At 45.4% G+C, this 72,089-nt stretch overlaps 1 protein-coding gene and 2 pseudogenes across 3 annotated transcripts; all 3 read right to left on the bottom strand.

Annotated features, from left to right (window-relative positions):
* Positions 1 to 33,552: 33,552 nt before the first annotated feature.
* On the bottom strand, positions 33,553 to 34,306 carry LOC308567737 (proline-rich protein 23A pseudogene; annotated as a pseudogene). Its single transcript has one exon. The product of its transcript is annotated as a proline-rich protein 23A pseudogene (transcript).
* Positions 34,307 to 39,751: 5,445 nt separating this feature from the next.
* On the bottom strand, positions 39,752 to 40,954 carry LOC308567499 (proline-rich protein 23C pseudogene; annotated as a pseudogene). Its single transcript has 2 exons — positions 40,871 to 40,954; positions 39,752 to 40,716 (listed from the first exon to the last, which is right to left on the bottom strand). The product of its transcript is annotated as a proline-rich protein 23C pseudogene (transcript).
* Positions 40,955 to 48,573: 7,619 nt separating this feature from the next.
* LOC308567632 (proline-rich protein 23A-like) lies at positions 48,574 to 49,347 on the bottom strand (the record flags this gene model as incomplete). Its single annotated transcript, XM_081159385.1, has 1 exon — positions 48,574 to 49,347. One exon carries the CDS (start codon positions 49,345 to 49,347, stop codon positions 48,574 to 48,576), a length of 774 nt encoding a protein of 257 aa, XP_081015511.1.
* Between the last annotated feature and the right edge of the window lie 22,742 nt (positions 49,348 to 72,089).

The raw sequence follows: 72,089 nt of genomic DNA, 5'->3' as shown, positions 1-72,089 counted from the left end.
TTCCAAGAAAGGGACTGCAGGTAGGACACAGTGGCTGGACCATGGAGGGCCAGCTCAGGATCTGAGGGTCCTCTGCCATTTGGGGCTCTCTCATTATGGCTGCACAACCATGCTGCTGAACCTTAGGCAAGGACACAGGACACCTTCTTGGTTCCCTGATCATGATGAAGACCTGTCTGAAACATTCAAACTGAGCTTACTTAGAAATAGAGATGCCTCTGCATCCATGGCAGCTGGCTTGCAAGGTGTGAGACCTGCTGTCTGGAGCCCCAAGCATGCCCATGAAGGGATGCCTGAGAGAGCCCTTCCTCTTGGTCTTCATTTCCACCTCAAGTTTCTCTCCACAAATGGGCACCATCTAAAGAGCCTCCCTGCAGGAGGGCAGTTTTAGATGCCTAGCTTTGATGAAGTCCAGAGGAAGGGAGGGAGAAGGGTAGAATTTTGTGTTTTGTATTACTGGACTTCTGGTTTCCCTCATACCAAATACCAGAATGCTGTGTGTGTGTGTGTGTGTGTGTGTGTGTGTATGCTGTACAATTTATACATGGTAAATAATATGCACCTCAAGTGTACAAGCTTGATGTACTTTTACATATAATGTACCACGTGACCATTACCCTGATCCAGATATGAGACATTAATATTTCTGTCACCTCAGAAGGCTCCCTTATACCTTTTCCTCATCGATACCTATTCCCAAAGGTAATGTGTATTCTGATTTCTATTGGCATAGATTAACTTCTCCTGCCTGCTTTGAGTGCCATATAAATGGGGCATATAACACGTACTCTTATGTGTCTAGTTTCTTCAATTGAACTTGTTTTCAATATTCCTCCATCTCATTACATGTGTCAGACATTCATTTCTTTTTATTGCTGTGTAATATTCCACAGTAGGCTTACCCCTTCACCTATATCATCTGATGGACATTTGTGTTGCTTTCAGTTTTGGGACATCATAAAAAGAATTGCTGTCAACATTTTTGTACATGTCTTTTTGTGAAGAGCATTTCTTCACTCTTGAGTGAGAACCTAGGAGGAGTAGGCATATGTTTAGTTTTAGTAGATATTGCCACACAGTTTTCCAAAGTGGAAGAACAAACTACAATGCTATACAGACAGACAGATACATACTGTAACAGGGCTTTTTCCTTATAGATAGCATTCTCTAAAGATCACTGTGTATTTCCAGCTGTTGCTATTATTATTTTTATTTATTGATTTTTTTAAGAGAGAGAGGAAGGGACGGAGGGAGGGAGAAAGGGATAGAGAGACCAATGGATTTGTCATTCCACTTGTTTATGCATTCTTGTATGTGCCCTGACCTGGGATAGAGCCCACAACCTTGGCATATTGGGATGACACTCTAACCAACTGAGCTGCCTGGTCAGGACTCCAGCTATTATTATCATCATCATTATCAAGGAACAAAATAGCTATTCTTTATTAAGCACTTATTTTGAGTCAGGGAATTTACATGCATTCTCTCATTTCATTTTTCTGACAAACCTAAGAGGTTGATAGTATTCTTATTTTATAGATGAAGAAACTGAGGCTCAGAGAAATTACATAACTTGCTGAAGGCCCTCAGCCAATAAATGGCAGTTTGACTTTGGAACCCTGAGTTTCACCTCTGCACATGTGTCTCTGTTTGCCCCTGTAAGGACAGGAAGTCCTTCCTTCCATCTGACCAAATCGAGCTGCTATTTATGAGACCCATTTCCTATAACCTCTGGTCCTCCCAGTGTGCGCGGTCACACCCAGGCTTGAGACTTGTGTACACACATATGCACACAGTCTCACAGCCACATGTACTCACTGGAAAAGAGAAGGGCATGGGGGCTGATTCTGTGGAAACCTAAAAGCTTGCCGAGCAGTGGGCTCAGTGACCTAATGGTGTTCTTCTCAGGGAATTTACAAAGGAAGATTGGACCAATTTGGTTTTGAATGCTACAGAGAGGAATTCAGAGGCCATTGTTTCCTGGGAGGAGATGGGCATTTGGTTGTCCTCCCAACAAGCTGAGCCAGGCCCATAACAGCCTGGGGAATCCCTCCATCTTCAGGGCTCTTCCAGGGATGCTCATCTTTTTTTAGAAGGAGATGACATCCTGAAGATGGTGTACCTCTCCTGGGAAAGTGGTAAGGGGTGTGGATGTGTGTGGTCTGAGCAGGGAGAGAGCATGAAGTCTAGAGAAATGCACTTTAGGACAGAGTAGTTGACCAGGTCCTGCAAGGAAGGAGCACTCTGAGAAGTAGAGTCAATAACCTTCGCCTCAGGATGTCCTAAGGATATTGTTACCAAGTATCCAAGCCTCTGGGCTTGACTGAGAAGATTATGCTGCCCCGTGGGTGAAGGCGATATGTGGGCACTATATTCTGTGCAGTTGGTCCCTTCTCAGGCCCCTTTTTAGACTAATTGAGGCCTTGCTGGATCCGGGTTTGTAATTGGGTGTAATTGCTGACAGGCTGCTTGTGGTGGTACAAGCAGGCTTTTGTTGGGGAAGCAGTGGTCAGGATTCTGGGGCTTTGGGTGGAAACAGTCCAGGATTTCGGTGTGTTCTGTTCCAGGTACCTCTTGGCCCTAGTTTTTGCTAGGAGACAGCACTCCTTAGGAGGGAAGCTAGTAGCATGTCTACCCCCTCATGTGGGTCATGGGAACTCAGGTCCAGACATATGTAAGGTTTGCTCTAGGCCACAGAGGTAGTGCAGATGGACTGGAAATCCTGGTGCCTGGTACTGTCATTGATACACAACCCCCATAGGCTATAGGTACTGTGCTGGAGTGGTTAAACAGATATCTGTCCCAATATTTACTGATATCAGCCTGGGATATGATGGAACCTTGCTGAGCTTTAGAGTTTTAAAATTTTGTCATTCTTTCAATAGGCAGTATATTCACATATACCAAAATTAAAAAATATAGAAGGATTACAGCAAAGAGTCTCCTTCCCACTTCTGTCCCCAAGTCATCCTCACAGGCATTGCCCCTGCTTTCACATATATTCCACTGGACATATTTCATGCATATGCAAACATGCTGTATACATTGCTCTATCTGTCCTCACTTTTTGCACTTAGCAGCATCTAATGCACAGTATTCTGCATCTTAGAGATCTTTCCATGTCTGTTCATTCTCTTTTTTAGAGCTGCATTGTATTAGGTTGTTTCCAAACCTTAGTTTTATAAACAATAATGTATAATCTTGTATATATCTAATTTTATTGGGGAAGCAGTGGTCAGGATTCTGGGGCTTTGGGTGGAAACAGTCCAGGATTTCGGTGTGTTCTGTTCCAGGTACCTGTAGGTGTGTGCATATATCTGCACAAGAATTTCTAAAATTGTCGAGTTGGGTCAAAGGGTATGGGCATTTGAAACTTTGGTAGATGTTACCAAATTACCCTTCTTATAGATTGAAGCAGTGTACACTCCCACTAAAAGTGTGTGGGATGCCCGGCCGGTGTGGCTCAGCGGTTGAGGTTCGATTTCTGGTCAGGGCACTTGACTGGGTTGCAGGCTTGATCCCAGACAAGGGGTGTGCAGGAGGCAGCCGATCAATGACTCCCTCTCATCATTGATGTTTTTATCTCTCTCCCTTTCCCTTCCTCTCTCTGAAATTAATAAAAACATATTTTTAAAAATTTGGTTAATATGTGTCTTAAGTCTCTTTTAATCTATAGCTACGGCTCCTCTCTTTTTTTTTCTTCTTGCAATAAATCTTTTAAAGATCATGGGCCACTTGTCCTATAGAGTTTCTCAGAGACTTGATTCTGTCGATTGCATCTCTGTGGCATCCTTTAACATGCTCCTCTGTCCCCTGTATTTCCTGTGTATTGGTAGATCTAGAGGCTTGGTTAGATTAGTTTTGATATTTTGGCAAAAACACTTCACCAATGTGTTGCATACTTCTGTCAATAGACACTAATGTCTAGTTTTTCTCTTTTGAATTTTGACAGCCATTGATGATCACTGCTTAGAGCCAATTTTCATTAAGATTCATTAGCAAAATGGTGATATTCTAATTCTATCATTCCTTCTCCATTAATTAATTTCTTCATTAATTAACTGTTTATCAACCATTTGATTGCTCTGAGATAGGGTCTGTGAAGGACAGGCAGGATGAATGATGGATTCTTCTTATATTTAATGACAATGGGACTCTAAGTGGTCATTTAGGAAATGGCTGATTTTGTGGGTCCTGAAAGATATTAGACTGTGTCTTCCACCCAAAAGAAGAAAAGAAAGACAGAATGAACAAATGTATTTATTCCCCAATTACATCACTTGTTTCTTTTTTTTTTAAATCCTCACCCAAGGTTTTGTCTGTTGCTTTTCAGAGAGAGTTGGGGAGAGAGAGAGACAGAGACAGAGAGATCGATGTGAGAGAGACACACATTGGTTGCCTCCCAACTGGGAAGGGGATCGATCCTGCCACTGAGGTATGTGCCCTTGGTGGGAATGGAACCCAGGACCCTTCAGTCCGTCGGCTGAAACTCTAACCACTGAGCAAAACCAGCTAGGGCACATCATTTGTTTCTTCACACACATTTGTTGAACCCCTTTTCTGTGCAGTGCTGTTCTAGGTGTGGGGATGAAGAGAGGAGCAATGTATGATTTCTGCACACAGAGAGCTCTAGGTGACAAGTACACAGCCTGTACACAGCTCCCCAGCCCAAGACACAGGTGGGATTGGAGAAAAGAGAAAGAAAAGAGAGATTTCTCGCTGGGTGACCTGGAAAGACCTGGCAGATAGAGGTCAAATCTCCTAGGAGAGGCCACAGTAGGGCTGAGCTGCCCACCAATGTCCCTGCATGTGCTGAGGACTGCATGTTATTGCAGACAGCATGTTATTGTTTAAATCAAGAGGCACTTTCAGCTGTGTACTTGAGAGGTGCCAAGATATATGCCAAATTCTCTGGTGGCTATAAGAAAATACCTAATTTTTACCCTTCATGAGTGTTCTTCAGTCTGATTGGGAACAAAAACAACATACTCTTGATCCACAATAGATCACAAGCCTGGTGTGTAATTCAACAAACTTTTCTTACGGTGTGTACCAGAAGCAGGGCTCCCCTTCAGGGAAGTTGGAATGCCCTCTACTTTGAACAGGCTTTACAGCTATCTCAGCATGTCCATGTTTTGGGTGCTCTGTGGCCTTGTACACTGCTTCTCTCACTCCAGACTAGGGGTACATCTTTTTCATGTGGGCCTTCGGAGTGCCCTACTTGGGCATGGTAAAGGCGACTTGCCTATGAGCTTAGTCTCAGCTGATTGCTATTTATCCTTTAGATCTACTCAAGGGTCACCTCCTCTTGGAGATCTTCCCTGGTCCAGTAATCTCTATCAGTAAGCTGGGTTGGGTATCTTGGCCCCTATGGCACCTTGTTTGTGCTTTGTCTGTCTCCTTCTTCTAGACTGTAAGGGTAGACCCTGAGGGTAGTGGCTGTGTTTTTCTCATCTTTGTATTCTTAGTGGGCAATGAGACTGGGCAGGTTAACAAGCTCTACATGACTGAGGGCCTAAGGTGCCTCCCTGAGGCCCTTTGGGCTGTCAAATGAGAATGAAAAGAAGGGTTTGTATGTTAGGAAGCTGATTCTGGCTGCAGGAGGATGGCTGGAGGGGGCCAAGCCTGATGTGTACGAAATCCAGGTGAGAGATGATGGGCTTGAGCTAAGAAAGGAGCAGGTGGGTGGAGAAAAGGGCACACCTTGAGAGACTTTTAGGAAGTGGAATAGGTGAGACTTGATAACTGATTAGAGTGGGAGTGAGGGAGGAGTCAGAACAACTCCCAGGTTTCTGACTTGGTCAACTGGGCATAGGGTTTCACCATTCCCGGAGGCAGGGAAGGTTTGAAAGCACAGGTTTCTTGGGTGAGATGATGATCTGTGTGGGACGTGTTGCACCTGAGGTACCTGAGGGGCATCCAGGAGGAGATATCTGGGAGCCACTTGGAAATGCAGATCTAGACTCAGGAGAGAGAGATTTGGGAGTCATTAACCTACAGATGGCACAGGATGAAGTCACCCAGGGAAGGTGTGGAGACAGGAAGAGAGGAGAAAATTAAAGAAAAGAGATGGGTAGAGAAAAGAGATGGGGGAGCCTATAAAATGACCGAAACAGATAGCCTAAGAAGTGAGAGGTGACCAAGAGTATGTGGTGTTACAGAAGTCTTGGGAAGATAGTGGTCAAGGCTTGCTCAGGACCCTCCCCTAGACCCACCTTCTCTGGCTTCCCAGGTCTAGGGTGCTTTGCCCCATATGGATGATTGACATTTTAGTAGTGACAAAGTCTCTTTGATGGTGAAAATTCAGATGGCGAAGTAGACTAATTGTGGGACAAAGGGGGAGCTTCTTACATGCTTTAAATTGGGGTGGGGACTGTCCGGCCTACAGTTGTATCGGCCTGCAAAATCATTTGGTCTGGCCCTGCCAAGGCAACTGCAGGTGAGACTCGAAATTCAATAAATCTAGGAGCCTTTTTCATAGCTAATTTTTAACTTGATAATTTTATATGGCCCATGAATGATTTATAAATATCCAAATGGTCCTTGGCCCAGAAAAGGTTCCCCACCCCTGCTTTAAGTACTTGTAGTTACTATTATGCAACTCTTAATAGGCGTTGGTTACATAGATTATCTCATTTAATCTTCAAACAACTCTTTTCAGAGTAAATATTATTTTCCTTACTTTACAAATGAGGAAACTGTAGTTCAGAGAGGTTAATTGTCTTGCCCAGGGTCACACAGCTAGTTAGAACCGGAGCTAGGATGTGGAGTCAGGTCTTTTTGCTTTACATATCCCAAGTTTTTTTTGTTTTTTACTGCCCTATGCTTTTTTTCCCTTAGCATATGTCCAGTGGTGGCTGCCTCCTGGATTGGCGTCTGAGCCTGGCCTGGCCTGACTTGCCCACACCCTCCAAGCCTCCAGGCCATGGGGACTTCAGAGGAGACCTGTGTCCCAGATTAGCCCTAAAGACAACATGCTCCTGAAGAAGAAAGAGGAGGTCTAGGCACAGCTGAGGCCTGTGATGGGAAGGGCTTCCCGAGAATCAGTGGGGAACTTCCTCCTGGGAAAGCCACGAGAGGGGCAGTTCCTCTCCTGGGCCAGGCATCAGGGATTCAGGGCCCCAGCTGTTCCTGCCCAGCCGCCTGCAGCCCTGAGCACCCACCGGAGACAGGAGGCCCTGCCTGCTCACTGTCCATTGTCCCTGCACCACAGTGCCGCTTCCCATGTGCCTCCTGTTTATACAGGAAGCCCCTGCTCTGGGATGCCACCTCCCTCTCTTGATGGCTGGCTCTGAGCTTGGATCCTTCACAGGCGGCCTCAGTGAGTGAGGGCTAGAGTAGGTTATCACTGCTCAGAGACTAAGGATTAGTACAGCAGAGTGGGTAAAGCATGGCCTTGCCATGTGGCTGCCCTGGTTTGCATCTGGCATCTCATTAGCTGTTTGACCTTGGGCATTCACACTAACTGTATGAGTGCAGGTTCCTCCTTTGTAAGATGGGGAATAGTATTTCTTCCTATCTTATGGGTTTGATGTAAGGATAAATTAAAGTGTCTGGAACATGGTATATGCTCAATAAATTATAGATCTCGCTATTGTTGTTATTTGTTCCTTTAAAAAAAAAATTATTGCTGAAAATATTACATATGTCCCCCTTTTTTCCCCATTGACCCTCTCCCTCCGGCCTTCACTACACTACTGTCTGTGTCCATGGGTTATGCATATAAGTTCTTTGGTTAACACCCCCCCACACCCCTACCTTCCCTCTGAGATTTGTCAGTCTGTTCCATGCTTCTGTGTCTCTGGATCTATTTAGTTCATTAGTTTATTTTGTTCATTACATTCCACATATGAGTAAGATCATGTGATACTTGTCTTTCTCTGCCTGGCTTATTTTGCTTAGCATAATATTCTCCAGGTCCCTCCATGCTGTCTCAAAGGGAAAGAGATCCTTCTTTATAGCTGCATAGTACTCTACTGTATAAATGTACCACATCTTTTTTTATCCACTCACTACTGATGGGCACTTAGCTATTGTAAATAGTGCTACTATGAATAGAGGGGTGCACATAGTCTTTTTGATTGGTGTTTTCGAAGCCTTAGGATATATTCCTAGAAGTGGGATCACTGGGTCAAAAGAAACCTTCCAACAAAATGAAAAAGGATCCCACTGTATGGAAGAACATATCTGCCAATGATACATCTGATAAGGAATTATTTTCCAAAAAATATAAAGAACTCATACAGCTTAACAAAAGGAAGACAATCCAGTTAAAAAATGGGCAAAGGACCTAAATAGACACTTCTCCAAAGAGGACATACAAATGGCCAAGAGACATATGAAAAAATGCTCAAAGTCACTAAACATCAGAGAAACGCAAATTAAAACTTTGTTGAGGTATCGCCTCACACCTGCCAGAATGGCCACCATCAACAAATCAACCAACAAGTGCTGGCAAGGATGTGGAGAAAAGGGAACCCTTGTACACTGCTGGTGGGAATGCAGACTAGTGCAGCCACTAAGGAAAATATTATGGAGTTTCCTCAAAAAATTAAAAATGGACCCAGCCGGGTGTGGCTCAGCAGTTGGGCTTTGATCTAGGATCCAGGAGATCACGGTTTGATGCCTGGTCAGGGCACATGCCCAGGTTGCGGACTCAATCCCCAGTCGGGGGCATGCAGGAGGCAGCTAATCAGTGACGACTCTCTCATCACTGATGTTTCTCTCTCTCTCTCCCTCTCCCTTCCTCTCTCTAAAATCAATAAAGATATATTTAAAAAAAAATTAAAAATGGAACTATTGTTATTTGTTCTTTACTTCCCACTTTTAGTTGCAACAAATTTTAGTTGTGTTCCAATTGCAGGTGATAGATTTAAAATGTGGCCTCCAAATTCTGTGACACTCCTCCCATTGTGAGGTGGGGTCATGTCCCCTCCCCTTGAATCCAGGTGAGCTTGTGACTATCTTGACCAATGTGATACAGCAGAAGTGACACTGTGGGACTTCTCAGGCTTTGTTTTGGTTTCTGGAACACTTATACCTGGCAGGCAATGAGGACTGTTCTTCCTGGGTTCACTACTAGAGGGGGTGAAGAGTTTTTTTCAAGTTGAATAAAAATTTATTGAGTGGAGCTTCAAAATGGTAGACCAAACTCAAACTGAAATTCCATCCTTTACCAACAAAAGATGGCAAAAATAAAAAATAAAAATAATAAATACAGAGTTTCACTTAAATTATGAAGGGATACTCTGTTTTTTAAGAGTTCTTTTATTTATTTTTTTCAAGAAGTACCATTTTATTGAACACTTACTATATGCCAGGCAGTGTTCAATTTTTTTTCTTTTTTTTTTTTTTTTACATTCAGTAGTATTTTACATTAGTTTCAGGTGTACAGAATAGTAGTTGGACAATCATATACTTTGCAAAGTGATTCCCCAATATTTCCAGCACCTGCTTGGCACCATACACAGTTATTACAGTATTACTGACTATTAGTCCCTATGCTGTACTTTACATCCCCATGTCTATTCTGTAACTACCAATTTGTACTTCTCAATCCTATGAAGGGGTACTCTTGATAGACCAGAAATGATAAACATTCCTGGAATAAAGAAGTAAATCAAATGTGACAGACATATGTCCAAAACATATACAGAATTATGTCTCAGAAGAGGTGTACACAATCAAGAATCACTGACCAAAAAACATTTGTTAAGCACTTATTATATGCTGAGCCTTTGTCACTATTATTTGTGTATTTTTATAGTTAATGCTTAGTTAGAGGTATTCACATGTCTGCATTTTCTTTGCTCACCCATTCCTTCCTTTTGAATTCAGTTTCCTTTTTCCTGAAGTATACAGGGTATCCCCCAAAAATGTATACACACTTTAACAGCTGATAGCTCAATTTTGAAAATGAAATGTATTTTAATAAACACTGCCTTTATAATAATTCAAAATGTGTGTATACATTTTGGGGGGACACCTTATATAGTTTCATAGTGCTTTCACCTTAAGTTTGTGAGAAGCCTTTTGCTGAAATTTAAAAAATTTACTCTCCCTCTTAAGTGTTAATATAGCTGGGTATAGAACACTGAAGTTGATAGTTGTTTTTCCTCAGCACAAGGAAGATATTTGGGATATTCTATTACTTTCTGGTACCTGGAGTTGCTATTGAGTCTGTGGTAAGCCTCATTGTTCTTTTGTAGGTATTGTGTCTGTTCTCTCTAGTTGTTTTTAAGATTTTACTTTGGTATTCTGAAATTTTAGTATATTTCTAGGCATGGAATTATTTTTATATAATCTGCTTTGGTAAGGGAGTTATTTTTCTCTATGAAGATTCATATTTTTCATCATTATTGAGAATTCTTGGCTCTTACAGCTTTTAATGTTTCCACTTCACCATTATTTTTGTTCTTTCTTATTACAAATTTGTTAAACATCTTCATTCCCTCTACCCTTTCCTCTTAATTATCTTTCATACTTTTCATTGCTTTGCCTCTCTGTGCAATCTTATTGGTGATTTCCTCATAGCTATTGTCTAATTCAGTAATTCTCTTTTCGGCTTCATCTAGCTATTCTACGATTTTACCCATCCATTAAAATTTCAATTTTGATGACTATATTTTTTCATTTCTAGAAGTTTTTATTTGGTTCTTTACAAAAGCTACTTAAGATTTCATTGTTTTTTGTATTTCTTCCCTTTTTCTTTTATTATTTTAAATATACTTATAGTTTTTCAGAATGTTCAATTATCAGAAGCTCTTGGGATGCCATTTCTCTTATTTGTTGTTTCTGAAAACTCTTGCTCATGCTAAACTTTTCTTTGTATGGTTTGTCATTTCCCTTGGTGATTTCTTTCCCCATGGGAATCCTGTACTGCTTGAGTTGTTGGAAAGGCCCTACAGAAAGGTTTTATTTTGGTTTTGCCAGATGCACTTGGGATCTATTTTTTGTATATATGTTAATTTTTTGACTTAGGATTGCTGCATGATGTGGTTGGTATAAGTCCAACTCTAAGCTATCACCTGGTGCAAACTTGGTGTTTTGATTTCTTATGGGAGACCAGGAAGAGACAAGCTTTATTGCTATGTCTCTGGGCTGGTGGGAGAGTTTTGTTAACCCTCTTTTCACTAAGGGTGCGGCTCTTCAAAAGTCCTGACTTTTTGCAGGATTCTCACTCTTTTTTAAAAAAATATATCTTTATTGATTTCAGAGAGAGGAAAGGAGATGGAGAGAGAGAGATGGTACCATCAACAATGAGAGTCATTGATTGGCTGCAGCCCACAGCCCAGGCATGTGCCCTGACTGGGAATTGAACTCCGATTGCCTGGATCCTAGGTCGATGCTCAACCGCTGAGCCACGCCCAGCCGGGCAGGATTCTCACTCTTAATTTGAGTGATCCATTTGAGTGATCCCAAAGCCTCGTCTCCTGTCCCTGTAAGAGGATTAGAACTGATGCTTTTCACCTGTAGAGATATTTTCCAGAGATATAGGCCTTCTGCCCCTATCTAGGGTTTCTTCAAGGTCAGCTCATGTGCTACTCTTCCGACTTTCAGTTCCCTCTATTTCTGTATGTACGGATTACTTTTTCTTGAGAGCTAGAAGTTGAAAACAATGAATATTTTTATTAGTCATTTTTAAATATAGAATTTCTGTGAGTTTGTAATGGAAGATTCTTTTTTTTTTAAATTGTTTTTATGGCATCAGGTCACAGTGAACCTTTCCAAGCCTTTTGCATATGTTCTCTCATATCATACTCACAAGAACTCTATGACACAGATTTTTTTTATCAGCTTCTTTTTATGCACTATGATATTGAGACTGGCAAGTTTAAGTCTTGTCCTTTATCAGACAGGTGGGAAATGACCTTGTCAGTATTAGAACTCAGGTTTCTTAGATTTCATTTCATGTGGCATTTAGGATATTATTGATAATGATTCCTTCCCCCTATCATTTCATTATGAAAATCTTCAAACATAATACATATCCACCCAGATTCAATTATTTTGTTATATTTGCTTTATTATATATCTACTTACTTACCCACCCCTCTATTCATCCATCTGTTCATCTTATATTTTGATACATTTCAAAATAATTTGCAGACATTAGTATGCCTCATACCTAAACAGTTCAGCATGCATATCACTAACTTGAGTTAAGTATTTATGGTTCTTTTTCCCCTCTAAGTACAAATGTTAACTACCACCCATGAGTTGTGACGATTGCATACACCTGTATAATGCCAACCTATACCAAGATATAGAACATTATCATCTCTGCAGAAAGTTCCCTCTTGCTCCTTCCCAGGCCATCCTTGCTCTCACTGAGAGGCGACTGCTACTTTGATGTTTCCCCCATGGACTAATGTTGCCCATTCTAGAGATTCATGTAAATGGATTCTTACCAGGTGTACTCTTTTGGGTAAGTATTCTTTCAGTTAGCATAATGAGCTTGAGATTCATTCATGTTGTGCGTGTGTATCAGTAGTTTGCTCATTTTTATTGCTGAGTAGTATTTCATTGTTTGGCTATAACACAAGTAGCTTATCCCTTCTCCTGTCGTTACACATCTGAGCTGTATTCAGTTTTTGGATATCATGATAAAGTTGCTATGGATAAAGAGATGTTCAGGGGTCGGACCCATATATTTATATTTATATATTCCATATATATTACATAAATAATATAAGTACATATTTAATATTATATAGAATATATTATAATATAAAGGACATGTTATCATAAAACAAATATAATAATGTACCTATATATAATATAGATATATATTTACACATACATAAATTAAACATATATGTATATATAGAAATATAGATATTTCTATTTAATGAGAATAATATAAACATGTTTTCATGTTTCTGTGAGTTTGTAATGGAAGTTTTCACAGGGGGACTGGGCGAGGAGAAGAGGGAGTGGATGGGGATCCTTGCTTCTGGGGACAGCCCATGACTGCTTTCCTCTTGGCTGAGTCTTAGTTTCTGGGCAGAGCCCTGGTCCCTGTGGCTGCTTCCTGGCTTCTATTAGCAGTCTCAGGTCCTGAATCTTTTCCTGTCAGTCTGATGTCCAGATTGGCACAAGCCATTCTGAAAACTGAAGGGATAGCAGAACTTTGTCTTGGCCAACTACTCAGGCTGTTGATGCCCTGGGGGGCAGGGGGACAGCACATGTCAGTGAGAGATGGGATAGTGGCTTCAGCTGGGCAATGGGGAAGAATCAGCTCAGAATCATTGGGCCTCCTCTCATGGTGGTGATTGCATGGGCCTTGCCATAGGAGAACCACTAAGATTCCTTCTAGTTTTAAGAATCTGTGACTTGGACCAGTTGCTGGTTTGAATTCCTGGGCCAGAGATCACCTCTTGACAGAAACATAGCAGTCAGCCTCAGGGGCCAACCCACGGATTCACTTCAGTCCACATTTGTTTCTAAAGATTGTTTGTTGGATTAATGAAAGAAAGTCTGCTTTTTACAATAACTTGGTCTTAATTGTGTGTAGGCAGGTAGATTGGACCAGGGAGTTCTTGTGATTGTTCATCTAACCATCTCTTTCTGGGTGATGTTGGGCTTGCTATGAAGTACCTTCCTCATTAGGCTCTCAATACCGGGTTTTTGTTACTTTAAAAAGTCTTTGTTTATTGACTTATATCACACATATATATTTTTCTCTTTAAAAAATCAACTCTACTGATATAATTTTCATACAAAAAGTGCACCCATTTTAAGTGTATATTTTGAGGAGTTTGACACGTTTAAACACCCATGTAACGGACACCTCAATAAAAATATAGAACACTTCCATCACCCCCAAAAGTTCCTTTGTGCCCCTTCCTAGTCAACCCCCCACCCCACCTCCAGCCCCAGACAACCACTGATAGGTTAGATTTGTCTTTCTGGAATTGCATGTAAGTGGAATTAGACTGTGTGTTGTCTCTTGTATCTGGCTTTTGTTGCACAGCATAGTATTTTGCAGATTTATCCATGTTGTTGAGTGGTTCCCCAGTTCATTCCTGTTTATTTCCGAGTAGTAGTCCATTGCTTACATATAGCCTAATTTACTGAATAGGTAATAAGAGAGATGGTTCAAAATTTAAAAAGTACACATCTTTCCCACCCTTTTGTCTAACCAGTTAGTCCCTTTTCTCAGCCATCCAATATTACCAGCTGCTTGTGTATCCTGTTGAGCTATTTTATGCATTTAGAAGCAGATGTGTAGGCAGGGTTGTCCTCCAGTCCTCCAAAAAATATACTTAATTTTGCCTGTGTGTGAGTATAATCTTAGAAGTGTAATTGCCCGATCAAAGGGTTCATGCACATGTAATTTTGATAGATGTTGCCAAATTGCCCTCCACTGAGGTAATACAAATCCCCCAACTTTTTGGGAAAGACTGAAACACAGTACAGACTTCTGATGGTAATGAAAGTCAATTGATTTGAAGAAGATAGAGACATTTATTTAAGTCTGTAGGAAAAAGTAAACCAGCAAGATTGTTACTTTGCATACACAGTGGGTTTTCACCTTCACACTTTGTGAACCTTGAGTGTACCTGCTTTCAGTCACAGTTTTTGGGACCTGCTGCTCTCATTTACTGTGAAGTGACAGGCTTCTCACCACCCAGGTGTGGCTCAGGGTTTAAGATGTTTCTGTTTAGAGTAGCTCGATGAGTTGGACAAAGTAAGGGCCCTATCACACATTGGTTCTGACCAGGAGCTTGGCCCACAGGGGCCCTGATTCTAGAAGGGGGAATGACTGGACTGGATGGGCGTGTGTGTGTGTGTGTGTGTGTGTGTGTGTGTGTGTGTGTGTGTGTAAACAGTCCATATCCACGCTGAAGCCTGGGTGGGCCTTGAAATATGCCAGCTTGCTGCTCTTGCTCCAGTGGTTTGTTGGGGGAGCTTTTGGGGGGCAACAGCAAACATTTATTTTGGCTAATAAAGCCCAGAGCTCCTCTGAGGAGTTTTCCCTGGGCTACCTGCACTCCAGCCACTTTGGCTTTTCAGTTCTTTCTCTTTTGCAGCTCATGCTGTTCTCTGTATCTGGATACACTCCCTTCTGCCCACCTGCCCCTCAGCACCCTGGCATCTCCTAGTTAACATTGTTTCATCCTCAGGACTGACCCCCACCTAGGGCAGAGCCTCCTGGTACAGTTCTACAGCATTTATTGCCGCCTCTGCTTAAAAGTCTCTCCAGTATGACCTGTAGTGTTTATCTCTTCTCTTAACCTGTTAGTATCATGCAGGCAGGGATCATATCTGTTCTGTGTGCTGTGATATTCGCTGTGCTCTAGCAGAGATTGACACATAGTAGGTGCTCAGTAAAAGTTTGTGAAGTGAACACATGAGGCGTTTTGGTAGCACAAACATGTAGCTAGTCATCAGAACTGGGGGTGAATTCCATTTTTTTCATCTTGGCAAGTTACCTAACCTTTCTGAGCTGAAGTTTCCTTGTCTGGAAAATGGGTACAATAACATTGCCTCTTGGACCTGCTGGGAGTACTTGGAAAGTGCCAGGCAAATAGCAGGTGGTTGAGCCCTGGTAACTATCATAGTAGCATCTTTGATATGAAGCCAGTGAGCACACTTGTTCATGGACAGCTTGTGTTCCTGGTGACCAGTGACAGCTGGCCTCAATGTCTGGGGTCAGGCTGGGCCACAGGTGGGGTTCAGTGCCCCCTTGCCCCGGGAGGTGAGAGTGACGCTAGAGCTGGAGGTTGAGAAGGTCACAGTGCCATTTGGCAGCTGCCATCAAGACCTTGGAGGGGAGACAGGCTTGGGGCACCTCCAGCCACTGGCTTCTGCCAGGGCAGTGGAGAGGAGCAACAGGGAGCCATGGGAACAGGGGAGGGCGGGGAAGCCGGGTGGTCTCAGGAAGCTGCAGGCCTGGCTGGCAGGCGGGAAAGGAGCTGATGAGAATGTCAGGACTCTGGAGGGGATAGGGTTTCTGCCGCCTCCAGCTGCCCTAAGCTGCCTCTGCTGTTTTCCAGAGGGGCCCAATTACCACCCCCTTGTGCAGCCAGGGCCGCCAGAGATCCTAGGGAGATAGGAGGTGGCTCCCAGCAGGGCAGCAGGGGCCTTTTAAGCTCCCCTTACCATATACCTGTTCCTGATCATCTGAGATTTAGGGCCTGGTTTGGGGAAAATGTTTGGACTTCTGAACATGGTCCCTCAGGTCTTTAGAACCTTGGGCTTTCAAAGTGTTCTCATAAATGAGCACTGACTCATCTGACTCTCCTCACAGCTTGGGAGCTGCCTGGAAGAGTTAGGCTTCTTTGGACAAACAGTGTCCCTGTGGTCCGGAGAGAGGGGAAGCCAGTTGGCTATGGTCACCTGATAAGCTAGTGATCCACGACTTCTGTCTTTGTAGAGCCTCTTCTCTGTGCCACTTGATCAGCCAATCAACACACAGGAAAGCTCTCCAGCTTGCTACAGGCCCCAACATGCCCTTCTGTTTGCCACCAGGCTTGCATCAGCCATTTACGTTACCTGCCTGGTCCTTGAAGATATTTGAGCAGCAGCCCCTGCACAATATGCAGCTTGTGCCCAGCTTTGTCCTGGATGCTGTGGAGGGTATAAGGGAAGGTGGAGTGTTCTCTGTCCCCGAAGAGTGGACAACCAGACATGCCCTCTGAGAGAGCAGCATATAATGTTGGGTACACTATTAGGAAGACATGTGATGTCAGGCCTGAGGATGCTGACCTGGGCCTTGAGCTGGGCCCCCATGGGGTTGGGGTTAAACTACACCAGCAAGTGTAGGGAGGAGAGAAGGGATTAGGGTTTCACAGGATGGAAAGAAGGTCTTTCTGTGTAGAATGGAAGTTTGGAGGTTACATGGCTTTGCTTTGAATCCATTCATACCACAAGTGTTTCCTGAGAACCTACTATGCATCAGCTACCTACTGGACACTCTACATACCTCATCTAATTTCATCCTCACTACAGCCATAGAGGTAGATATTTTCCCACTTCACAGATAAGCAAGTATGAGTCTGCAGATGAGGTATATTGAAGTTAAATGACTCCCTCAAGCCCAGTCTGACTCCACAGCCCATGCTTTCCCTTTACTGAGGCCTTCTGGGGGAAGGTGAGTTTGGAGTATGTATGAGAGCAGATGAGGGGATAAGCCTGAGGAGGCATTGGAGGAGGTAGGAACTGCATGAGTAAAGGCAAGGAGGCAGGACCAAGTTGGGTGTGCATGGCAGTCTGTGAGGTAAAAGGTCTGATTGATGTAGAACGTCCTGGTCAGGAGTCCAATACTTCCACCAAGGGCCTTGTTTGGCCCACTTGAGGGCCCAGCTGCCTGATCTGCCTGTCTCCTCCAGCAAGCTAACCTCTCCTCCAAGTGGCCCCTCTGCAGACTTTCCTGGTACTGCCAGGCTCTTTTCTGGTTTCCCACCTTTGCATTTGTTTCCCCCCTACCTGAATGTCATCCCTTATCCTCTCCATCCATCTATCCAAATCCTGCCTATCCCTTTGTGGTCCACAAGAAATTTCAGCTCCTCCAGGAAGCCCTCTCTGACCTTTAATGTAATTTCTTTCTTTCCTCTGAACTCCCGTTGTCCTGGTTCTTAGCTGAGGACCCCTTTCAAAAGTCCATCTCATCTCCCCAGTTTATAAGCTCCCCATGTTCTGGCAGGAGCCACAGCTCTAACCCACTCCCTGCCCTGCAAGTCTCACGGGCAGTGGTAGACCATTGATAAAAGATTTGCTGCAGGCTGGGCAGGAGGCCAAGCACTTCACACAAATTTCCTGGTTTAGTCCTCACAGCAAGCCCTGGATCCTGACTAGCCCTGAATGTAGAGTCACTTGAACTAGGTCTCTGCTCACAGGAACCCACAGTAAGAGCTGAATGCAGGATAGTGTGGCCCTGGTGAGGTGGCTGGCTCCTTTGTGGGTGTCGTATAGCACAGTCCCTCTTATTTTTCTGCTTTCTCTTGTGTATCTTGGTAGGATGTATGTGTTCTCCCAAAACCCATCTCTGCCTTTAATCAGTTTCCATTTGGAAAGGGAGCCTGGGTGGCCACAGTTTGAGATAGTACCTACCTCTTGGGGTCAAAATAAACCCATCTAGGGTTTATTGAGGGAATTGTGGGGCTCCTTCACCAACTTCAGCTGCCACAGCTCAGGTGTGCAGCCCCAGGATGAACCAGCCTGGAGGCAGGCAACAGAACAGGAATGCAGCTTTCTGGCCAGCTCCTGACAGGGCATCTCTGGGAGGCCCCCCAGCTCCTCCAGGCCACGACTCTGCCGGGGAAGCCGGGGATTAGAAGCCTAATTCTGCCGATAAATCCTGTTTTTCTTAGCCTCACACAGATTGCTCTTTAGGAAAGGCCCCTCATCTAATTAGCCTGAGTCAACAGCTCCATTTATTTAGACACGTGATGTTATGAACGGGCTGATGCTGGTGTGTTTTTGTACTGCATATCTGGGCTGCCCCTCCAGGATGGCATCGGGAGGGAGGTGCCTAGGGCCACCAGGCTGGGGTTAGAGCCCAGACCCAGAGGGGCTCCAGCTGAGGCCGGAAGGGCAGCCACAGGTTTGCTAGCCAGGCGGGAACTGCTCACTCTCAGGTTTCATAACAAGAAAGTGACCCACGGAGTGTCCACATATCTAGCTTCCTCTCCCGTTGGTGTTTTTGAACCAAAATAAAGAAGGGATTAGGGGCCCTTTGCCTGAAACTCCTTCCTCTGTCCCCTGTTAGAATAAAAAGGAACTTCTACAGGAGGCTTTTGATGGTGACAAGCCCTTTACCACATGCATAAATACCCAGGACTTTCTGAGAGAAAAAGTGAACAACAGTAGTTACTATTTATCAAGCATTTACCATGTGCAATGTGCTAAGTATACAAAATAAGTCACCTGCACATGCACTCACGCACAGACACACATGCAGACACACACACACTTCTCCTCTCTCTTCCCTCACACTGTTCTCTGCCCGGTGGAAGTGGAAGCCTCCCTCCTTCTCTTCCACATTCAGTCCTTTTCCACTCTCTCCCCCTCCCCCGACCTTGGTGTTTATCCTTCCATATTCTTTTCTGTGCATTCATGTACATATATATCATATATTATTTCTAACTGTAAAAACAACCCTTCAAGGAAAGCACTGTTGTACCCATTTCACAGGTGAGAACACTGAAATGAAGAGAGTCTAAGCAGCTTGCCCAAGGTCACACAGCCAAGAAGGAGCAGAGCTGGGTTTCAAATCCAGGTCTGTGTGACTCCAGAGACATACAGGAAAACCCTTTTCTTCCAGCACTGCCCTGACCCCCAGCAGGCATTTGATACATTGGGCGACATGGAAGTCACCCTGAATAAATGAGGCAGGAGCTCTGTCTTGCTGCCTCCTTCCTGTCCCCCGATCTGGAATTGCTGCCAACCTAACTGGCTTACCTGCACCACTTTCCACTTTGTGCACAAGAGTCAAAAGGAAGTAGGTACCAGCGAGGGCATCATTGCCACCCTTTTCCCAGAGTACGGTTGATCAGCTTGCACATACCCAGACCACAGAGCACTTGGGGCTGCGTGTTCACCCTCTTCTGCCAAATACAACATTGTCTGTGGGACATTTACACCATGGAATACTACGCAGCTGTAAAGAAGAAGAATCTCGTACCCTTTGGGACAGTATGGATGGACCTGGAGAATATTGTGCTAAGTGAAATAAGCCAGGCAGCGAAAGACAAACATCACATGATTTCGCTTATACGTGGAATCTAAAGAACTTAATAAACTGATGAACAGAATAGATTCAATGACATGGAAGCATAGATGAGATTGATGAGACTGATGAATGTCAGAGGAATGGAGGAGGGCGGGTGGGTGGAGGGGGAGAGAGTAACCAAAGAATTTATGTGCATATATACACAACCCAAGGACATGGACAATGGTGGGGAGAGGGACTAGGGAGGGGGAAGGAACAGGGTGGAACGGGTCATTGGGGAGAAAAAGGGACATCTGTAATATTTTAAACAATAATAAAACTTAAAAAAAACACAACACAACAAAAACCCCCCACAAATAGGACATTGTGTGAACAGCAGCTGTTCAGGGGTTCAGGTCACTCCCCACACGTGGGGAGCCTGGGAAAGAGGCTGGTTGTTGCTACTCCTTCCTGGGAGATAAACCCAGTGGGAGGAACAGGCTCCTCAATGTTTTTCTCTTTACAATGGGAGTTCTTGGCCAGGACCTGCTGTATGCCTAAGATACTGAAACCACATCTCACAGTTGATGCAGGTGGAGAGGCAGGAGTCAAAAAGATAGTACTCGATGGATTGGAAAAGCAAAATTTCATCTTGTAAATTGCTAGATTCACTTGCTAGTTCTAGTAAGTGATTTTTAGCATCCTTTCAGTTTTTCTGCATAAACAATCATATGTACAAATAGAATAGTTTTATTCTCAAAAAACCCCCCAAAGAAACCCCAAATTCCAATGCTGGGCCTGGAAGTTTCTTTAAAAGGTAATGGGACCTTTTTTCCTGTTGAACTTTCAAACCTTTCTGACCCTGCACTTTGTGCTCTGTAGTTTATCAGGGACACTGGGGGCCAGGAGTGTAGCATGACTAAAGTTACTAGGACAAAGCTGGAGGCAGGTCAGCCCTCCACAGGGGAGTCCCAAGGGCCTGCAGGCAGCCACCGCCACCAAGAACTTCTAAGGCCAAGAAAGGGAAGCCTCAAAACCAAACATCCCTGCACAGTCACAGGCAAATGTGTTCCTCATCAAGGCAGATGCAAACAAAGTTTATTAAAAAGCCTTCTAAAGGACATTCCAAATCACCAGCAGGCCTCTGCGAGGCCACCGTCCATCCTCCTGTGGACTCATTCCAGCCTCATTGGGGCTTTTCAAACACCGAGTCACCAATGTGTCCAGAAAGGAAAATAAACAGGGGGCTCCAGTGGGCGGCCCTGTGGCTCGGGGTGACTTGGCTCTCAGTGCAGGCTTGCACTTTCTGACACCACAGCCAGTGGGGTTGATAGGAATGACCCGGGAATGGAGTACAAACAGGGCAGTAAGGCCACTTGGACTGTGTGGCGGGTGGGCACCCTCCCCCCCACCAATCCCATGTCTTAATGGCAGCCCACCAGGCAGAGGAAGGGCCCCTGTGGTTGCAGACATGGTGGTTTGGTACAGTGGAGTGAGCTCTGACTAGGAAAGTCATGTGTCTTTTGCATTCAGGGAGGAAAGGAGACTTCTGCCTCCAAGTAACTGGAAGTTTCCTCATCTGTAAAATTGATGATTGCCCCAGTAGTGGATGAGAGTGCTGGACCACATGTTCCCCAAAACATGTCAGGGTACCTCATGGAACTCTAGGGTCCTATGGAGGGATTATAGTTTAATGTCCCCCTCCTGGCATTTAAACTAAGATTCTATGATTTTAAAATAATTTGAATATATGAGTGAACCAATAAGCAAATTGTGAGCCACAGTATATTGCAATACAAGGGACAGGGGAGAACTCTGTCTCTAGAGCCAGACAGGCCTGCCTTGTCACCACCTACTTGTGTCACTGTGGGCAACTTCATTGCTTAAACTCCCAGGACCTCATGAAGAGGGCATCACAGTAATTGCCTCATGATGTTGACTTGAGCATCTGTGCTAAAGTCTAAACCAGCGATTTTCAACCTTTTTCATCTCATGGCACACATAAGCTAATTACTAAAGTTCTGTGGCACACAAGAAAAATACATTTTTTGCCAATCTGCAAAGGGTATAATTTTGGTTCATGCACACTGGATGGCTATTATTGTGTTGGCTGTTGTCATTTTTTTTTTTAAATTTGACAATCTAAGGGAAAAGAGGCTAGTGTTCCTGACTAAATAGTCAGGTATTGCATGTTTAAAATATTCTTGTGGCACACCAGTGTGCCATGGCATACCTGTTGAAAATCACTGGTCTAAACCATCAGCACAGAGTCTGACACATAGTTGGTACTTAATAAGTGGTTGCTATTGTTATTTATTTCTTGGGCATGTCCTATGGCTCTAGTACTGTTTAACATTTTGGAGAGACAAGGGGATATCCAAGGAATAAAGGAGGGGAGAGAAAGAGAGAGAGCCCGAGGGAGGTAGGAGGAACTTTGCTGCTGAAGAAAATTATGCTTGTAATGATTTATTGAGAGCTTTCTATGAGTGGCTGCTATGTATGGAGATTATAGTAAGTCTTGTCTGTGACAATCCCACACTGCAGGTTACTATGTTCCTTTCCTAACAGGGGAGGAAATGGAAGCTCAGTGGTTGCCCAAATCCTAAGGCCTGTGCTGTAGATTGAATGTTTGTACCCCTCCCCCCAATTTATATGTTGAAAACTGAATGCCCAATGTGATGGTATTAGGAGGTGGGGTCTTTGGGAAGTATTAGGCCATGAGGGCAGAGCCTTTCTGAATGGAATTAATGCCCTTATAAAAGAAGACTGAGAAAGCTCCCTCGAACCCTCTACCACATGAGGACACAGTGAGGAGGTACGAGCTATGAAACAGGGAGTGGGTTCTCATCAGATACCAAATGAGTTGGTGCCTTGATTTTGGACTTTCCAGTTTCCAGAATTGTGAGAAATAAATGTTTGTTGTTGTTAAGCTTCCCAGTTTATGTTATTTTGTTATAGCAGCCTGAATGGACTGAGCCTGTAAGTGAAGGAGCTGGGACTCAGGCTGTCTGATACCAAAGTCTGGGCTCTTGGCCCCGAGGGTCAAGATCCTCATTTCTGAGGTGAGGAGAGCCCTCCTCCTAAGTCAAAGATGGTCATGGCCTTGAAACACAGGAGCCAAATCAAAGAGCTGCCTATTGTGATGCTTGGGAAACCCTTTCTGTCATGGTGTTGTGTATAAGGCCAGGAAGTGATTTCACCAGTTTTGACAATCCCAGCTTCTCTTGGTTCTGAATTAGTGATTCTCAACCCTGGTTGCACATGAACATCACCAGGAGAGCTTTGAAAAATTCACAGCACGCAGGTCACCCAGACCAATTACAGTGTCTCTGGGTGGGGCTGGGCATCAGTGTCCTGTGAACCCCTCTGCAGGGAAACTGGTGGTTTGCAGCTCTCATTTCCTTCCACTGAGGGGCCAGGGGCAAGGGCTGGGACTGGGGGAGGTTCTGAGGCAGAAATGGGGCATGGGTAGGGAGGCATTAAAAGGGGAGGCATTAAAAGGCTGAGAAAGAATGTGTGGGGTGTGGGCCCTAGCAGGTTTTGCTCAATGGTTAGAGCATCAGCCCACAGACTGAAGGGTCCCAGGTTTGATTCCAGCCAAGGGCACATACCTTGGTTGCAGGCTTGATCCCCAGCCCTAGTCAGGGTGTGTGCAACCAATTGATGTGTCTCTCTCATCAATGTTTCTCTCTCTCTTTCTCTCTCTCCCTCTCTCTCTCTCACTCTCTCTCTCCCCCTTCCACTCTTTCTTAAAAAGCAATGGAAAAAATATCCTCTGCTGAGGATAAAAAAGAGTGTGTGGGGTGTAGACACTGAAGCTCAGACAGGTTAAGTAAGTGGATTCAGGGTACACACAAGGTAAGTAGCAGAGCTGGAAATCACACCACTGAAGTGGTGGCAAAATGACTGGAATCTCTTATTACTGGGGAGACCCCAAGGGTAGTCCAGTGGTAGAGGTACCCAAGACCTAGTTTAGTATCCCGTTCTCTTCTCAATCCAGCCTTTCTACCCAAGCAGCCTCTTCCACGCCCAGGGTTTCCATTTTCACCTGACTCCCAAATTTCCATACTGCAAGGACTCACCTGACATTGCTCTTGGATGATTCCAGGGCACCTAGGGTTTTACATGCCCAAAACTAAACTCATAACCACTTCCATCCCCAGGCTGGTCCTTCTGCAGGGTCTCAAGCCCGGTGAATGGTACAGGAATCATGCTCAACTCCTCCCTTGCTCACTGCCCATGTGTATCACCAGCGCTCTCAGTCTAACTTTCTAGGCACCCATCCATCCTGTCCTGTCCTCTCCCCTCCATCTCCATTACTGCTCCTTTCGCCAAGTCACCATCATCTTTGGTAATTTATTTAAAAGTTTTAAATTTTTGGTGATTTATTCTTGCTTACATGATCATTTGATTTATGTCTGTCGCCCCACTAGCTTATACACCGAGTAGCTTTTTTGATGACTGTTGTATCCTCAGCACCTAATACCTTACCTGTGACTTAATAAACATTTGCTGATTCCTAAGTGAGTGAATGACTTCATTTAAAAATTTTAATTCCTTCAGTGGGTTATCCATATAATGGCTGCTCCATTAACACTTGCTGCTTTTCAGACTGAAATCAGGGACAATGTGCTTGGATGACTCTGCATTTCATGAAGTCTAGGGGCAAAGAGGGCTTGTCTATGGAGGCTGAAGAGAGGGTCTGAGGGGACCACATGCTTCTGAGATGAGATGCAGCCACACAGTGGGAGAGGTGAACACACACACACACACACACACACACACACACACACACACACACTTGTATCCATCCTTAGACAGCTCTTGCCTGTTTACCCCACAGACATTATCTTTATTTGGAGAATTGATTATGAAATCAATCCCTCACTATTTCTCCAATAACATAGCTAATAAAAAGGAAAGCTATTTTGATGGTGTCTGGTTTTCAGCTAAAAGGAGGGTCAAAACAGCAATTTTATCAGCTGCCCTTTGAAAGTGCTTCTCTTAGTCACAGCATTTCACAGGGGGAAATATGATGATTCCAACCCCATTCTTGATATTGGCTCCTGCCTGAGGTGACAGATTGTGTTACCTCTGGACCAGGACATCGGTGGGAAAACAGCAAGATCAAGTCAAGGTCACACCATGCTTGCTCTGTCATTAGAACATGGCCCAGCACCCTCTCCCACCATACACACCTACACACTGTCTGTTCCAGTGAGATACAGTCAGAATGGAGGGGCTCTGGGATTCTGGCAGAGGTGGGCCATAGGAAGAAGCCCCGGTCTCCTGGTGCAAGCTCCTCTTTCAGAACCTCTCCTAAGATTCTTCTCCAAGAAAATGATCCCAGACTCACCATGACAACTCTAACTGTTGTTTCTGCCCCAAATAGATGGAAAGTCCCCTGAGGGCAAAGACCCTGGTCTTTCCACTCCCCACCCTCACTGTTTGGGCCTTAATGGGTGCTTGGGAGTTCCTTGAGCGGCAGGACAGGTATGACCATGAAGTTGTTAGAGATTAAGTGCTGGAGTCAGAGAAACTAAGTCTGTCTCCTGGACCTACCACTCCTGGATGAGAACTTGGGGCAAGTTACTTAATGTCACTAAACCTCAGTTTTCTCATTTATAAGATGGGAACCATAATAGTATCTCTGTTACTTGCATAATGTTTTATGAGGAGGGTTCAATCAGATAATGCATATGAAATGTAATAAATGCCAGTTTGTGGAATGAATGACAGTGGGGGTGCCTCTCCTTTTTGTGTCGGGGTCAAAGGAGATGTCGGTACACATTACAACCCACTGGAGGTGGGGTCTTAGGCCTTTTAAGGTCACCACTCCTTTGGATTTGGTTTCCAAAAATAGAAAATATCACCCTAGCCAGTTTGGCGCAATGGTTGGAGCATCGGCCCATGGACTGAAGGGTCCTGGGTTCGATTCTGGCCAAGGGCACGTACCTCGGTTGCAGGATCAGTTGTGGGCTCGATCCCCGGCCCCGGTCGGGGTACATGCGGGGGACAAACAATCAATGTGTCTCACTCACATCGATGTTTCTCCCTCTCCCTTCCACTCTCTCTGAAAAGCTAAGGAAAAATATCCTTGGGTGAGGATTTAAAAAAAAGAAAAGAAAAAGAAAATATCGACTATTGCCTTTTACTGCCAAGGCCCAGATTTAGAACCATATATTTTGCAGGTTAAATGTCACCAGGAGACATCAAACAGATTGCAGCGTCCCTAGCCAGCAGCTTCCTATTTGCATGTATCATATATACAAGTAGTTAATTTTATTTTTCCTTTTACTAACCCTTTTAATTTTAGTATATTCTTAATCCATCAAAGACACATTTAAAAGAAACTCATCAATTGTTCTTGGGCACCAAAGAGTAAATAAGAGCACAATGCCTCACTGTCTTAGGTTAAAAACCCTAACCACTCAGCTTTGATGTGCTCACAATCCCTAAGGAGGACAGGAAAGCAGTGACTAGCTCAGCACGTGCTCTAAAGAGGTTTTTGTGCACAGCCAGGCCCTCCTGTCGCCGGTGTGAACACAGCTAGGGGAGACCCCATCTGACGGAGAAGCCCAGGGTGGCCTGGCTTGAAGAGCTGTGCCCATTCATGGCTACTTCTTAGGCTGCCACCTTGTGGCAGCTGCTCTGAGGTGAGTCTGCGTGTGGGTAATGGGCTTCCTAACTTTTCCAAGGATGCCCTCTCCCTCGTGATTTATACAGCACTTGCGTACATTTGCTTATGGGCTCTAACTCCAGCTGTAGGAAAAGTGAAATGAACAAAATGATCTCAGAATGGGACCTTCTCCAAGTGGGACATCCAGGCCAGCGCTGGGTGGCAGGTGTCCAGGTGATGTATATGTCCAAGGTGGTGTGGAGTCAGGGCAATTACGAGCTACTATTTGTGGAACATTTACTACATGCCAGATATAGCTTAGCACTTTCCATATATTATTTCATTTAATACTAACAATAACCCTCTGAGCTAAGCCCTGCTAGCTCTCCATTTTACAGATGAAAAAACTAAAGTACTGAGAGGTTAAGGCATTTACCAAAAGTTACGGAGCTAGTGTGGTAGAGTTGGGACTCAAGGCTTTTCTGACCCCAAAACTTGTGCTCTAACCCTCCCACTCTGTGCAGTCATCTGTGGGCTATAGAGTCACAAAGACCTGAGATTCTGTCCTGGCCTAGCCACTTGGGTTATGTGAGGTGGGCTCAGTCACTTAACCTCTCCCACCACTGTCTCCCCTCTGAAAAATGAAGCTTCCTCACAAGGTAATTGCAAGGATTAAATGGGATAATTGATGTAGTTAGCACAGTGCCTGGCACAGGTGAAGGCTCAGTAATATGGGCTGCTTGTTTCCCTCTTCAGGAGGGGAGAAAACCAAGGGGCCATTTCCCTAGTTGGTCCCTCTACTGTTTCAGCCTCCTTTCCTCCCCTGGACTTCATGGGACCCTTTGCGCCAACACCAGAAAGCCTTTGATTCCTGACAGTTTGATTAATTTGTCAGTTTAACCATGGGAAAGGCAGCACTGGATAGTGTAAATAGCCCTTGACTAGAGTTTTGGAGACTTTGGTTCTAGTCCCATCCTGGGGTTTAGATTTGGGCAACTTTTGTCTCTCTGGGCTTCAGTTTCCCCATCAATAAAAATGGAGGGCCAATGTGCATATGCAGTCCATGTGCAGCCACTGCCTGGTTCTGCGCTCATGGTAACATCTCTATCAGCCATCCTGGATGTGGCTGCAGAGCCATCCCCACACATGCTGGGAATCACTGTTAACTGATGAGTTGAAATGACAATCAAAACCTCTTGCATATTCATGAAACAGTTAGTTGTCTGCTAAGGATCCTTCCAGCTCTGACTTTCCTACTGGAGTCTTTAATGCTCTGAGGGGTAGTGCAAAACGCACGGGTCTGAAATGAGAGGAGTGGATTCTAACTCTAGCCACATCACCTAGCAGCTGTGCAACCTTGGGGAAGTTGCTGACACCCTCTGAGCCCTGTTCTAATTTGTAAAAATGGAGTCCTAACATATGCTCTGGCTGTTGTCCTTGTTCTGACACCAAAATCACTGTAGCCTCCCTGATATCAGGGCAGTGCTGCACCCCCAGTGCCTAGAACAGGGTGTGGTTTGGAGCAGGCTGTCCATAAATTCTGTTCAATGGAAGCATAGTCAAATATGAAACTTGAAGAAATGGAAGAAGCTGCAACCCAGTGAAATACATCTCTAGAGAAGTAGTTCTCAGTCTTTATGGAGCGTAAGACTAACCAGGGAGCTCTTTCAACATGCAGACTCCTGTGCCGGACCACAGGGAGCTGATCCAGGATGCCTGGGGTGGGACCCAGGAACCTACAGGTTCAACAAGCTTTCCTGGGAATTCTGCTGCAGGTGGATTGGCACCCAGTCCAGAGCTGGGAGTCTCAGAGCAGAAGTTAAAATAAACAGAGAGGACTTTGTTTACTGCCAGTGGTTCTCGAGGGGTTGAGTTTCCACTTTGGAGTCCCTGGAGCCTCCGCATCTGTGAAGGAGTCACCCAGAAGAATGACTCCTTCCACCCCTCATTGGCTGCCTCCAGGACAGGCTTGATCCTCAGCTGACTGATGCTTTTAGGTTTCTGTTCTCTGACCTGCGAGGCTCACATGGAAAGCAGCCAGGTCAGGGGCATTTCCCCTTTTATCTCGAGTAAAATGGGAGTATTGGGGGTCTAGGTTGCCAGGGCTGCTCATCAGCAATTAACCTGTGTGGAACATGAGTCACTCTCCCCAACGCCTCCTACAGTCTTAGACCGGGGTCCTCAAGGAAGGGCAACCAGGAGGCAGGGTGGCTGAGGCTTAGCTAGGGTACTCTGGTGGTGGTGGTGGTGGTGGTGTGTGTGTGTGTGTGTGTGTGTGTGTGTGTGTGTGAGAGAGAGAGAGAGAGAGAGAGAGAGAGAGAGAGAGAGAGAGAGAGGGAGAGAGAGAGAGAGATTTCTGATGTTGGCTGTCTACAGGGTTTCCAAAACAACTGAATGGCAAGTGAAAAATGGTCAAATATTTGGCATTTCCCCCCCACATGTTGCTAAACATCAGGATCTTCTCAAACACCCATGTATTAGGTGGAAATTGAAATTTTCACCCTTATGTTTCAGGGTGTGATAATGCAGCCTGCAAGAAGATGACTGATTAAAATGTAGCTTTGGATATTTTACTTCAAAGTCATATTCATCATCATCATCACTTAGGATGAATTCATAAATTATTAAGAGATAGTTGGATTGTTAAGCTCTTACTAAAAATTCAAAATAAATCCAATTTAAAAAATTATAATTCTTTCTTTTTCTTTCCAGGGCCTTTTCCCACAGCTAGCAAGTTCTGTTAACTTCATGGACTTCTTATAAGGGTTAAACAAGTTAACATGTGAAATATGCTTATAACAGTACCTGGTAAATTCTCATAAAATGATGCCCACTTTTCTTTATTACTACTGCTACACAATCCTGTTAACATTAAAACCAGAGCAACCCTCAATTTTCCCAAACCGATAAGGAATGATCCATCCTATACACATTACATTCTCAGCCAGCCGAACTCTTATATTTAAGAGAGGAGATCTTTGTACCTTTTGCCACCTGGGACATGGAGGCCACACTGAACTCACTTGTTTTAATAAATAAAGCTCCATGGGTGCAGCCTAATTTTTCTCTGGGTTCCTGGGTTCAGAATTCAGAACACCAGCTAGTAATTGTCAGGCCACTACATGGCCCACAACAAGTGCTTCTGAGGTCTTTTTCTCCTTGTTTCTTTTATGGTGCCCCCTTCCCACTCAGATATTCAACTGTCTTTGCTTCAGGAAATCTTCTCTAGTCTCCCTTCTAACTTACTGTACCAAACTGTCAGGCCCTAGATAAATAATGCTGTTAAACTTGGTGAAAAATAAGAGTAAGTGTATCCAGTACCAGAAGCCTGCTTTTGCTTAATCCTAGGTCGTTAGTGATGTTCTGCAGAGTTATGCCTGTCATGCAAATATCTTCCAGAGAAAGGAAGTGTCTCCTGGACATTACACTCCAGTGGGACACAGAAGACCCTCTGAATCCAGACCCTCTGAAGACCCTCTGAACATAAGGGCCAGTTATGTTCAGCCATCCCTGATTCAACAGCCAGCCCGGTCAGAGACTCTAACCAGCCTCCTGGTTTGGGCTCCCTGCTGCCCTAGCTTGCTCAGCTGTCTCAGAAGTGAAACCAGATGGCCAGGGTGGGTAGTGAGGGAGACCCACAAGAAGACCCCAGGGAAAACTGAGCTCTTGGTTCCACCCACTGCCCCAAACTGCTTCTGAATTGGTTCATCCATGAACAGCCCCCAAATTCCTTTTATCTCCCAATCACCAAGAATCTGATCCTTTATTTAGTCCCAAAACTTGGAAACTAATCTTTTATTTATCTCTACTGTAATCCCACTTCAGGCTGTGTATGGAATACACCGCTTGGGAACAAACCTCTAGGATTTCAGAAGGACCCTCAGTCAGGGAAGCACAAGGGCTTAGGAGGGAAAGTAAAACCAGGGCCAGGATGTTTTGGTTCCATGTGCGAATTGGAGGAAGAATGTGGCTCATTGGGGCTTGTGTGACGGAGAATAAGCCACAGGCAAGCTCCCTAATCACCAAACCACAGCAGAGGGCGGGAAAGCAGGCCGGCATGATGTCAGGCCCTAGAAGGGCAAACTGGTTGAAACAATTTCCCAAGCTTCCTTCACGGCTGCCACCTCAGGCCTCAAGCTGGGGCAAAGAATCACTGACAGGCTGCTTGGACTGTGCTGAGTTGTCCCAGACAGCTGTCTGTCAGTCTGGTTTTGCCCTCTCTCAGTGGATCTGGGGCAAAACTGCACTGCCAATGTGGCAGGGGACGCCAGTTTATGTGCCAGTCACCATCCATTCATCCTTAGCAGCCAACTTCCACCGGGGCCCTGAGAGAACTGCCTTGCCAGACCACCGCTCTCTTCCATTCATTCCTGAATTCAACAAATATTTCCTGAGTACCTACCATGTGCCGGGCCCAGGGCTGGGGTTGGGGCTGGCCATTCACTGGTGAATGGGGCACTGTCCCTGCCCTCACAAAGCTAACAGACCCTGTGGGGAAAAGCAATCAGATACTGAATAGTCATTTAACTAAAATTATGATGGCAGGACGGGGAGGAGCCACACTGGGGGTTTAGCGGGCAGAAGCTAGTAAGCTGAGCAGGAGTTAGTAAGGTGCAGAGTTGGGGTGGGGGTCAAGAAGTGTCTTCACAAACTCCTCCACTCTCTTTGGCTTTTCGGCTTCTTCATGCCTCTTTCCAAACATTAGCTCCTGACTCGGTGCACTTAGCATGCATTCAAAACTCCATTTCTAGAAACTGCCTCTGGGCCCCAGCCCTGGCATCACCCCCAGTACCAGCCAGCTAGTCTGTCCCTTCCCAAGCCCCGTTCTGTAGAGGCAGCTGACCAGACTTTCTCCAACCCCCTCTCATGTACCGTGGTCCCTCGGTTTTCTAATGTGATCCGTTCCAGAAGACTGTTCAAGTTCTGAAATGTTGGAAAACCGAGGGATCCACAGCCGACACCTAGGCCTCAGGATCTTGCCCTCAGTGGAAGCTGTGCGGCATGTTTGACTTCTGAGGAATGTTCGAAAACCGAAGCATTTGCTTTGGGGTTTATTGCGGTTGTAAACCGAAATGTTCACCAAAGGAGACTTTGGAAAACCGAGGCACCACTGTACTTACACATCGATTTACATGCTGTGTCAGCTCAATTCTAGGGGCCTTTCCCAGCACCTGCTGCCCCCACAGGGGAGGCAGCACACTTTGTTCACATATTCTCTCCCTCAAAAGTTTGTTTCTTCACTTTAGCGATGTTCACCTGGCCTTGGTTGAGTGCAAAAGGGGAGCCTGGAAGATGGCCAGGGGGGTGAGTTTCAGGGAAAGCTTCCTAGGAGAGGTGACACCTGGGAGAGTCGGGCTGAGGAGGAGTTTGTCAGGTTACATTGCCTCTCTTTCCTCTTCTTCTACCTTTATTGCTCTTTTCCATGCATTTTTCATGCTCTACTCTTACCTGTCATGGGTGTTTCCAGGCTTCAGCCTCAAGAGAAAGAGCTGGGAGGGTCCTTGGAGATCTAGTCTGACACCTGCCCATCTAATAGATGGGGACAATGAGGTCCTAAGAGGGATTGATTGATTTGTGGATGTTAAATCATCCTGTATCCCTGAAATAAATCCCACTCGATCCTTTTATTGTATTGTTAAATTTGGTTTGATAATATTTTGTTGAAGATTTTTGCATCTATTTTCATCAAGGATATAGGTCTCTAATATTCTTTTCTTGTGGCATCCTTGTCTGGTTTTGGTATCAGGGTAATGCTGGCCTCATAAAATGAATTTGGAAGTATTCTCTACTCTTCTGTTCTTTTATTATTATATCTTTATTGATTTCAGAAAGAGGAATGGAAAGAGAGAGATAGAAATATCAATGATGAGAGAGTCGTCATTGATCGGCTGCCTCCCGCACGCCCCCACTGGGGATCCAGCCCACAACCAGGGCATGTGCCCTGACCAGGAATTGAACCCCAATCTCCTGGATCCTAGGTTGATGCTCAACTGCTGAGCCAGGCCCGACCAGGCTCCTCTTCTATTTTTTGGAAGAGTTTGAGAAAGATTTGCATTAATTCTTCTTTAAATGTTTGGTAGAATTCACCAGTGAAGCCATCTGGTTCTGGACTTTCGTTTGTTGGGAGACTTTTTTTTTCCTTTTTATTACTAATCCAATCTCCTTACTAGTAACTGATCTGAAGAAAGCTGCTTTGGCAAGAACCATGGCCCCTCCCTGGTCTCGCATCCAAGGACTGATGAATGAGGAAACAGGGCTGTTTCAGCCTAACGTGGGACAACTGCGACCAGCCATTCCAACACCAGAGCTCCCAGTGAGGTTGGCTGAAGCTGTCACTGGACCTTAGCACCTCAGCTTCTCCCCCTGACCACTGCTGTTTACTTTGCTTCTTTTTCACAAAGCTCTTTTTTTTTCTTTTTTTTTTTTTTAAAAAAAGGTTTAATCTTTATTGTTGAAAGTATTACATTTCCCCCCACCCTCATTTCCCCCCACCCTTGGCCTCCTCCCTCCCCCCTCAGGCCTCCCCACACTATCACTCATCCACGGGCTGTGCATATAGGCATATAAGTTCCTCCCCTCCCCCTTCCCTCTGAGATATGTTGGTCTGTTGCATGTTTCAATATCTCTGGACCTGTTTTATTCATCAGTTTATTTTGTTCATTAGATTCCACATATATGTGAGATCATGTGATACTTGTCTTTCTCTTCAGAAGGCTCTCTTCTTAATAAATATTGTGTATGCTTAAAAAAAAAATTCTGATCGGAAGCTCCTCAGAGAACGTTAGGGAAATGTACAGGTATATTCATAACTACAAAAAGAAGAAAAGACAACCTGAAATGGAGAGAAAGAGATGCGTGGGGGAGGTGATAGGAAAAAAGACAAATTTGGAAAAAATTAAGATGAGTTTGAGGCAACAGTAGGGGTGAAACAAGAATGAAGTTGGCTGAAGGTGACAGAGGCAGAAAAATAGCTCATGCAGCGGAGGCAAGGGATCTAAAAATCTATGGTTGGCTATATGTGGTCCATGCTCTTTGCTAAAGCTCCTTACAAGAATCTGTTTGTTTTTTTTTTTTTAAAAAAATATCCTTGCCTGCTACGGATCAAGGCATTTTACTAAAAAACAAAACCAAAAACTAACAGAACCATCAAAACCCGCAGCTGCCCGCTGTCGGTGAATGAAGATGCTCCATCCCTGAGTGGTGTGCGTGCTTACAGCGAGCCTCGGTACATCACCAGCGCCCGAGCCGCGTGGCAGGGGACTGACTGCGGAGCAGCTCACTCCTGGAACCCGCGTCTCCGGGCCTCGCGCGGGACCCCGAGGGCGCTGGGGGCGCTGGACTGGGAGGGGGGGTAGGGGCTGGAGTGGCGGGCTGGGAAGGGCTCCAGGAGGAAGTCAGGTTGAAGTAGGGACCTGGGGAGCGTCTCTCTGGACTAGGGGTGGGGGCCCGAGGCAAGGGCTCCGCGATGGGGCTGTGGGGGTACCAGCCGAAGCCCCTTCCAGGGACCGAGCGGGCTGCAGCGCCCATCCACGGGGTCAGGAGCTCGGGGTCCGCTTCCTCGCCGCGGGCCTCTTCTTGGGCGGCGACGCCTGCGGCACATGCGCAGAAGAACCCTGCTGGACGGCGAGGTCTTCCCCGGGAGCGCCCAGGAGAGCGCGGGGTTCCAGGCCCACAGGCCAGCGCGCCTGCCCTCCGCAGCGGTCGTCGCCGGAGCCCCAGAGGGCCTGGGGGACCAGCGTGAGGGTGTGCGCTCCGAGAGACACTTGCGGGACCGACGTCGGCTCGGGCTGCAGCACCAGGTCGACGCCGTCCCGGGGCAGCTGCAGGGCACAGCCCGGGGCCAGAACCACCACGGAGGTGAGCGCGGCCGCCGCCCGGGGCCCCGCTGGGTCTTGCAGGCTGGGCGCCGTCCCGGACTCGGGGCCCGCGGGCTCCTCAGCTCGGCGGCGCTTGGCGGGGCCGGGTCCTCCGGGCTGTGGTCTCCACCAGGGCGCTGGGTGGGCGCTGGGGCTGAGGAGTCGGCTGCCCATCACCTCAGTGGCTCTGCGGGCGGCGCTCCGGGGGCCTGGTGAGGGCGAGCGTCACTCGGTGGCAGGTCTCGAGGACCCGCGAGGCGGGCAGGGGACGTGTGGGGGCACAGGCCGCGCATCGCAGGGCGAGTCCTGGAAACTCGGGTGGTGCCTCCGGGAGGCCCGCAGTCCCAGATTCTAGGAGAGTCTTGCGGGGCTCCGGGCTTGGCCTCGAGCGTTCAAATCTCCTCAGGCGGATCGGTCGGCGCAGCGGGTGATTGACAGCTGGGATGTCAGGTGACCGTGACCCGCGTCTCACTACAGGCTCCGCCTCCCGCCGACGAGAGCGTGTTTGTCTAGTGCGACCGCCGGTGGGTTTTCCAGAAAGTGGAGGGGAATGCTCCTTGGGTGCTCCTGGGGGGCCCCGGGGCCTTATTCGCGAGGGGAAGTAGTAGCTAAAACAATCTCATAAACTGCGTGTTTACCTATAGTAGTGCCTGCGCCTAAAGTCTCTAGATTTTCCCGGAGGCTATGAAAAGCCTTTACCCCATCTCTCACCACTGCTTCTGCAAATGGTTCTTGAAATTCTTTTCATTCAGGAGAGATATTAGTAATGCATTTTAAAAAAAATAAAAAAGCTTTTAAAATATTCAAGTGAAACAGCAGTTTTGTGGGTTTTTTTTTTTGGTTAGAGGTCAGGCTGTGGTAATTAATAACAATAGGAAAAATTTATCATAAGGTTAACGTTTTGTATTCAAACTTTGTCTGACTTGCACTACACCGAGTGCTTGAAGAATTATTCAGTCCTCATTAGTGAAGCTCAGAGGAGAGAAGGACATTTTACAAAATGAAACACTTAGAATGTGTGGGATTTGGGAATTCAATACTACTGACATATTTAACTTTAAAACAGAGATCTTTGACTTCTACCTATATACTTAGGGCAAAACATTCAGATGTGGACTTGCTCGGTAGTAGTGTGTGGCACCCTAACAATAATAGATAAGTCCAAGTTGCTTTCTTAAGTATTTATCCTAATTTATATTTCTGTATCTCTTGGCACCACATCCTTGACAACACTTAGTATGGTTAGATTTCTAAGCATTTTTTAATCAGTTGGTGTAAAATGGTATCTCATCATGTATTTATGTTGTATTTCTCCGATTACTCGTGACGTTTTCATATATGTATTGGCCATTCATATAACATCGGTGTAATATGCCTTTTCATTGTAGTTGTCTTTTCTTTCTGTATATAAAAATATTCTCTTTGAATTTGGTGTTTGGTGGGTTAACAATAATCTGTCTAAATGTGTTTTTTAAAATTTATCAGTCTTGAAACCTGTGCTTCCCAAATGAAGATGCTATAGTATGTTCCAGAACTATGTATGTTCTTGGAACGATGGTCCCTTTACGCTTCAGTGCTGAAAGTCTTGCCACCTCTGCCTGCCATAGGATCATGAAGACTAATCTCCTCATGTCTTTTATTCTTGTTCATGGTAGGAATCTGTTCATCCCTCGTATCTCAGATTTAAACCTTCAGATACGCAGTCCAGGGTGTTCTCTCGCTACCTCCTATCTTTCTCCATCTCCTGCACCTTTTCATTCTGCCCTTGAGGCTCATAGTCAATCACAAAACTCAAAAATCTTCAACTCTCCTTTAACTTCATACTAAAATTGAAACCTGCTTTTTCTGAGTACACTGTTTTCTCTGGAGGCTTCTCAAGTGGAGGCTGTTTTCTCTCCCACAGCCCTAGTACTAATGGCTGGAGATGCGATACATATTTCTCTTGCACCTCATTGATATTCCCAAGCATTTCTCCATCCTTCCTGAATTTCATGTCATCAGAAATTCTGTCTCGTTGCAGTTCTCTACCCTCTTTCCAATTCCAGGGCTCCTCTTCCTCACTCCTTAGATGTGTTTTACTCTTGGATTGTGTTACTCTCCCCCAGAGTGATATCATCCTAATTCTTGATGATTTCAAAATACACTTTGGTATTTTGAACACTTAGGTGGTTCTTCCAAAACACTGGTGTATCTCCATCGTGTACCACTCCCATGCAATCTGGACTCACATACTTTACTTCCTAGCCAACAGTTACACTTGAATATGAAACAGGCACTTCAAACAACACGTGTCCAGAATTGAACATATCTTATATTTTTTCTACTATCTGCTCCTCTCCAGGTCCTTCCAATCTTAGGAAATAATATTTCCATCCTTTTTGTGCTTAGGCCCCAAACCCTTAACTTATCCTTTGAGTTACCCTAGGCTCTCTCACAACTTTCACAACAAGAAATCCTGTCTTCTCTAACTTTAAAATATATCCAACTACATGCACCTTCATATCACTCCTCTTACTACTATTTTAATGTAAGGCAGCATTATTTCTTGTGTGAATTATTGCACTCCACGAAGGCAGTGATTTTTAACTGTTTTGTTCTTGCCTATATTTCCAGAATTTGGAAAAGTGCCGGGTACATGGTAGGCACTTAATACATATTTGTTAAATGAATAAACAAATGATTTTTTTCTATCACCACATCTGGAGAATTCATTCATTATCTCTGTGAATAGCTACTTCCCTATTCTCCATGTTCCCCCTTTCCATCTTGGATAGTCATGGAGTAGAACTACTTTTTCTCTGATTATGTCTCTTAGTTTCCTTTTCTTATTTTATATGCTTTTACCCTTGTTTGCTTTATGCATGCTATCTCTAGTTCAGTATTTCCATTTTTAATTTTGTCTAAATGGTTGTTTAACCCATTCATTGCATTTCTTACTTCCATGTTTCCATATTCAATCCCTAGAAGTGTTTAGTTCCTTTAAAAAATAATTAAAAGAAAATTTCAATTACAGTTGACATACAATATTATATTAGTTCAGGTGCACAATAGAATGATTAGACATTTATATACCTTATGATCACCCTGATAAGCCTAGTACCCACCTGGCACTATACATAGTTATTATAATATTAGTGACTATATTCCCTATGCTGTTTATCATTAGTTCTCTTTTAAAGCTGCCATATCTTTTGATATTTTTTCTTTAGCTACATTTATGTTGCCCTCATTTATGTCCTCACATTAAATTTATTTTAAAAATATTTTGTATCTGATAATTCATCAATTTCTATCATTTGAGGGACTGATTCTCCTTTTTCTTGTTTTGGAGGTCTCTCATTTACTCTCACTTATTTTGGTTTGCTTCCTTATGTACTTTTTGATTTTGTATTATGAATTTATAATCACTGGAAGGCTATCACTGGGAAGATACTTAGCTTTGGGGAGAAGGTGTATTCTCCTTGGAGAAAATTTGTTTTACTTTTGTCAGGTTCACCATCAACCAGAGACTATCTTAAATTAAGCTTTCAGCACCACCACCCCCAACATTTTACCTGGAGCCAAAGCTGAGACAGATACATTTAAGTGCCATTTCCTTTTGTATTATGATTTTTCCTTTTGCTTGTTAGATTACCTATTGGAGACATCACGTTTTGGAAGCCTGGGATTTTTTTCAGGGCTATGTGACCACTACATTTTATTTTCTCTCTCTCATAAATGGAACATTAAAACCAAAGCTCTAGGCAACCACAGAATGTTAGGAACCTCTACATGTCTTCTTGTTGCAGCTCCCAATTTTCTCTCTGGATTTGTGACATGTCATCATTTTTGACATTGGAGGATTCCTCCTACAAGCTGAGATATGCCTTTTAAAATGTTAAAGTAATTTTTATCCATCAGTTTCAAGAGTGTTGTTCTCAAGGAATTTTTTGGACTATTTGGTTCACATATTGCTGAAAATGGATGTCCTCAGTTATTTTTAGTGTAGATCATGAGGCTTTTGCAGTAGAAGGCAGCTTTGCAAACAGGGCCATCTTCCCTCTTCACAATAATCAGATAATTTGGCTGGGACTTGGGACTGATTGATTAATGTGTTATGGGGAAGGAGGAGGGATGGTTAAGTTGCAGTGGGAATTGTGGATAAGATGGTAGTACAGGGGGATCCCTTCTAGTGGAAGCAGAGATAAAAAATATTAAATCATATTAAATATATACTACTTTTAAAAGAAAGACACAACTTGAGGGACCAGAAATAGAGTAGAAAATCCAGTCTCTGAATGGACAGCCGATAATATTTGTTAGTCATGGAGTAGAACTGCTTTCTCTCTGGCAGAACAATGTACTAACATCTTTAGTTAAACATCATGTTAGAATTAATGAATATGTAATAAACCATTTTCAGACATATAAGACTAAGAGAGTTTACCACACAAAAACATGTTCAGACTTATAAAACCAAGATAGTTTACCATACATAGAACATAGTGGAAAGAACTATTAAAGGATATTCTTCAGCAAGAAGAAAATTGTAGCTAGTCTTTAAGAGTGGAATGTAAGCCCGGCTGGCATGGCTCAGGGGTTCACTGTCACCCATGAATCAGGAGGTCAAGGTTGGATTCCAGGTCAGGACACATGTCCTGGTTTCCTGCTCTATCCTCAGCAGGGGGCGTACAGGAGGCAGTGGATCAATGACTCATTATTGATGTTCCTCTCTATCCCTCTCCTTTCCTCTTTCTGAAATCAATAATAATAATAATAATAATAATAATAATAATAATAATAATAATAATAAATAGAGTAGAATGTAAGAATAAAAAGAAAAAAGAGGTGGAAAAGAATTGTTAAAGCATGTTGGTAAATCTAAATAGTATTGATGTTTTTTAAAACTAAAATCATGTAGTTGACTTCAGCTTGACCAATAGTATTTTATTTCTTTTATAAAAACGTGAAGTAAATATGATAAATAAATTTTTTAAAGTTAGAAGTTTGATTTACATAGGAAAAAGGTCAGGGTAGAATTAAAAACGCACGTAATAATGTAGAATAGTAGAAATGCAAACATTTTTACATCAGTCTATAGGTCAAAATTACCAGATGAACAGATTTAAAAAGGAAATACAAATCCCAATGCATGCTAGAAACATCTGATAAAATTTTGCTGTTTTCCAAAAGAGCAGCTGGACACACCAAGAAAGAGAAAACGCATGGCTAAGAGTATAAATTCATGGAAAAACCTACAAAAAAAAAAAAATCAAAACATGAGAAATCCAGTGATTTCTCGGTTTGGGGAGAAAGAGGAGTAACGGTATGGGGCTGAAGTAGAGTTTGAGAGAAAATAACTGACACAAAACGAAGGGGAATGGAGGGGCCTGAGAATGATCTTGTGAAAAAGCCCAGACATCTGAAAATAGATTGTCTGGTACCCCTGGGCAGATTTTCTGTTTCAAAGATGAGGTCTAGAATCTGCTTTCTCTTGCTAACGTCTTCATCTGCTAACTATAGCCAGTCTACACGGGAGGAGTTGTTTGCATAAGAAGTGCTCAGTTCCCAGGTTGTAGGATATTTAGCATAAAGGACGCTGGGAATCCCATAGGGTCTCGAAGGGAGTAGCTAGAATTGCGCGCTTGTGGTGGGGTTGGGGGAGGGGCAGTTCATTCCTTGAACCGGAGTCTCCGGGCCTTGCGCGCTGGACACGGAGGGCCCTGGGGCGCGCGTGGGGACTTGGACTCGGAGACAGAGGTAGAGGTTGGCGTGGTGAGCTGGGAAGGGCTCCAGAAGGAAGTCCAGGTTGAAGTAGGGACCTGGTGAGCGTCTCTCTGGACTAGGGGTGGGAGTCCCGAGGCGAGGGTTCCGCGATGGGGCTGTGCCGGTGGGAGCCGAACCCCCTTCTAGCAGAGGGGCGGAACCCGGCGACTGAGCCGGCTGGAGGGTCCATCCAAGGGGTCAGGAACTCGGGGTCCGCTTCCTCGCCGCAGGCCTCTTCTTGAGCGGCGAAGTCTGCGACACATGCTTAGAAGAATCCCTGCTGGACGGCGAGGTCTTCCCCGGGAGCGTCCAGGAGCGGTGGTCGCCGGAGCCCCAGAGGGCCTGGGGGACCAGCGTGAGGGTGTGCGCTCCGAGGGACACTTGCGGGACCGACGTCGGCTTGGGCTCCAGCACCAGGTCGACGCCGTCCCGGGGCAGCTGCAGGGCACAGCCCGGAGCCAGGGCCGCCACGGAGGTGACCGCGGCCGCGGCCCGGGCCCCGCCGGGTCTTGCAGGCTGGGCGCCGTCCCGGACTCGGGGCCCGCGGGCTCCTCAGCTCGGCGGCGCGTGGCGGGGCCGGGTCCTCCGGGCTGTGGTCTCCACCAGGGCGCCGGGTGGGCGCTGGGGCTGAGGAGTCGGCTGCCCGTCACCTCAGCGGCTCCGCGGACGGCGCTCCCGGGGCCTGGCTGACTCAGTGACACGTCTCGAGGACAGGCGGGGCGGGGCGGGGCGGGGCGGGTGGCGAGTGCCGCGCACGGCGTCGCGTCGTGGGGCGAGTCCTCGGAGCTTCGGGGTCGCCTTCGGGGAGGCCCACAGTCCAGCTTGTAGGAAACCCACGCCTAGTATTCGAAAAGGCTCCTCAGGCCGACCTGTGCACGTACAGACGGCGGATGACGCTGCAATTGACACCCCCCGAACCAAGTCTCACAACTTCCCCCTAAGCTCCACCCCCTCCGAGGCCCCGCCTCCCGGAGATCACAGCGTCTGTGCGGCCCAGTGTCGGCGGCTGTGGTTGGTAGGTCGCTGCAAGGAAATACTTCCATAGGCCTCTAGGGGCAGAGCACTGGTGTAACGCATTCTTAGGCGAAAAAATGATATGCCAGTAATAGAGCTTTGCTTACTTTTAGGACTGATGTTTTTCTGTGATTTCAGGCATTCTAGAGAAAAGACCACTCAAATAGACCACTCACTTCTCAGCATAAAACGGACCCACCCAAATGCTCCATGAAATTTCTTTAATGCTTGTCTTTAAGTAGTAAATGGAAAAATACTGATTTCTCTTTAAGAGTTTTGTTTTAATACTAAAGTAAAATATTTGTGGCGGTTTCTTCCTGAAGGTTAAGGCTTTCATAAAAGTATTAATAATATCAATATAATTAAAACAACATTAATACAATTAAATAGTTTTATTGAGTACTTATTATGTATCCACCATTTTATTGAATGTTTTTAAAAAATGATCTTTTTCTTGCCCTGGCTGGTGTGGCTCAGTGGTTAAAGTGTCAGCCAGCATACCAAAGGGTCACAGGTTCGATTCCCAGTCAAGGGCATGCATGTATCTGGCTTGAAGTTTCAATCCCTGGCTCAGGTTGGGCTCATCCAGGATTGATGTGTCTTCTTTTGTCTCTCTTTATTTCCCTTCCTCCCTCCTTCCCTTCCACTCTCTCTAAAAAATCAATGGAAAAAAATCCTTGGATGACGATTAACAACAAAATAATAATAATGATTTTTCTTTAAAAAAGCAAACATGATTGACATAAAAATATACATATTTAATGTGTGCAACTTGAGTTTGGAAATAAGTATACATCCCTGAAATCATCACAGTTAATGCCATAATCATATCTATCACCTCCAAAGTTTCCTTATGCCCTCTCTGAAAAAAAATTGATCTTTTTCATTCTTCACAGCAGGTGAAACTCAGAGTGGTAAAGTAAGTTATTCAAAATTATATAACTAGTTTATGTTAGATATAGGAATCAAATGCAGACTTATCTGGTTTTATTTATTTTTTGTTTAAAATATTACAAATGTCCCTTTTCTCCCCATTGACCCATTCCACCCCATCCCACCCCCATTATCTGGTTTTAAATCATGGACTCTTTACTCATATTTATTGTGTATACCTAGGAGTACATCACTAATTGGTACTATGTATGCCTTTTCAAATTAACAGGTAATGTCCTCCCCTTTTTTTTACAAAATATTTTTCACAGTTTACATTCCTGTGAGCAGAGCACATTTCCATTTCACTACATTCTTGCAGACATTTCTTATTGCCAGACTCTTAAATCTTTTCCAAGCTGGTGTACTAAAATGCTATCTCACTGTGTTTTCATTTTGCATTTCTGATTGGCAAGCAAGGTGGATCATTTTTTTTGTATCTTTATTAGCCATTCTTATATCTTATTCTTTGAAGTGTTTCTATCTTTGGCCTGATTTTTTACTTTAAAAATTTGGGTTTTGACTCTTCCTCCAGTTTATGTCACACTGGTATGCTCTTCTTCAAAGACCAACTCAGCACCTTCTCAAAAAGGCCATTTCTGACAGTTTTATTTGATATGTCTTTCTCCACTTACTATCTCATCACTCTCTTTATGGCCTTCATAATATTACCACAAGTTGTAAAGAAACATAAAATATTGTTTAAAAAATTGGATTTCAGACATACTCTATACCAGTCATTTAGCCAATATATGTGTAGCAAATGTCGCCATCATTGTTTTTGAAGACTTTAGCACTCGGTTCACTAAAATTCTCACACATTTTACACCAGGCATAATTTGTGGTGATTTTAATTTCTCATGGATCCTCTCTGCCCCAAGTCTTGACTTCTTAGGTCTCTTTCCCTTCAACAATTTTGTCTTCCTTCCTTTCTCATTGACTCATAATCTTTCGACTTTGCCATTACTGTAAATTTTATCCTGTCCATAATCACAATTCCAAACATTTTATTCTCAGAGCACCTCCTAATTTTCTAGCTCAGTCTCCTAAATATTCAAACTCTATCAGACCTTTCATCCTTCTGGACAAGCCCATGGATCCTATCACCTTTTCACTGAAACTAACACTATCAGGTCCTCACTTCCCTCCTTCCCTGGAACTTAAATTCCATGGACAGTCATTATTATCATTGCCATGTTTATATCTTCAGCTCCCTTTCCTGTCTCCTACTTTGCTGGTTAATAATATATCTGCTACTTTGTGCTTGCACTTGTGCAGCTGAATGGGGCTGGAGAAAAAGTCAACTCCATTGACTGGTCTCACTTAACATTAATGATCATTAACCTCAAGTGGGCTCCAAATGCTGCCCAGTGATCTTACTATGATGCCTTATTCCATTCACTCTCTCATTGTTCTAGATGAGCCTTTGACCAATTAGCCTGCTATATTTGGTCAAACATTTAATTAACTCACCCCTGGAACAGTTTCTCTTTGGTGAGGTCTTGGCAGGGCCAGACCAAATGATTTCATGAGCTGTGTATGGCCTGGGGGCCTGACGTTTTCACCCCTGCAAGAATGTCATTAGTATTTTGATATGGATGGCATTGATCTGTAGCTCACTTAGGGTACTATGGACATTTTAACAATATTAACTTCCATAAACATAGAACATCTTTCCATTTATCTGTCTTCTTTAATTTCTTTCATCAATGTTTTATAACATTCAGTGTACAAATCTTTCACCTCTTTTGTTAAGTTTATTCCTAAGTATTTTTTCTTTTTGTTTCTATCATAAATTGTTTTCTTAACTTTTTCATGTAGTTTGTTTTTTTGCGTATAGAAATGACACTGATTTTTGTATTTTGATTTTGTATCCTGCAACTTTACTAAATTTGTTTATTAGTGCTAATAGTTTTTTGTTGTTGTGGAGTCTTTAGGCTTTTCTACACATATAATAGAATCTGCAGAGAGATAATTTTACTTTTTCCTTTCTGATTTTGAATGCCTTTTCTTTTTCAGTTTTAATTGCTCTGGCTAGGACTTCTAACCTATGTTGAATGGAAGTAGTAAGAGTGGGCATCCTTGTTTTGTACCAAATCTTAGGGAAAAGCTTTCAGTTTTCCCCTATTGGCAATTACATTGACTGTAGGGTTTTCGTGTGTGGTCTTTATTGTATTAAGGTGAGTTCCTTCTATAACTATTTTGTTAAGAGGTTGTTGTTGTTGTTGTTGTTGTGTGTGTGTGTGTTTACCATGAGTGGATATTGAATTTTTTTCAAATGCTTTTTATGTACCTATTGAGATGACCACATGGTTTTTATGTTTCATTCTGTTAATGTGGTGTATCACGTTGACTGATTTGGATATGTTGAACCATCTTTGCATCCTAGGGATAAATCTCACTTGGTTGTGGCATATAATGCTTTCAATGTGTGGTTAAATTTGGTTTGCTAGTATTTTATTGAGGATCTTTGCATCTAAGCTCATCAGGGATATTGGCCTGTAATTTTCTTTTCTTGTGGTGCCTTTGTCTGGCTTTGGTATCAGGGTGATGCCGATCTTGTAAAATGAGTTTGGAAGTGTTCCTTCCTCTTCTATTCTTTGGAAGAGTTTAAGAAGGGTTGGTGTTAATTTTTCTTTGAATGTTTGGTAGAATTCACCCATGAAACCATCTAGTTCTGGGTTTTTCTTTGTTAGGAGATTTTGATTACTGATTCAATTTCCTTATTTATTATTGGTCTGCCTGGCATTCTATTTCTTCTTGATTCAGTATTGTATGTGTCAACGAATTTATTAATTTCTTTTAGGTTACCCAATTTGTTGTTGTATAATTGTTTATAATAGCCCCTTAAGATTCCTTTTATTTCTTAGGCATCCATTGTAATGTGTCGTTTTTCATTTATGATTCTATTTATTTGAATTCTCTCCCTTTTTTCTTAGTCAAGCTAAGAGTTTGTCAATTAATTTTTTTCAAAATAACATAGTCTTGTTGATTTTTCTATTGTCTGCTTGACGTATTTTTGCTCTAATTTTTATTATCTCCTTCCTTCAAACTTTGGGCTGTGTCCTTTTTCTGATTCTTTGAGGTGTAAAGTTAGGTTTATTTATTTGAGATCTTCTTTTTCTAACATAGGTATTTATTGCTATAAACTTTCCTCTTATTACTGTTTTTGCTGCATCCCAAGTTTTGGTATGTTGTGTTTTTGCTTTTGTTTGTCTTGAGATATTAAAAAAATTCCATTTTGATTTCCTCTTTTACCTAATGGTAGTTTAAGAGTGTTTTGTATTGTTTACACATATTTGTGAACTTTCCCATTTGCTTATTGTTACCGATTCCTAGTTTCATTCCAAACTTCTAACACAGTCCTCATTTATTATATATCAAGCAATTCCCCCTTTCTTCATGTCATGAGGGTATCAACCTGTTTTTTAAATAGATGCTCATTAAAAATATTATCCCTAAAGTTAACTTCTCTAATGGATTTTACCTTCATTACTTTTAAAAAAGTAATATATACCAATGGTATGTCCCACAGATCTAGTACAAATACTCCAAAAATGTATATGGAACCAAAAAAGACCCTGAATAGCTGCAGCAATCTTGAGAAAGAAGAACAAAGTGGGAGGGATCACAATACCCGATATCAGGCTATACTACAAAGCTACTGTAATCAAAACAACCTGGTACTGGCACAAGAACAGGCAAAAAGATCAGTGGAACAGAACAGAGAACCCAGAAGTCGATCCAAGCCATTATGCTCAATTAATATTTGACAAAGGAAGCAAGAGCACACAATGGAGTAAAGACGGCCTCTTCAATAATGGTGTTGGGAAAATTGGACAGGTACATGCAAAAAAAAAAAAAAAAAGAAAAAAAAAGAAAGAAAGAACCTACACCACCAACTTAAACCATACACAAAAATAAACTTAAAAGGGATAAAAGAATTAAATGTAATTTGTGAAACCATAAAAATGCTAGAAGAAACTGTGAGCAGCAAAATCTCAGACATCTCTCGTAGCAATATGTTTACTGATACATCTCTTAGGGCAAGAGAAACAAAGGAAAAATAAACAAATGGGACAACATCAAAATAAAAAGCTTCTGCACAGCAAAAGAAACCAGCATCAAAATTAAAAGGGAATCCACTGTATAGGAGAACATATTTGCCAAAGATACATCTAATAAGGGGTTAATTTTCAAAATATATAAAGTACTCATATAACTCAACAAAAGGAAGACAAACAACTTAATTTAAAAATGGGCAGAGGACCTAAATAGACACTTCTCCAAAGAGGACATACAGGTGAGCAAGAGACATATGAAAAAATGCTCAATGTCACTAATCACAGAGAGATGCAAATTAAAGCTACAATGAGGTACCACCTCACGCCTGCCAGAATGGCTACCATCAATAAATCAACAAACAAAAAGTGCTGACGAACATGTGGAAAAAAGGGGAACCCTAGTGCACTGCTGGTGGGAATGCAGACTGGTGCAGCCACTATGGAAAACAGTGAGGAATTTCCTCAAAAAATTAAATATGGAACTGCCATTTGACCCAGTGACCCACTTCTAGGAATAAATCTTAAGAAACCCGAGACATTAATCAGAAAGAATACATGCACCCCTATGTTTATAGCAGCATTATTTACAATAGCTAGGATCTGGAAACAGCCCAAGTGCCCATCAATAGATGAGTGGATAAAAAAGCTGTGGTACATTTACACCGTGGAATACTGTGCAGCTGTAAAAGAAGGATCCCTTACCCTTTGAGACAGCATGGAGGGACCTGGAGAGTATTATGCTAAGCGAAATAAGCAAGTCAGAGGAAGACAAATATCACATGATCTCACTTATATGTGGAATCTAATGAACAGAATAAACTGACAAACAAAATAGATCCAGAGACATGGAAACATGCAACAGATGGACAATTCTGAGGGGGGGGGCAGAAAGAGATTAATGCATATATTCATTATGCATATATGCATATATGTGTAACCCATGGACACAGACAATTGTACACTGAAGGCCTAGGGAGGGGGCAGGAGTCAGAAGGGGGGGGTTAAGTGGGGGGTGGTGGTGGTGGAGGGGACATCTGTAATACTTTCAACAATAAAGATAAATTAAAAAAAAAGTAATATATTTATTTTCTAGGATGGTTTTATGTTTACAGAAAATTGAGCAGATACCATAGAATTCCCATATACTACCACTTTCCCTCACAGTTTCCCTTATTATTAACATCTTGCATTAATTACTATGCTACATTTGTTAAAATTAAGAAACCATATGTATACATTATTATAAACTAAAGTTCATAGTTTACATTAAGGTTCAACCTTGTGTGGTACAGTACTATAGGTTTTGACAAATGTATGATGTCATGCATATATATAGTATCATGCCGAGTAGTTTCACCACCCTGCAGATTCCTTGTGCAGCACCTATTCAACCCTTCCCCCTGAAGCCCCGGTAACCACTGATATTTTTACTCTCTCTAGTTTTACCTTTTCAGAATGTTATGTAATTGGATTCCTGCAGTATGTAGTCTTTTCAGAAAAGATTATAATTTATGGTAAAATTTAGAAGCACCTGCATTAACAAAAGTTATAAGACAGAGATGCCCCTATTACTACTGTTCAACCTGGACTTGAAGTAATATCTAATAAAAAAGACTAAGGAAAAGTAAGATGTAAGAGGCTAGTCAAAAAAGACAATTTCTCATTATTTGGAGATAGTATTGTCTTTATCAGTCAAGCAAGAGAATCTACAGATAAGCCATTAAAGAAATTAAATAATTTTGCTGGATACCAGATCAACATGAGAATAAATTATTTCCATATGCCAGTAACAATGTACAAAACATATTTGGGATCCTAGAACTATTAAAAGGCAGAATCTTTAGAATTACTTTTCCAGGACAGGAAAATTATATTAAAAATATATAAGAAGAAAAGAATGGAAACGAGTTATTTTTTTGGACCCCACCCCCCAAACCCACCAATTATAGTTAAACCATTTGCTAACCTAGTCATTAAAAAAAAGAGGAGGGGGCATGATGATTGTTCCCCATTCTGTTTGTTTTGTATCCAACAAACATCTGCCCACATATAACTATTTCCTAGATCCCCCAAAATGGGCTAGAGCCATCATAAAGTAAAGTTCAGAATGGTGAGGTTGCCATAAACTGGCATAGGCGTTAGGGCCAAAACCCATTAAACAAAAGAAACTTAGTAATTACTCTAATTTGGGAGAAAAGAGGTACAGTGTTAGGTTGCTGGGGAAAGGAAGTATTTTTAGAGAAAAGTGTTGGAGCTGAGGTTTGAAGCAACAACTAGGGGGGATGGAACTGCTTTAGAGTGACCTATACACAGAAAACAACCTAAGCAGCAATCTGGATGTCTAAAAGTACATTTAAAAAATTAACTTTATTGGGATGACATTGGTTAATAAATTATATAAGTTTCATGTGTACAATTCTATAATACATCATCTATATATTACATTGTGCGCTCACCACCCAAAGTCAAATATCCTGTATTTCAAGCAGCATTTCTTTGCTGCTTTGTGATCTTCCTTCCAAAATGTTTTAGTCCACCATTGATAGAAAATTCTGCAAAGCAGCTTGCATCAAAAGAGCCTCTGTTATCCATCCTTGGTGATTCTTGTAGGTTGTGCAGTGTGCACACAGCTGCCATCAGAATATCTTCTCACGGTCCTCGCCAGGTGGGAAGGGACTGCGGAGCAGTTCACTCCTGGAACAGGCGTCTCCGGGCCTTGCGCGCAGGACCCGGAGGGCGCTGGGGGCGCTCGTGAGGACCTGGACTGGGAGAGGGGGGTAGGGGCTGGAGTGGCGAGTTGGGGAAAGGCTCCAGAAGGTGGGAGTCCAGGTTGAAATAGGGACCAGGAGAGCGTCTCTCTGGACTAGGGGTGGGGGCCTGAGGCGAGGGCTCCGCGAGGGGGCTGTGCGGGTACCAGCCGAAGCCCCTTCCAGGGACCGAGCCGGCTGCAGCGTCCATCCAAGGGGTCAGGAACTCGGGGTCCGCTTCCTCGCCGTAGGTCTCTTCTTGGGCGGCGATCTCTGGAGCACGTGGGTAGAGGAACCCCTGCTGGACGGCGAGGTCTTCCCCGGGAGCGCCCAGGAGAGCGCGGGGTTCCAGGCCCACAGGCGAGTGCGCCTGCCCTCCGCAGCGGTCGTCGCCGGAGCCCCAGAGGGCCTGGGGGACCAGCGTGAGGGTGTGCGCTCCGAGAGACACTTGCAGGACCGACGTCGGCTCGGGCTGCAGCACCAAGTCGACGCCGTCCAGGTGCAGCTGCAGGGCACAGCCCGGGGCCAGAACCACCACGGAGGTGAGCGCGGCCGCCGCCCGGGGCCCCGCCGGGTCTTGCAGGCTGGGCGCCGTCCCGGACTCGGGGCCCGCGGGCTCCTCAGCTCGGCGGCGCTTGGCGGGGCCGGGTCCTCCGGGCTGTGGTCTCCACCAGGGCGCTGGGTGGGCGCTGGGGCTGAGGAGTCGGCTGCCCATCACCTCAGTGGCTCTGCGGGCGGCGCTCCGGGGGCCTGGTGAGGGCGAGCGTCACTCGGTGGCAGGTCTCGAGGACAGGCGAGGGGGCAGGGGACGTGTGGCGCGCAGGGCGTCGCGTCGCAGGGCGAGTCCTCGGAGCTCCGGGGTCGCCTACCGGGAGGCCCGCAGTCCGGTTTGTAGGAAACTCGCGCGAAATCTTCGAATCTTTAGCTCCTCAGGCCGACCCGCGCGTGCTGGACACCCCCGGAACCAAAGTGTCACAACTTCCCTCTAAGCTCCGCCCCGCCCGAGGCTCCGCCCCGCAGAGATGGCGGTCTCGGGCCGCCCTACATCCGGGGCTGTGGTCGGTGGGTCAGTGTAAGGAAGCCCCGGGGGGCCGAACAACCCCAGGCTCCAGGCTGACTTCCTGTCAAGTTCTCGGTTTTTCTGGAATTGACCTCAGGTGCGGAGGACTTTATACTCCGGACACTGATGAGGTTTTAAGACCCACCGGTAGGATGCGGCCCCAGGACAGGGACATGGAGGACCCTCTTCCCCTGAGGTGCCGCCCCAGGAGTGGCCCGAGCTCTTCTTTTGGTGCAATAGTGGGGTGAATTTTTGGGTTACGTCATTATTACTCAGTTTGCCTAAATTATAAATTTCTGTCAGGTCCTTCCAGTCGTGTTGAAAGGGAAAGGAATGTTAGAGTCGAGTGTGCTAATAGCAGCCTCTGTAAGATTAATTTATGACTATATTATATATAGCATTGTAGTACTATAGTAATTATTATACTGTCATATACTGAAGAGTTTTACCTGGACGACAGCAGCGAAGTGTATCTGTTTTAAGCCCAATTTACGGATGAAAATGCCAGGCAGAAGGATTTTGTCCAGGAGCCTGGAACTAGCAGAGCTGGGTCTGACATGTCCTCCACTTAAGATGATGCAGGATCAGAGCTTTTGACCTGAATGTCCCTTTAAAGGTGCGTCTGGGTGGTGTTTCCTCGCTGCAAAAGGGAAGGTGTGGCTCAGTTCTTTAGCTAGTGTTAATAGCAGTAAACACCCAACACTGATTTTGGAATATGTAATACTTTCATATGGTGACAGAGGACAACGAAATATTTCCTTCTACCCCTGTCTCCTAACCACATGATTGCTCACTTTGCCCCTTTTTTACAAAATAGCATACTATAGACTCACATTTTTTAGGGCTGCATAGTATTCCTTTGTTCGAAATTATATTCAAATCAGGCTTCTCTTGATGGACATTTAAGCTAGCTGTCTGTGACTTGGCAGCATTGGCATTCCATGGAAAATCTGTGGAAAATGCAGATTCTTTGCCCCATCCCAGAGCCACTGAATCAGAATTCCTGGAGCGTGTGGTCTAGGAATTCTCTGTAAGCACCTCCAAAAAATTTGGTTTACACTAAAGTTTAAGGTCACTAAACTTGTTTTCATTTAGCAGTTGAGGGCTTCAGGTTCCAGGGGTGGTTTATACTTTTGGTCAGGGCCCTGTGTGTTGGTGACAGAATCATAAGGGAACTCAAATTTCCTGGGCTGCATTCGGGGTTTTTTTCTGGCACTCCTATCCTACATCTGCTCTGACGGCTTGATTTCCAGTCTTCCTGCCCGAGTGGCGGGGAAGTCCCCGGAGGTGGCGTGAGCTAGGGCAGGGCACTGACTGGGCGAACCTGAGTGGGTCCTGAGGCAGTGTTGCTAGTGCCCAGTCAGGAACCTGCGGTCCCCACTGGGCAAATGTGGATGCTGGTGGAACCTGTACCCAGGCTCCCAGGCAATGGGAACAGCTGCTGTGTTCCTGGTGTCTGAGCAGAGGGTGGTGCTGGTGGGAGGAGCTTGCAGGAAACCATTGCTTTGGCCCTGGAGAATTCTGTCTGAGATCCCTGAACATTCCACATTCAGGGGCAACATTCAGGAGAGTGAGGGTGGATGTGCTATGGTGTAAGGGACAGATGGATGAGCTCAAAGTGGACCAGGACTCAAGGAGGAGCTCGGGATCCTAGTCTGGCCAGTATGGGGTGGCGCCTGTCTTTGGCTAGTGCCACCTCATGTCTTCTGCTAGCCTGACTTCAGCACTTTTACCTGTGAGCTCATCATTGTCTTGTGCTCTGTGAATCCTCGCTGTGAATTTACCTTCCAAGGAAATGTGGTTCTGCCCTAGGACAGAAGCAGTTGTAGGGGTCCTGGAGTAGACACATCAGATTTTTTTCTTCTGGTTAGGCCAACTTTTTTTTTTTAAAGAAGTAAATTTTTTTTTAAAAATGTATTTTCATTGATCTTAGAGAGAGAGAAGGAGAGGGAGAGAGAGAAAAACATCAATGATGAGTCATTAATTGGCTGCCTCCTGCACTCCCCCTTCTGGAGATCAAATCCCAAACCTGGGCATGTGCCCTGACCCGGAATGGAATGGCCATCTCCTGGATCATAGGTCGATGCTCAACTGCTGATCCATGCTGGCTGGGCTAGAAGTAAATATGTATATATTTTAATATGTTTTTATTGATTTTAGAGAGGGGGGAAGGGAGAGGGAGAGAAACATCAATGTGAGAGAGAAACACCCTTCAGTTGTCCCCAACTGGGGATCAAACCCAAAGCCTGGTATGTGCCCTGACCAGGAATCAAACCAGCAACCTTTTGGTGCATGGGAGGACGCTCAACCAACTGAGCCACACCATCCAGGGCTAGGCCAACTTTTTAATTGGGTGATCATGGGCAAATCATTTTGCCTTCTCTAAGCCTCAGTTTCCTTACATTAAAAGGGAGAGAACACTGTATCGTTTACTGTGCAGGCAGTTGTGAGGTCATGTATGCAAAATATTTTTGTAACATACCAAATGCTTAGTAAATATTTTGAAAACACAATCTGAAATACTTCATTTATTCAAGCTCTTTGTTTTTTAAAAATTGTAATATTCTTTTTAATTTAAAAAATAAATTTGGCATGTAACATTGTGTAAATTTAAGGTGTACAGCATGCTACTTTGACACATTTATATATTGTAATATGGTTGCTGTTTTAAGGATATTTATCACATTACAACAATACAAATTACTGTCTATTGAATAGTTTCTTAACTACTCTTCCTTACCTCCCCACTCCACATATGTCTTTTCCATTATAACCAAATGAGCATTCTTAAAAGAAAGTTTACCAGTAGCTTCCTATTTTAGATCCTGAGTTGGCTTTCATTGGACTCCTATTGCTTTCAGGAAAAGTCCAAACACTGTTTCATGGCCAGAAGTTTCTCAGAGATGTGGACTTGTCTTTCATTTGTACTAGTGCCCTGCTTCTAGCCCTTATTGGGTCAATGACTTGTTCATTTTCTCTCTTTCTCTTTTCCTTTCTCATCAGGGCCTATGACTCTATACACGTGAAAGAGAGTAACATTGTGGAGAGATGAAATTACATAGGACTCTGACAGCATGAAAAAATGTCTTCAAAATGGGCTTTGTGTAATAGAAATAATAATATTCAGTCCTGGAAATCCCAAGTGTGTGCTAATAAGGAATGAGTTTATTTCAAAGGCTAAAGCTGCTTTAGATGGTGATCCGAATGACTTCTTATCAACTTGAATGCCTTTTCCTGTGCAGTGTGCAGTTACTCTCAGGGTGAAAACTTCTGAACTCCCTGGGAGAGCTAAAGGCATCTCTGGTTTCAGTATAATTCAATTTAAGCAACGCTGTCATAGCATCTGCAGCCTGAAGCTGTTTCCCACCCAGATATCACAGTTCAGGGTAGACATGGAGGAGGCAGGGAGAGGGATTATACTCCCAGAGTCTTTCTCCTTGGGAGGTGGAGGAATGGGAGGAGGGAAATAAGAGCATGTACTTTATGCCTGGTAAGGTGCTAGTTGCTTGCCATTTATTACAGCATTTAATCCTCACAACAATCTAGTGAGGCAGGTATTATACCTATTTATACAGAAGTCTGTCTCTGTTGGCCACCCAGATTCTGTTCTCTTTGACCACTAGTTGCACCATCTGAGAGCAGGAGAACATAAAAAATGTTCCCATCTTGGCCCTAAACTCCTGGAGCCCAAGATACATCATAAATGTGGACTTGCAGATGTGAGGAAATCTGGCCAGGTCGGGGCTCCTCTCCTGGATCTTCCTTCCAGGGCTTCTCTCTCCATTCTGGAATATTTCTCTTTCCAGCCCGTGGAGCTTGTGTCTGCTTTGTGACACTGGTCTGCCTTGTAACCCAGTGTCTATATCTCTTTCTGGCTTCCCTGGAGCTCTGGGGGGCCTGTCGTGTCAGTTCTGTATTTACTCTCCTGGTTATTCTGTGCTGACAGGACTCCCTCATGTAGTGACCAGCGAGGAATCCATCCATTGTTGGGGCTGGAGGGATGACCAAAGACTTGCTAGCTGGGTGGCCTCCCTAAGCAACTTGAGTCCTCAGGCTGAATCCTCCTTGTCAGAATCACTGCAGGGTCTCACTTTGAGCAGAGGTAGGGCAGTAGTGCCCTGGCCGGGTCACTCAGCCTGAGGTACTTGACCGGGGTCTACAGAGCCCTGGGGTGAGTGTAGGCCTAGGGGATTACCCTGAGATCCGGAGCAAGCTCCCAAGTGAGGTGAGTCACTAGGTGGGTGGCAGGTGGAAGGTTTGTTTACCTGAGGCCCTGGGACAAGGGGAGACAGGAACCTCTGCTGAATTGTTAGAACCACCACCCTCTATCATAGCAGTCACAATGGCCATCTGTCCCAGTTTCCCCGGAAGATCTGCACTTACCATCGTTAGTTGCATTTGCAGAGAAAAATATATTAAATTTGAATCCTATATCTGCTACTTGCCTGTGCAGCCTCCTTTAAGTTCCTTCCTCTTTCAGAGCCTCTGTTTTTACGCCCATGAAGTGAGGGGATGGATCTAGAATCGGTCATTAAGTAGCTTTTCATTCTGTAGAGCTCACTTCAGAGGCCACTTTCCCTTTCTGGTCTTTCCCCTCTTCTTCCCATCTGCCCTTATATCACCACCCCCTCCACGGTGCCCAAGGCCCAGGCTTTTCTCTGGTTCTACCCCAGGAGGTAGCTTGGTCTTCTGAAACAGCATCTCCAGGACAAGCATACTTTTCCTGCTGATCCTGATCATGTCTCATGGCATAATGTTGTTGTGTATGTGGAGACACTCCATTTTCTGGGGGTGAGGTTCTCCTTCATCCCCTTTGGAGAGGGACAAGGTGGCCTAGAGGGTCCAATCTCCACCCCTGCTTTTCTCTACTCTCTTCTCTAGTTTCCTTTCTTGTTTGACAGTGTCCAGATTGTGGGATCTGGAGCTGGACAGACTCACATTCTGATCCCTGCTCTGTTTCTTCCTGGCTTTATGATCTCTTCTGAACAATTTGTTGAAAAGATTTTCTTTGTCTATTCAGTTACCTTGGCATCTTTGTCAAACATCTGTTGGCCGTATATATGTGCATCTATCTCTGGATTTTCTGTTCTGTTCCATTGATTTATGTCAATATAGCAATGTCATTCTGCCTTGACTACTGCAGTTTCCTAGTAAGTCTTGAAATCAGGGAGTGTAAGTTCTCCAACTTTGTTCATCTTTTTCAGAGTTGTTTGGCTATTCTAGGTTTTTCTGCATTTTTGTATAAATTTTAGAATCAGCCTGGCAAATTGTTTTTTAAAAACCCTTCTGGAATTTTAATTCAGATTTTGTTGACTCTATAAACCAATTTAGGGACAGTTGTTATCTTTTGGATATTGAGATTTCCAATCCATGAACATGGGATATCTCTTTATTTATTTAGGTCTTATCTTCTATTTTTGTTGTAAATGTTATTCATAGGTTTTTTGTTTTTCCCTGGCCACTGCCACATGAATGTGTATAGTGGCAGAATATCTTTTTGCTCTGATCCCAGCACCCTAGGAATGGGCATGTCAGTGGACAACCAGCCTTTTGCAGTTGCTTGGGGCCAGAACATACCAGTTGTTTTGACTGAATCCCTGGGCTCTTTAATGCAAACAGAACCATTTATTACCTAGTGGACCTGGTTCCTTTCTAGAATCACCCCATTGTCATGGTAGCTTTGAACTGGTAGATGTTTTCTTGTGGAAAACAGGATGGGTCATGTGTCTGCTCCCATGGCCTCCTGGGCTTCCTTCTCTCACAGCGCTGATTCTCCTATGCTGTTGCCATCAGACTAACCAACCTTTATGTCTTCCTTCATGCTATGGGCTCCTTGGGGGCACAGACCAAGTCATAGACATCCTAGTACAGGGTCTGGAAACAGGCAGGTAAGTGTTTTTTGGGTGGTCTGAATGCTAGTTGAGCCCTGATCCTGTGTCCTGAAGATCCTTTATGTTCCCAGTCTTGTCTTACCTGTCTGGGCAGCCTTCCTTGACCACTGAAGCCCCTCTGACTCTAGAGTCAGCACTATCTGGCCTATGTCTCTCTAAGCTCAGGCTTCTCATAGTTTTTGCTGCCTTAGCGGTGTGTAGCTGTCAAGGCTTCTGTGGCCCCAGCCCAGCTTTGTGGCCCTTTGTAGTCTAACTCACTTGCTTTTGAAACTCCAATTCTCTAAAGTCAGACAGGTTATGGACCTCTTCATCTTTTCACCAGCCAGCTAGTAAACTGGCCACTCTTGGGCCAGTGTCCACCCTGGTCAGATCTTCTGGGATTGGGCTGGTGAAGTCATGTGGCCCACACTATGGCAGCTCATACAGCAGGAGGTCTGTGCTGACAGAGTCCTGCAGGAGGGAGCTGGGAGTGGGCAGACTCAGGGGTCTGCATCTCTAACCCACGGACAGTCTCAGCACATGGACTCAGGGCTGTTCACTTGACTGTCCTCCCTCACCTGCCCAAGCTCTGTGAAGTAGCACCCACTTTTCATTAACATCTGGTTCTTCCTCACACTGCCTGACCCACAGCGACAGCCAGTGACCTGAGAACCATGGCAGCAATGTTGATTCCTGTCAAGGTGGGCCACAGGTTCCCCAAGACCCAGATTGCTGCAGGGCATGAGTCTGCTTTTGGACCATGTCCACCTGAATGTAAGTGGCAGAGGCCCAGCTCAGATCCATTGGGCCTTGGCCTGGCAAGGTTTTAGACGTGGTAGGTGTTGTTCAGGAAAATCTCATTGCTGTACCTTGCACCAGTTTTCAACCTGCAGAGCATTCAGCGCATCTCCCGGTTCCTCCCCTGCCTCCGTGCTGGGAAGCACAGAGGATAAACAGTGGAGCTGCCCACGCTGCTCACCCCCCATGCGGAGCTCGTCACAAAGCACGTGTGGTGGAAGCCTGGCTGTCTTCTCACAGATACCCTCCCCCTTTGGCTCTGAGGATGTTGCCCTGCAACTGTTCATTTCTGCCTGCCACCTGCAGGGAGGGGAAGGGAGGGTCTGCCCTGCACCTGGACGGCTGCCTCCAGCAGGCATTTTCGTTGTGTCCTCACCACTCCATCCCCACCACCTCCTAGGAAGTTTTCCGGAAGAACTTCCCAAGCACTTGTAGCTGCCCTGGGCAGTTCTCTTGTGGGAAAATGCCTCCAAGGTGGACCTGGAAGAGAATCTGAAGCAGGTGGTCCCCTTGGGGCTGAGGGTTTGCTGTAATCCCCTGCCAGAGGATTTGGATGGAGAGGGATGGCAGGGTGTAGTGAATGGGTCAGAACAGCTAGGGCCTGAACCTGGGCTCTGGGTGACTAGAGCACATCCCTCTTTGAGCCTCAGTTTTCTCACTTAAGATTCTCTATCCTGAGAACACAGAGGTGTTTTAAGTCCTGTACAGCTCTGTCCCAAACTGGAGTGGGAAGTGAACTGCTCTATGTTCTCTGGGCTCAGAGGTCAGTGCATAAGGCTGGGAAATGGGGGGTTTCTCCTAGGTTAATGGAGGGCCTATTTCTGAGTCCCTGCAGCCAAACCATGTACTGTCCTCAGGGTAGGCATGGGCTGCTGAGAGAGCCCTGCTTGGAAGATGCAGGAGTGGCTGGACCCAGGGCAGGTTAGTTGGCGCTCTGTGAGCACTCACTGTGGGAATGGGTCCTGCCGGGATCTCCAGACTCCAGGAGCTGCGGGTTAAATCTAGAAACAAAAGGGGATACCAGTCATGTTAATCAGACCAATGTAAAAAAGTATTTATTACCAACATGCATTTATTGAGCACCTCCTGTGTGCAGCAGGTGGTGGTGTGGGTATAGCTACAGAAGCTATGAACTGTATCAGGTAGTTGGCGGGGGAAGGAAGTGCAGAAGGATTCAAAGCCGGGGTGAGGGTGTGGGTGGAAGGGGGAGATAAGTATGTTGGTGTTACTCAGAAGCTTATTTCTGTGGGGACTTTTGGGAGGGGAGAAAAGCTAGAATGTGCAAGGTCAGGAGGGTGCTTGCTGTGACCCAAGGATCAAGTGAGGGGAGTTGGACTAGACAGGCAACAGTGGAGAAAGGAAGGTGAGAGGGAGGCAAGGAATCTGAGAATAGGAAACCGGTCATGGTCGCTTGAGCAGAGAGGAGCAAGGTGAGGACAACCAGAAAGAAAATTCCCATGTGTTTTGTCTGGGTATTGAGAGAGGGGTAGAGTTGACAGGACCAGGTGGGCTAGTCCTCAAGTGAGAAGGTGGGGCAGGAGGTGCTGAGAGTTCTTGTTCATGGGTCAGTAGGTATCTGTTTCACATCAGTGCTGCTCACGGGGCCTGAGTGAATGAACGCAGAGCCCCCGAGAATGGGGAGGCAGTGTGGCAGAGTGAGGCCCCGTGGGCTTTGGTCCAGCCTCACCATATCTCTCTTGGCTGTGTGACCTCAGGAACAATCCCTGACCTTTCTGAGCCTGACTAAAGCACATCAGCTCCCTCCACTGACGTTGAGATGGTAATTACAGCTGCTACAGTCCAGTTTACCAAAAGAGGGCAGATAGAAAAGAGCCACAGATGAATGGGTAAGAAATTATGGTATAAATACAATTGAATATTATTCAGCCTGAGGAAAGAAGGAGACCTTGCTATTTGCAATAATACGGATGAACCTAAGTGAATTAAGCCAGTCACAGAAAGAAAAATATTGCATGATGTCACTATTATGTGGAATCTAAAAATGTCAAATTCATAGAAGCAGAGAGTAGAACAGAAGTTACCAGGGCAGGGAGGTAGAGGAAATGAGAAGGTGCTGGTCAAGGGCATACAAAGTGGCAGCTATGTAGGATAAGCCTAGAGATGTAAGGTACAGCATGATGACTAAAGTTAATAATACTGCATTGAATGCTGGAAATTAGATAACAGTAGATTTCAGGTGCTCTCACCGTGCACACACACACAAAGGTAACTATGTGAGGAGATGATTTATTAATTAGCTTGACTATAGTAATCATTTCACTGTAAACATGTATATCAGATCATCAAGTTGTGTACCTTAAGTATATACAATTATTATTTTAAAAAGAAAGGAAAAAAGAAAAAAGAGCCACCGCCAGACTGAGATCAGATGGAGCAGTCCCATTTTATAGGCTGGAGAACTGAGGCCTTTGGAAGGCCTCCCTTACCTAACTGGCCCACTGGACTCTGCTTTGCCCCTGCTTATAGATCTTTATGTCATGTGGTTGGCAGTGGCTGGCGGCCTTGTGGTGGCTGTTCCCACCCCTTATCATCTGTTGACATACAAATGCCCTGGTAAGGAAAATATTTTCATTCTTCTATAACAACAGCATTCTTGGGCCTGTTTAATCATATTTTTCTTTGTCTATGAAAACAAGCTCCTGTGTAGTTTTCTATCTTCTTGCTGCTCTTCTAAGGACATTCTAGAACTGAGCTTCACTGTTTGGTACTTAAGGCTTTTTCATTGTGTCACTGCTCTTCTGGCTACTCTAGTGGGGGACTAAGGGTGGACAGGTGCTGAGCCCTTCCAAGTGTCTCACACTATATTTGACACTATGTCCAGGGATCTCTTGTCAACTTCACTTCTACTCTGGGAGGAAGATGTTACCTCATTTTGCAGAAGAAACTGATGATCAGAGAGGTTAAGTGTCCTGCCCAAGGTCACACAGCCTTAAATGGAAAATAAAGCCAGGGCTTAAAATGGGATTCGAGCCGATTTGATTTCCAAGTCAAGGATTATTCTGTTAATAAATCTGCTCTACTGGTACCCTGGTCCAATCTCTAGCACCAGCCTGCTGTGGTGACTTCATGCAAGTTTTTGGAAGTCTCTGTGTTATCACATCCTCTGGGTGTGACAGTCCATTGTGAAAATGGGGGAATGAGGTTGATAGTGATTGTTGATTGACTGTATGAGCCCTGAGTCAGTGTTTTGGTCAGATGTTTATTGAGGGGCTACTATGTGCCTACTGATGCCATAGTCTCCTCAACCATACTGTGAGCATTACACCTGCCACTCATGGCGTCCTCACTGACTTGTCACACACGGGCTCAGCAAAGATGTGCTGGATATTAGCCCTCAATCCCCTATGCAGGAACCAAATTGGGACTGAAGGAAGAATCCATAGAAGTGCTTTCTGGAAGCCCAGAGGTTGCATGGGTGGGGTGGGGCTGGGGGAGATTCTTCACAGCAAGGGAGGGGAGCTTGTCCTGAATGAAGGCTGGCTGGGTGCTAGTTGCACATGGGCCTATTTCATCTTCCCCACAGTCCTGTGAGGGAGGCACTGTTACTGCTCCCATTTTACAGATGAGGAAAGAGAATTGAGGTGACAAGAGCAGCGAGCCAGCAGGTATGGAGCCTAAATACAGGTCTGCACTGCCAGAGCCTGTTCTTTCTCCACCCTTCCGGTGGCCCCCCAAGTTGTTCTCTGTCAGCATCTGAGAATGGGGGGTGGTGGCTCCTCTCTGAGTGACTAAGGGGACCTGACTTCTGGTCCATGGCCACACCCATGAGGGGAGGGAGGAGGTGAAATCACAGATTCACAGGGTGAAAGAGAAGCAAGCCCCAGAGCTGCTGAAGCCCCGTAGGTCCCTTGAATACTTCCTTCCGCCCAGTTCTGCTCAGTTGATTCTACCCAGCCCCCAGTGGGCTTGGGATCAGAGAGGAACACAATTTTCAAAGTTGTGTGGAGGAATCTAGGACTGGGATCCCACCCCAGAGGAGCCCACTCTCTCTATGGCCCTGAGCAAAGCCCTTCCCTGTCTGGCCTTGGTCTCCAGCAGTGAAATGTGGGTCTGGCTCACGAGCCACACAACCCTGTCCCTGGGTTGATTTCATTGATCTCCAGCTTCTCAAGCATCCCACCTGCTGTCCCTGCATCCTCACAGCCCTGCTGGGATCCCAGGCCTGGCCTTTCTCCCCATTCCCTGCCAAACACTCCTGTCTGGAGACGGGAAGAACAGCAGTTACCCTGTCTTGCTGCTGCCCTGCCTGCTAGAGCCCTCTCAGAGTGGCTCCTCGGTTTGTGGGAGGGGACAAGTGTTCTGTGGATGGAATGGAAGGGAAGGGGCTGTTATTTACTGTGCAGAGTTTCTCTAGGCTACCTTCTCTCTTTGACCAGTAAATCCCCCAGGCCCTGCCCTTTATTTTGGGGTCCCCTCCCCAGGTCCTTAGGTTTTGACACGGCTAATGACCAGCACTGCAACTGACCCAAGCTGGGAAGAAGAGTTGATGAAAAGTGTGGGACTTCTCTACTATCTTCAGTCCTGCCGCTTATTTTCAAGGTCCTTTGTTTGTGAAGCAAGGCCTGGGGCCTTGACTGTCGAGATTAGCATGGGAGGTGGTGGCGCCCTCCTGCTCCCTGTGGTGAAAGCCAAGCATACTTTTCCTTCAGTCAGTCTCAGAAGCTGTGCTATAGCCTATAATTACTGACATGAAACTGCCCACGTGGAGAGTCTGGACAGGGCCTGTTATGGAGGTAGCTGTGTGTCCTTTGGCAGGTTACTTGGCCCCTCTGGCCCTAGCTGCCTGCTCTGTAAAATGAGATATTGCTTACCTTTCAGAGGAGCAGGCCAGGCAGGGAAGATTTCCTGACTTGGGGGCCTTCCTGGGCTCTGTGACACTCCCTCATACACCCAGGCTTTTAGCCAGTGCCCTGGGTTCTGCCTACACAGTGCCCTGCCCTCAGCGAGCCCTCACAGTTTACACCTTGGTCCAAGTCTGCAAGACTCTGGGTGTTAATGCCCAAACTCCTGGTGCTGCTGATGACTGTCACTCAGAGACAGTGTAGCTGACCTCCCCAAGTCTCCAGGCTGCACATTCCGACCTGGCTTGCTCATGACCTGGCCTGGCAGATGTCCCTGATGCCTCAGAAGAAGGAGTCATTCTCCACTCACCAGGGGCTATTTATTTATTTATTGAATCTGAACCTGAGGATATTTTTCCCATTGATTTTTAGAGACAGTGGAAGGGGGTGGGAGAGAGAGAGGCAGAGAGAAAAACATCAATGTGAGAGAGACACAATGATTGGTTGCCTCCTGCATGTGCCTGATCGAACTTGTAACCCAGGTACGTGCCCTTGACCAGTAATCAAACCCATGACCCTTTGGTGTGTGGGCCAGCTCTCTAACCATTGAGCCACACTGGCCAGGGCACCCGGGGACTTTTTAAATACTTGTCTGCCTGACATCGGTTGCCTGGCTTTGATTGCTGTCCTGTATACCCAGATTCCATTTGGAGTTCAAACCTCTTCATTGAAGCTAAAATGGAGATATTTTAGACAGTAGACTCATTACTTGAAAATATATGTCTTCTTCATAGCCATCTTAGTTAGCCAGGGAGTCTCCGAGGCTGAGATGTCTCTCCAGGGTCAAGCTGTCTGCCACCTTTACACACACTCTTCCTTCTTCTACTTACCTGTCACAGTCTGTGGCCACACTGCCTCCTCCAGGAGGCCTTCCAGGATCTTCCCTAGTCTTGTTTGTGCTGCCTGTAGGCTACTCTCTAAAAGTACCACTCTGATTGCTTACCATCTGCCCTCCTCAAGCCTTTGTTAGTCCTTATGTCTGAGTGGGTAAACTTGGTATTTGAAGCCAGATCTGGTTTTGAATATTGTCTTGACCATTCACTAGCCTTGGAAGTGGTGAAACTGGGTGACCATATAATTTATCATCTCAGCTGGAACACTTTCAATAGTGAATTGAGCAGGGACAACAGGTATAAACCACACTCTTGTGGGGAGTGGGAATCTGTTCACCCTTTATCACATACACAAAAGGGCAGCAGCTTTCCAAGGTAGATTTTTTGGGGGGCAGGAGCTGCTCTGGTCTAGTCTAGCCCATGGCCACTTCCCAGTTCCCTGTGCTGGTCACTGTGGCTCTGAGCTGAGTGAGACTAGGCCCCAGCCCTCTTTTCCTTAACTTAGTGGGATCTGGCCATGCCCGCCTGAACAGAGAGGGAGAAAGTGGAGTTGCATCTAAGCAGGCTCCACTTGGGGACCCAGCATGTGAGGCGGAATCCAGATGAACCCCCAAGTGCCTCTTTCTGCTGATAGGGGAGGAGGTAGGAGAGAGGGAGCAGAAGGACATGAGCTGAGTTTAGAGATGTGCCAGCTGAGGCTGGTTAAGGGAGGCTCTGATACTGCAGAGAAAGCCTTGGAGGCCTGGCAGAGCCCAGAGGCTGCTGTCCCTGCCGTGGGCCATGTCAGATAAGAAAACCTGTGATCTTTTCTATTTCCAGAGGTTGGCTGAAAGCTAGGTTGGCATGGGTCCCTGACTCGGGGAGGGGGTCCAAAACTGTCCTGCCCCCACCCTCTAACTCAGTGAGGCTCCCATAGTTTCCCATCCTACGGAGTGATTTTCTCAAGGCCAAGGACAGGCAGGGGGCTGGGCCTCAGTCTGCATTTAAACCTGCCCAGCATCTGGGGGCTGTGCCCAAGGCCCAGAGCTCACTCTGACCCCCATGTCCAAAGGCAGGGCAGACTGAGCCTGTTCCGGGGGACTTATCAATGGTAGAAGCTGCCACTCAAGATTGTGGGGACCAGAATTAGGGGCGGGGGCAACAGGACCAGCGAATTCTCTTTAGTCTTTGGTCACTGTGAAAACCTTTGGCCTGGGGGCCAGGAGGAGGGGAGGCTCAGCACTCTTCCAAGCAGCCCTGCCTGCTTTTCCTTTATCAGGTGGCATTTCACTCCTGAGGAGCCACCTCAGAGGACTCTGGGAGACCTGGGTGCACCAGGGAGTAAGCTGGGAGGATGAAGCTCGTGCCTGCTCCTCCGCACGGCAAGCCCTGTGTCCTGCTTCGGCCCTCCTCCCAAGTGCCTTGTTATTCCTACCTCCAGTCTTAGCGCTGGCGTGCCACCTGCCTTAGATGCCTTCCCCCTTCTGCCTGTCTCCAGGACCGACTCCAGGCCTGTCTCTCTGGAAAGCCTTTATACCTTTTCCAGCCCACTGGACTTTTGTTCACTCAGAGTTCCTCCTGTAATGTGTGCCCAAGGGATGCTCCATTCAGGCCTGTGCCTGTGTGATTCCCCCACCATTTCACATGAAGGTCCAGCCTGTACCACCAGGTAGGAACCTATAGCACCAAAGTCACTTCCTCCCCATCAGCCCACAGTGGTGAGCAGGGACCAGACCCAGCACTGGGTGTAGGCATGCTGGAAGCCCCAACATCAGAAGGGCCATAGGCAGAGCTGTGGTCTGGGGTTGTCCTCAAATGGGGGCAAGGTGCTCCATGCAACCTCAGGCCCCGAAGCCTGGAGGTGCCAGATTGTTTTTATTCTACTTGGCATTTGTCACTCAACCAGTCAGCTTATGGGGCAGAGAGCAAACACAATCCCTACTCTGTTCACTGAGGAATGAGCCCACCCTTTTCCAGTGCTCCAAAGGGGCAATTTGTCCTCGCGTCCCTGTGTTTGCATTGTCCCCAGTGTGGTGACAGTGGCATCAAGCTGGACAGCTGCTCTGCCCTTGAGATGGCGTTCAGATCACAGGAAGAAAAAACAGCCTTGGAGAGTGGATGCTCTGGTTTTTAGACTTCAGGGTTTCTTGGTACAATTCAAGGAAATTAGATTACCCCATATAGGACAAATCTATGCATATTCTCATGATTCTTATATTTTTTTCTGGCATTTATCAGCTGCCTCTTATTCATTGCCTTGATTTCTTTCCAAAAGACAACTACGTTCATTCCAGAATTCTAAGTTGGGTCCAAAATGTCAAAAGATTGGGCTCTGCCATGTGCCAAGCCATATGCCTGCATCTTTGATCATTCAACAGGCTATCCTTATGTTGTCCAGCAGGGGTACAGCCAGAATTCAAAGGAGCTCCTGAGCCCCTCATGTCAGAGTGTGCTTGAAATGTGTTCACTGGAGGAGTGCTCTGTGGAGGAGCTGTTCTTAGCAGGGCTGCCAGAAGCATTTTCTAGGTTAAGTACTTTGGGGCCACATAGACCTCAGACCATTTGTGCCCTGGTCTCTAACAGCCTCTCCTCTCATGAGAATGGTCCCCTTTACAACTTGCCTCAGGTGTCTGGATGTGCCAGGCAAACCAGGCATCTGGTCTGATCCATCTAGAGAACAGCCTTCTCCCAGGCCTCACTTTATAGTAGTAGATGGTATTGACGAGCACACCCATTTGAAAGGGTATATCCAGAGTGGTGATTTTGTTCTGTCCATATCTGCTGCTGCTGGTCCTTCAGGAATCCCAGAGTATTCTTTCAGCACTCACCCCCCCCCCCCCAGGCTACTCAGAGGACCACTGTGGACTGCTTTTGGAAAAAGGGGAGAAGAGCACATTCCAGAGGACACATGCCATTCTTGATATCAAGTCTCTAGTGGAAGGTTACCTTGGTTAGATTTCAGTTGCAGGGCTGAAGACATTTCACTCTGCAATGTTGTTAAAAAGCTTCACAAAATCCTCCTGTGGTATGTTTCTAATTTAAGATTGAAAAAATATTTCTATTGTGGCATATATAGAGTAACCTAAAACCCAATAAAAGCTCTGAATTAGAACCCGACAGAATGGTTTGAATTAAACTCAGGTAGAGGCAAGGACACTGTATCTGTCAGCTGGCGCTGCTGGCTCTCAGGTTAAAAGGCAGGTTCAAACTGGGAGACTGGACCTTCTGTCACATTTCGACGCTCTTGGCCACTGGCCCATAGGGCTGATACTGTTGTCACCTGCCCCCTCCCAGGAAGGGCCTAACTATTGCTCTTCATGTCATTTTGGTTGCTTTGCAGGTTTCTCATTGGACTTAGTGGACTTAGTGTATTTGATTTGTTGGTTATTTTTTCTTTTTTTCTTTCCTGGAAGTACCTGCTGGCTTTTGCTCAACACCTCCCTTCGAGGAGCTGCTGTGGCTTGGTGCTCCACCCATGCAGTGACTGCATGTTTTTCTAAGCTGAGGCTAGACTTCCCTGCCGCAGCGTCCAGTGTTCCATTCAGTCTGGAAAGCAGTACGTGCTAAGTGAATGCATAGTGAATTAGTAACTGAGTGAACCAGTGAGTGAGAAACATGATTCTTTTGGATATAAACAATACTGTATGAAACATTTTACATCTCTGTATAATATGTATATACAGGAGGTGCTTGAATAACTTGGTTTCATTTATAGTCATTTCATTATAACGTTGATGAGATGCTGTGGGAACTTAATTCTTGTTTATTTTGATTGGCCTATGGTAAAACTGGTTTCTTTATACATTGTTGCACTGCAGTTCTAAGAACCTATCTAGGACCTTAAGTGAGGACTTAATATATATGTGTGTGTTTACACATATATATACACATATATATGATATACACATATGATGTATATATATATCATATTCCTTATTCTCCCACTTTCTTCTCACATCACATATTTTGGTTATTCTGCTTGAGCTAAGTGACCCAACCCTAACCACCCTTTCCATCCCAACCCCCTGAGGCCAGCTCATAGCTGATTGGATAGGAAGGTCATCTGACTCCAGAGGATCCAAATCATAGGCTAGATTAAACTAATCAGATTTTCTCTTGAGATTTAAAATAAGAAACAGAGAAAGGTGTGGGGTGCTTAAGCTGGTAGGATACTAGACTCAAAAGCTGAGGCTAGATTCCATTTGGCCATGATGTAGCCATGTGTAAGCAGGTGAGTGAACAGAAAAAGCTAAGAGAGAGAGAGAGACAGACAGACAGTAACTGACTGACTCCCATGGCCTCAACAATTTTGCAGATGTGACTTTAGTTCCTGTGACACCTTCCTACATTTTCTACCCTCAGATGCCATGAGATATCCTTGTATCCTTCCAACAAAACAAAACAAAACAAAACAAAACAAAACAAAACAAAACAAAACAAAACAGCCCTTCCTTTTTGTGCCACTTCCTGATTATGAAGACTTCTGCTGTGCAGCTTCCCAGTGGGCTGGGTGATGCTGGGAGTTCTGACCTTCTCATAGGGCCAGAGGTGGTTCAATGTGAGCCATGGGAGGAGGAAATTGGGGGTGAATTGTAAAACCCCATCCTCCCTCAACCCCTACACAAACCAGAGATCATTAAGTTACAACAGATTGTCCTACAGATTCAAAACAGGCAAGGAGCAGTCCTCTTGGCCAGAGTCCGTGTAATATTTAATTATTTAAAATGATGGTGTCCTGACCCTCACACTGCAGAGGGATGGGGCAGAGTCCCTAGTGGTGGGTGGTCGGGGGGGGGGGGGCGAAGACTGTCCAAGTGTTCTCAGCCCCTATAGGGATGACCCCTACTCTAGCCCTAGCAGATGCCCTTCCCAACCACCTTGAGCCATGACCTTCCTGACTGCTGCTGGGCTCTTTGAGACATCATGGACCCAGTAGCCCAGTCAGGAAGGCATTATTATTCTTCCATTATATAGAAGAGTAAAGTGAGTTTCAGAGGCAGGAGACTGGGGAGTAAATGAGGCACAATCTGGCTGGAGCCTTGCCCACATTTGTGCTGGAGTAGAAGGGCCTGTAGCAGGGACTTGAACTCCGACAGTCTGTGCCCTTAACCCCTGCACTGCACCATGTCTCAGGAGCACAGACATTTCTTGGCCTGGGCGAATGCAACGTGCTCTTTGCCCACTCCCTGCAGAACTGGCCCCGCATGAGTTTTCTCAATTCATGTGCAGAGCTTGTCATCTCTGTTGGGTGCAGGGCTTGGCGGGGCTGTTGGCATTTGGGCATGTAGGTGATAGGGGGTGGGAGCAGGGGTCACTTAGCACACTGTGGAGATAGGAACTGAGTGGGGTGGGAGGATCCCATTATAGACAGTCTCATTGCTTCTTTTATATACTTCTCCTTAAGACACAGCCATGACCTACATGCCCTGAATTTAGAGACCACTGATCTGGGGCTCAGAGGGAAACCTCTGAGGGCAAGACAGCCCCAGCCCCCACTAGATGGCACTGTTGCAGGTAGTTTCCACCCAGAAGCCTTTCTTAGGGTGTATGTGTGAGGGTGCGCATGAATGATACCTGAGCTGGTTGGGGAGTCTGTGTGTGTTTTAGGCATACCTGGCTTGGGTCTTGCAATGCCGCAGCCCATCCTTTGTGCCTCTGCTTCTCTGGAATTGTTCCTTAAGATAGAAGTTAATGCGTCAGAGATATCTGTGGTTCTGAGATGTGGGCACCTGACCCCACGGAGTTACTGAGTGACTAGGGCAGGTCAAGCTCTCCTGATGGCCCACCCATCTGTGTGAGATTGGTGAGTTCTCCTGAGATCCAAGCCCAGAGACATTGCAGAGCCCCAGCAAGCGCTAAATTCTGGGTGGAGAGTATTGGGAGATTTGGACTGGGGGCAAGCTTTCAGGGGCTTAGATGTTTCTAATACAAATAAATTTTATTTTGTGTCTTAACTCTGGATGGGTGGTAGTAGCTACTGGAGTGCTATGTTGAGAAGACTTCTGAGGCTGGGCCTAGCTTAAGAGGAAGGACTGCTGTTGCCAATCAGTGGTGTCTGCCCGAGGCTTGGGGCCAGAGTAGCACTCCTGACATATTTTTTCTTGATGTAAGTGGTTACTTATCTATGAGGATGCACCTGTAAATCAGAGAATCCTAGATATTTAGGACTTTAGAAATTATGCATCTCACTCATTTATTTCATAGATGTTGAAACTTAGACAAAATGAGTTGCACATGTACACATGGCAGTGATTGGAAGGTGGGTCTCTGACCACCAGCACCCATGTCTTCCTGAACACACCCTGCCTTTCCAGTTGATCTAGTTCTGTGTGCAAACAAGGTCCCCAGCACCACACTAACTTCTTTTGTTTGGTATTTTAGGGTCTTTAGACATGGCTGCCAAGAGAAAGCTCCAAATTAATACTCCTTATTCCTTTGTATTCCAGTTAGATTCTGGCTAGGGCAGATTGTAAGGCTGAATATTGGAAAATAAATCTTAAGAGAGAAGAAAGAAATTGGGGTTCTGTATTTTTGAAAGAGAATACAGGATAGAAATTTACACATGCCTTTGGCCAAGAGTCATGACTCCTGTTAAACCCAAATTGGCAGGCTGAAAGATAGCAAGAGGGTCTCAGGTGAGGCAAGGAAGGATTGCCTGAGGGTGGATGGAGTTGCCAGGTCATTGCCTCAGGGCTGGGTCTGCTTGGGCTGCTTCACATGCCCATCTACTCAAGTGGAACCAGAAGGAATGAGCAGAGCCTCGGGGAGTAGATCCAGGAGTTGCAGGTCGTAGGCTCAGATCCATCACCAAATTAAGGATATCACACACTGTCCTTTTGCTTCACTGTTCTCACCTGGCATATGGACTAAGCTACCCAGTACTCCACAATCTAGGGAGAATCAAAGAACATAATGGCTGTCAGTCTCTGTGGATACAAGGAGTTGATTTAAAAGCAAGGTTAGTGTCTTCTCCTGAGGCCTTTATGAAGTGAACCATGAGCCCTGCTTAATAATCTTTGTGTGCATAAATATGAGGGTGGGAACATGTATGCACCCTATAAATGAGAATAATATTAAATTACTGGGGATGATTTATTGGGAGTAGCTAGGAACTGTGCTGGGCACTTCATCTTGTTTAACTCTTCCAGTAATCCTATGAAACAGGCACTATTATTAATCCCATTTCCCAGAAGAAGAAGCTGAGGCCAGAGAGGTCAAATCACATGTCCAAGTATATATACTCAGTAAGTGGCAGAGTACTTGATCAACCACCTGCCTGCCCTCAAGGAGGTTGCCATCTGTAAATTAGTCTGAGGAAGGGCTGGCTCAGGGAATCTATTTCCAACTCTATGTGTTGTCTGGATGTATCACTGGTGTGAATAAGGGATTAAAATATGAAGGTAGGGTGGAGGTATTGTGTGCACGTGTGTGTGTAAATATGTGCACATGCATTTTAGAAAATGATACCCAAGGTAGAATCCAGAAGGTGGGGACCCTTCCATGAAAGCAGCACCACCCTGCATGGTACCCAAGCTGGAGACCAGACCTCCATCACCCTTGATGGATTGTATTAGGGTTCTCCAGAGAAGCCAAGAAGGGATGGATATACACACACATATACATATATATACACATACGTATATATATTTTTAGAGGAACTGGCTCAGGTGATTGTTGAGGCTGGCAAGTCCAAAATTTACAGGATAGGCTGGAAGGCTGAGACCCAGGGAAGAGATGATGCTTCAGTATGTGCCTGAAGGCAGTCTGCTGGCAGAATTCCCTTTTTGTCAGGGAAGGTCGGGATTTTTCTTAAGGCCTTCAACTGATTGGATGAGGCCCACCCACATTATGGACAGTAATCTGCTTTACTTAAAGTCCACTGATTTAAATGTTAACTTCACCTAAAAAAAAATCTTCATAGTAACATCCAGACATGTTTGACCAAATATCTGAGTACTAGCCCAGCCAAGTTGACACATAAAATTAACCATCACAGGGATTAACTGGCCTCTCTCCATCCTGGCCATGGGATGACTTAGGAAACCTCTTCTTTGTGAGGGTATTGCCCCCACAGACAAAAACAGCAGGTGAAACAATATGGCTGATTTCCCCTGCCCAGTAGAGAGCTGGGCTGTACCCATGGGTCAGGAGGAAGAGCTTCTCCCAGGGGAATGCACACTATAGAGTCCTCTGGGGCTGGGGCTTCTACCTTGTTGGTGGGTTGGGTAAGGGGTTTGGTGGAATGTTCCCTCTGGAGCAGCTGAGCAGCAAACATGTTCCTAGGGAGCCCCACTGCATTAATGGGAAGCCTGAGGAGACCTCTGGTGTTGGCATGACTGGCAGCCCTTTCTGCTTCCCACAAAGGTTTAAAAGCATATGGGATTTCTAGCCCTGGAGTCTCTTCTTTCCAGAATATTCTCCCATAGGTGCCCCAACAGGGGATCGAACCTGCAACCTAGGTATGTGCTCTGACTGGGAATTGAATCCTCCACCTTTTGGTGTACAGGACGATGCTCCAACCAACTGAGCCACCTGACCAGGGCAGACATTAATTTTTATATATTTTCTTAAGTATACAAATTATACACTTCTAAGGGGAGGGGGGTCAGTTGGGCATGCTTTTCCTTTTGAATCACAAGTGGAGGCAGACAGCTTTGGTATAGCTCTTTTCATAGTGCCACAGGCAAGAGCAGGGGTGGAGAGCGTGAAGGGCTCCTTGACCCAGCTGACAGAGCTATCCCCACCCTGGGCAGCTCCATTAGGGATCTGAAATCCAACTCCCCCCCAAGGTGTCTCAGCCCAGGCCTGGCCTCTAGTGCTCCCCTGTCATCATGGTAACCTTCCAGGATCTGGGTATGGCACTCACAGAGACCTCAAAGAGGGTTGAAGTCATGAGATGGCCAATCATGAAAATCGACAACAGGGAACTGGTTTCCAGCGCTGAGGCCACAGGTGGATAGTGTACAGCTTGGATGGCTGTGGACAGCAGTTATCATCAGAAAGGAGGGGGTTGACACCTGTGTGAGAGGCTGGCAACTCACTCAGCCCATAGAAGTGGCAGGTGGAAGGAAAGCAAGGGGGGCTCCGAGTCACTTCTGAGATAGGAGAAGCTCTGGTTGAGCCATGACAGGGGGCACGATCCAGTGGGCTGAGAGGTTGTGGCAGGTCAGATGGGGCCTAGCCTGTACTGTTTCCTGGATGAGGCCTATCTCCAGCTCCCACCCAGTATGATGGCCTGCAGCCTGGGCTTGTGCACAGGGCTGCAGAGAGAACCTGTCTCAGGAAGGAGGTCAGGGGAAGGGCTGTATGTAGCACATCCCACTTGCCCCAGAGGTAACTTGATTCCTGGACCTGAGACTTTTTCCATTTGTCAAATTGGTTTTCCCTTCTGGTTCCAGAGTGAAGATAAGCCTGGCCCAGCTGTCAGCAGGCTACCAGGCTGCCCTCCTCCCTTGAATGGCTGCCTCTGCCTTATCCCTGGACAACAGAGTCCTAAGTCTCACCTGTGCAGTCTCTTTTCCTCACTTTGGCTGGAGTTATTTTCTTAAACATACACCTGAAGTGTGAGCTCCTTAATGCTGCAGCCAGAGACCTGGTTCTGCCCATGGCTACCACCTCATCACCTCTGAGCCTTTGCTTATCCCATATCATCTGCCCAGAAACTTCTCTCCTCACCCTCTGTTTCCTCCTCCAGGAAGCTGTCCCTGGTTTCCCCTCTGTGTTCCCCAGAGCATCAGTACACATGTCTCTCATTGTCCTGATCAGGATGTATTGGGATTTCAGATCTATTGTCTCCCTTCAGAGTGAGTACTCTGAGAGCAGAGGCTTAGAAGGAGTTTTCTGAACCAAACCCTGGCAAATGGGACCAAGGAGAGGTGGGGAAGCCTCCGGTGATTGTTGAGTGGTCTGAGAAGAATGTTCTACATCTCAGCCCTTCTCTCCTGAGACCCCTGGGCAGACCATGCCAGTGAGGGGCCAATGGACTCGAAACTCACACCAGAGTAGGAAGGCAGATGGCAGTACCACTCAGCTTCCACACAGAGCACCTACTATGT

Source organism: Miniopterus schreibersii (genome assembly GCF_964146895.1).
Source record: "Miniopterus schreibersii genome assembly, chromosome: 15".
NCBI classification, from domain to species: Eukaryota; Metazoa; Chordata; class Mammalia; order Chiroptera; family Miniopteridae; genus Miniopterus; species Miniopterus schreibersii.
This window is presented reverse-complemented; position numbering and strand designations above follow the sequence as displayed.